This window comes from Chelmon rostratus, chromosome 1 (assembly GCF_017976325.1).
Source record: "Chelmon rostratus isolate fCheRos1 chromosome 1, fCheRos1.pri, whole genome shotgun sequence".
NCBI classification, from domain to species: Eukaryota; Metazoa; Chordata; class Actinopteri; order Chaetodontiformes; family Chaetodontidae; genus Chelmon; species Chelmon rostratus.
Window position 1 is genome coordinate 2,659,032 of NC_055658.1, and position 72,089 is coordinate 2,731,120.

Below are 72,089 nucleotides of genomic sequence, written 5' to 3' on the forward strand. Positions count from 1 at the left end.
CTTATTGATCATAAATCACACGAAAAGATAAAAACCAATAGTGCATTGGTCCAACTCTCAGTACTTTCTGACCTCCTGTCTGTAGAGCTCAGCCCAAAGCCCACTTAAACAATACTGTTTTGTTTTATTATCCTTTTTGTTCGCTAAATCAGTCCCCTACTTCAGTTCATTGAAAATAAAACGAGAGCAGAGTTTGGGTGCCCAACATAAGACCACCGTCTGACAGACACAGTGCTACGTGGGCAGGTTGTAGCTAATAGTTAAGAAGATGAAACCTCATTTAGAGGGAGTGAAGGAGATCCCTGTGGCTCCTGCAGAGCTGCTAGAACTGGACACAGCTGTCTGGAATAATTCATGGAGATGAGGGAAAACCTGACATTGAAACTCAGTGACATCATTGAAGTGAAATTAAAGCTGTGGCAGGTGCAGCTGGAAAGATGAAACGCTACGTTTTCCTACTCTGCAAGAACAAAAGCTGCTATGACGTCTGAACATGCTGCAGAGTGTGAAAACCCCTTCAGGTACAGAGGTTTCAGGACATGCACAGTAACAAAAGGAACTGGACGGATTTGCTGTTTATTGCGGGACCAGCGGATGTGTCATGTGACAACCAACAGCATGAAATCATTGAGCTTCAGAGTGACGACGAGCTCAAAGCTGAACAACAGCAAACCTCCCTCTGCTTCACTTCTGCAAACTGTGTTCATCCTGAGGATTTTAACATTCTGAGGAGACATGCACTGAAGTTTGCATCTCTGTCTGGGACAGCCTGCTGCTCCAAGCAGCTCGTTTCAAAACGGACTCATGCAAAGACTTGTTTCTGCTCAAGACTGACTGACCCAAACCTGGAACACTAGCTACAAGTAGCATCATCATCATCATCATCATCATCATCATCGTCACTACCGACTTCAGACACCACAGAGAAGCAGCTCCAGCCATCGCTGAGGAGACTGTGATATATGTGTTCAAAAATGTAATATGGCCCTAGAGAGATGTTATAAAAATTGAAATGCTCCTTGACAGGAAAAAGGTTCCTCACTCCTGGTTTATACTATGAACGTTTGCATATTCCTTAGTCATCATTGTGCAAGTTCCATTTCTTAATTTTAAGAACTGTACAACTCTTTTCATTGAAGGACATTCTGTATCTATTTTACACATTTTTATTGTACATTTCTATTTTATATTTATGATTGCTTAACTTTTGCAGTACTTGTTTTTGCCCTTTGTATACTTGTACAGTTATATACCAAGACATGATTAATTCCTTGTTTGTGAAAACCTACTTTGCTATAATCCTGTTTGTGATTTCTGATTTTCTGTGCGATGGCGTGGCTCATTGACTCTAGCAGAGAGATATCAGGCTTTGGATACACACACTAAATGAGTAATGTCAGGAAGCATTTCTGGATGCAGCTGTGATTACAGAGCACAGACATCTGATGGCCACAGTCAGTTGGCAGGAAAATAAAAGACACAAACACAATCACATTAAAAATGGATGATTTCATTATAAATCCAACACACATAAAACATTGATAATACTGATCCTGGTGCAGCAGTAACACTGTGTGGTCATGTGGGAGAATCTCTGTGCTGGATGAATATTACAGAGGATTTCAATAACAAGGCCACTGAACTGAGAAACTCTGCAGACCTCTGAGGCTGTGTCGACTGAATGTGAGGCTCAGCAGTCGTCTTGATTCGTGGCAAAGCGGGGTGAGATCGTGTAGGTGTGTAAGCTTGTGTCTTCCAGGTAATTATGCCCACATAAATAGTATGAAACAGTGTGTTTCAGTGTTGCAGGGCAGGCAGGATGGTTCCCATACAGGGTCCGAAGCCCACCCTGTATCCATCGCCTTGACAGTAACCTAGACAGAGGAAGAGACGGGATATTCTGTAATTATAATAAATTAAAAAGACATAAAACCAATGACTTGGTCTTACACACTACAAACCTTAACTAAAACACTGCAGTACAATGACAGGGTTTGGAATTGGAAAAATCCTGCTGTTTTCAACAGTCACAGCTCAAAATGTCTAAAAATAATTTGAGGAGTGGGACAAGACAGGTCCAGTGGACTGCTGGGTGGACTGGTTATACTGTACACTGAGAATGAATGAGAAGACTTACTGATGTGCTCGCCAGAGAATATCAGCAACTACTATGTCTTCTGTGTGTTTGTGTGTGTGTGTGTGTGTGTGCTTGCCACGTGGTGTGTAACACTGTGCAGCTCTCTCTTTCCCTTAATGTGTGTGTGTGTTTGGGCTGCAGCCATTTTAGAGTTTTAACTGTCTGTATATCCTCACGTTGTCTGCCTCTGTGAATCTCTATCGTGCTGCAGAATCTATAAGAAGTGGCTGCAGGGCTATTTCATTTACGTAGCTCAATGGCCCTATTTATTTATTCATTTTGTTTTATTCGACTGAGTTTTGTCCTCTTTTCTGGTTAATTCTAATCAGGCTGGACTGAGGAGGCGGTTGTATTTCTAATTGATGAGCGGTTGTATGCGCAGGCTGTAAAGTGCCCTTCAATAGAAAAGGAATTTATTGTTTGGGCATACGGACCTGGTGATACAGTTCACAGCCGGGGATGGTGTGATGTTGTTCCACTAGTGTGTACATCATCAATTTATTTTGTTGCTTTTTCCAGTTTGTTTGTTTTATCATACTGTGTATCATCAGATATCATTTGTCTTAACCTCCACCGCTTTTAAAATCAAAAATGTAACACACTGATGTTTACTCAGAGTATATTTATATTTCAGCAGTACTCTTTCCTTCCCCACTTTTTAGTCCATAATTTCATTCCCATGGTGGAGATCATACACCAAGAATTTCCATCATGATGAATAATGAAATCAAGAGTTGCTGCACTACCTGCTTGGTGATGGTCTTAAAGTCAGTGAAACTAGAACTACTCTGTGTGTTTGTAATGAATTATCAACCATCTGGCAGCTGTGCTGAAGGTTCACTCTCACCTGTGATGGTTACTTCATCTCTGTCCTTCAGGAAGGTTCTAGTTTCTCCGCCTCCCAGATCGATGCTCTTTGATCCCCTCCATGACAGCTCCAGCATGGAGCCAAAACTCTCTGGATCCTGGTGGGACACAGTACATGCATTATACACAGATGCAACTCAGCACGGCCAAGACAGAAAGGTAGATCATTCTCTTCATAATCCAGCATGAAACTGCTCAAATTGTTGCTACAGTGTGCACATGTTTTCTTGGATTCCACCATTTTTTGAATGTGTCAGATGTCTTTTTGATTGAAGACAAAGCTAATCTTTTCTTTGTGTCACCAGGTCAGATCCACAGGGTGTCGAGGTTACAAAGTGTTCACAGGAGAGAGAGAAAGCTAAGAGGGCTTCAAAGAGACAGAGATGACCATAGATAAAAAGCAAGGACATAAAATGTGCCATCCCCTAAATATATATGTTTAAAAGAAAGAAAGAGAGACACAAACAGGTTGGTCTGAGCCAGGCTACACCAACAAGTTTTCTATTTTTCACACTGAGGCTCAATATTTTCAAGCTCTGCCTCACATTATAAAGGATATTCAAATTAACCCTGTAAGCATGAAACCCTGTACCATGTCCAGAAGACATACACACATGCACAGTTTCAAAAAAACCCACATCCTAACATCTCTTCATCATGTTCTGAGCATGCACTCACAGGTCCACTGATGGTGCCAGAAGCCAGCAGGTCCCCTGGTCTGACATTGCAGCCGTTGACGGTGTGATGGGCGAGCTGCTGCTTCATGGTCCAGTACATGTGCTGGAAAATGGAAGAAGGTGAGTGGAGAGAGACAGACTGCAAGACTTCATGCTGGTTCACCATTTCCATGAGGGATGCAGTGGGTCAGCACTGAGAGGGGGGCTGCACAAACATCTGAAGCTATACGAGGAACTGGACGTGGCTAATACTGGTCACTAAGTTGACAAGTGAACATCTGAATTTAGCTGGTTTGCATCATGTGACTGACAGAAAAATGGAAGATCTCTGAGTTTGGACCGTGAAGAACACGAGCTTGTGCCTTTGGGAGTTTCAAGTTACTTAATGTTGTACTTGCACGGACAGACGGATTAAACAGAGGTTCATTTTTAGACACAATGACTGCATCACTTTACAGAAACCTGATGACCATTATCACAAAATCCAACTGACCTGTATAATACCAAAAGCCCGTACATGCAGCACAGAGTGTTAGAGTGGATCTGCACACAAGGCTCTTACCTTGAAGTTTGACTTGCAGATGGTTGCTGCCTCCGACATGCCCTGTCCTTGAAGAGCAAACAGCAAAAAGTCACTTATACTGAAACACAAGGTCACTTTAGAACATACTACAGTCCTCCTGAAACACAGCAGTGGGTGAAGGCAAAAGCTGGATTAATGCCTGGTTCACCATGATATTAATGCCATTCAGCCTGAGTGGAAAATAACTACATACATTTACTCAAGTACTGTACTTAAGGTCAGTCTAGAGGTACTTGTAGTTTGCTTGAGTATTTCCATTTTTCTGTTGATTCTATTCCAAGAGTTTACTCTCATCCATGTCCCTGCTAACAGCACTGCACTGTCTCTACACAGTGCAACACTCTGCGAGTACTGAATGTGTGTGTGGGAGGCATAGGACCAAGAGTTAGTGGAAAGTATAGGTGGTAAAATATTAAGCAACATGAGAGACGTGGAGGAAATCACACACACACACACACACACACACGCAGAGAGAGAGAGCGAGAGAAATAATTTCATGCCTACCATGGATCACCTCAGGACTTTTGCTGCTAAGCAGTGTGTGTGTGTCTGGCCGTGCAAGTGTGTGTTTAACTGTAGAAGTACTTGGTGAAACCATTCCCCGTGATTGGGTGAGTACCTTTTAGTGACACAAACAGGTTGATGTTGAAAGTGTAGGCATCATGGTGTTGCAGGTAGGGGAGGGGCTCTGGATCCTGGAGGAAGAGGAGGGAGAGATATGAGCTGGAAACACAGAGGAGAGTCTGATATTCACTACAAACACCAGGACTGAGAGGAGAGAGGAAAAACTGCTTTCCCATTCTTTAATCCTCAACAGTGGTCAGATTTATATGTTTGTCCTACGGGTGGCCCCAGAGGAAAGACCATGTTGTTCTGAATGAGTTCAGATGTGTGGACATATGGACATGTGCAGGTCTAAGACTCAGCTAGCCAGGCTAGGCTCTGCTCTCTAATGCTTCCACTGCACAGCATGAGACCAAGCTGCAGGGGTGTGTAGCAATGAGCCACACTTACTACTGCTGCATGTATTTCAATCCCTTTGACATCAAATTTGAATTTTGACGCAACATTTTGGTACAAAGTCCAGCACCTCTCATGTTTCTTTTTGTTTATTTTTTCATCCATACTTGCCTCACTTCTCACTTTGTTGTCAGTGTATTACTTTCACAGCAAGCTCCAGTTGTGTGTACTGGTCTGAGGCCAGTGCTGTGATGATCTCTGCAGCATATCATACATCAAAATGTTCAATTTCTAAAGCTCTTTCTCATGATGTAAATATCAGCCTGTGTGACGCAACTCACAACAAGCAGATCACAGAAAATCTTTCTCAGGTAAAATTGACTTAGGTCAGTGACTGGTTTGTAAAATCCAGTGCAAATAAAGTGAGGCCTGTAAGCAGTCTGGTGGGCAGTCACTCGAAGTGTTCCCACATCATGGTCTGGTGGCTCAGTACAGAACTGAACTTTGAGTTTGGGGTCACTGCTGGATGCCTCTCTTTACTGGTGGAGGTTGTGACCCTTGTACCAACCTGGACGGGGTTGGGCTCTGCAAAGGGTAACAGCGCCTCCATGGGGACGACCCAAGGTGATATGGTTGTCCCGAAGTTCTTCCCCAAGAAAGGACCCAGAGGAACATACTCCCACGCCTGGATGTCCCTGGCTGAGAATGAACACACAAGTGACAACATACATTTTTTAACAGGTTATGGTTCTGTGATGGCAAATAGCTTCTGTCAGACAGTGACAGGGAGTCCAAAAAGTTTGGCACTGCAGAAAAAAAGGGATCTAAACTACCAGGAGAGCAAGCAACACCTCCATAAGACTTTTATCTTGTTAATCGGCACTAATCTCAACGTATACAGAGCAAAAGCAATGCTACAATATTGTAAAATTGCTTTGTTTCAAGTAGAAGTCCTGCATTGAAGTAAGGAAGTATTGTCAGCTATATCTAAGGCTGTATTAATGAGTAAATAATTACTTCATCAAAGTCTAAGCCACTTATTTAGAAGTGAACACAAAAGCAAATGCACCCAATAGAATATTTTCCTCATCTTCTACTATGAGCACACGCAAACACAGCGTGTGTGGCAGCACACAGCTGAACCATGTTTGCAGCAGTAACATGTCACATTCAGCTTTATTTTTGCTTTTGGATGTAAAGGTTTAGATAAGATGATAGACTGAGTCTGGTCTCCTCTGAGGTTGGTTTGTTCGTTCCAAGCTACATGTTTGTGGTTTTATGACTTCATCTGGCTGGAGTCCGAAGCTGTGCCACGATTCCACACTACATACTGACTCAGATGTTGTGTGTTCACACTGGTAACAAGATGACAGTATCTTTACAGCGTGGCATTGATGCACTGGAGAGTAGAGGCTGCATCGTGCAGTGTTGATGTGTGGTATTTAGGCATCAGGCTCCATAGGGAAGCACCAAGCTCAGCACAGCAGGGAGGGATGATAATAACCACTTAATGTAGAGTTGTTCAAACAGCAGCAGTATCAGCGTAGCTCTCAGGTGAGCGGTGTGGCGGCAGAAGAGAGAACTGATCGATTACTCGCCGTCACACTCGTACATACGGCGGCAGACTCGGGCTGATTGCCTGCCTGTACACAGTGCATTTCCTGTTTGTGTCTGAATAATGTCTCTGTATTATGTTGCAGTTCTGGTTCATATTGTATGCCGTTAGTACCCATTATGGAATTGGGACACGCCTCACAGCAGTGTAATGAATCCCCCTCCACCCTTGTGCTGCCACAGATCTCCTCCACTGCGAAGCTAATGGAGCAACAGTGAGATAATCTTTCACTGAGAGAGCTTTAATGCCAGTCTGCTCTGAGCATCTTCATCTCCTCACACACGGTTCATTCGCCTCGCCCGCTGTGAGCCTTGAAGAAATTACTTTTCAATTAAACCCCAGCACCACTGAGAACAGACGGGAAGACGAAGAAGGCATTAAACTGTGGGTGCAGATCTATGGTAGAAATTTTGGATGGCAGATATTCATAGAGAGCCAGCGGTGGACTCTGCACAGACTCATCTCCTGAGGGCTTCGGCGAGTGTAAAATGAAAGCAGTGTCAGTTCGCTTTCAAGCTGCACATTCAGCAGAAATGTCACAAACTGAAAAATCTCTCGCACTGTGGTGTGGAGAGAAAAAAACAAACAGCTGGGTTCTGCTGCACAGAAGCATCCATGCAGCCGTGTGATTGGCTGGCCTTGATACATTCAGTCTGGAGAATGTGCTGCATAGTGTGTAGGAGAGCATTTCAAATGCACACACTGAAGTCAGTTCACTCGGGGGGGGGGTTCGGCAACAGCCCCATACGACCAATGGCTTACAGTGGCTAATGTTAGCTTATTTAAGCAAACTTTACATAGCTGTTGTTGTGTAACTTACATTACTGATTACTGTCTCTTCTATTCTAGAGCAGCATTTATGGTTATCCTGTAATTACCACTTCAGCTACATAGAAGAAATAAAAAGGAACCTCAGCTGTGAGATACTAAATGTTGCTTTTCAGCCCATATTTAAAAAAATAAAAAAGGTTTCACTGAGTATAGTTACGGTGAATAAACAAATCACAGTTCTCCAGTCACACACCTGAAGACATGCCTTAATGACTTTTAATGGCGCATTCATTTCTGTTTAGAGTTTTGGTAGAATTTGAAGTGTTAAAAAGTTCAAAGTGAGACCATGTGGACACAGCTCATTCGGCAACCTTTCTGACAGTGAGAGGAACGGGACCCAAAGCGAGCTCTCAAGAACAGTGACGGGTTGTGAGGGGGCCTTGAACTAGTGTTCACAGTTGGAATTACAGATCAAGTGACTAACACTGTCATACCGTCACTAAGACAGGCACAAGAAAAGAAGCAGCCATGACACAAGGAAAATGTTAAAAGTTTCAGGAGCTATCAAGTGTTGTGTTTTATTGCTTATGAATTGAAGTCATCCTTTGTAAGAGGAAGAATATGTCATTTCTAACTAAAAACTCATGTACAGTATACGTGAGGTCACCTGCTGTGCTCCATACATTATTCTGTGTGTACTGTAGGTATATGCAGTGGCATCATATAGGAGCTGAAGTTTAGACTCAATCCTTAATAAGAATGTGACTGTTGTATGCCTTCTCACACTGTGTTGTGGGCCATAAAGCAGTAAGAGCTGCTGCTGTGCTGTCTCCACACAGGGCTAATGTGGCCTCCGCCAAAGGACTAATAAAAGAAAATAAAAACGAGTTGTGTTGAAGTGCCGCTCGCTGTACGCTCTAAATGACCTCCTAAATCACAGCCTGTCAGGCTGTGGCAGGACACAGTGGATTACAGAGTGCTGCCACATTGAACGGAGCAACAGGAAGGCTGGGCTGACATGGACCAGTGAAAACAGGGGGGATGGAAGATGGAATTACAGTAATTTCACCAGCTGTAGGCCAGAGTTACTTTATTCTGAATTATTCATATTGGTTCAGATAATGTCATTTTGACTGATGAACAGTATATTCTCTTAAGTTCAAAATGTAACTTTTAGTTTAGTTCAATAAATATGAACTTCAGGCTTATTCATGGAGCGAGCTGACAGGCTTTGCCAAAGCCTACCATTTCTTTTAGTTGTATTTAGGTGTTCTGAAGTGGACATTCATTTTTTGGTTTAGTGTTTGTACTAATTTTGGTTGTTTAATTTGTGTTTTAGTTTTGTGTCTGTCTTTTAACTTTGAATTATGTTGGAAATAAGTATTTTCACATTTGTTTTGCAGATCCATTAACTCTAAAAAAAAAAAATCTAATGCAAATCCAGTCTACTCTGAGCAGATCTTAAAGGAACATTTTGTTTCTGGTCACAATCAAATCAGTCCACATGTGATGTCACACAACACCTCGGCTGCTCATGAAGTTCGCAGGTGGATCCAGGGCGAGGTTTTCTGAGAATGTCTAAGTCAGAATAATAAATGAAATAATATTAATGTATCACCAGATTTATTAACTCACCACAGACAGCTCTGACAGTTCTCAATCAATATGTCCTCCACTATGAGTCCTAAGACTATATCTAGTTAAATAGGGACGTGTGAGCTTTACTGCGTGTCTATTTAAGGGCCATGGCATGACTTCTGACATATGCAGGAAAATGCACGCAATACATATATAACTCAACCGGAAGAGCAGGGCGGGCTGTGTACAAGGACTGTGGCTGTAACTCGGCTTCAGTGAGCAAACTGCTTTCAGCCGCCTCATGTTCAACACTGTTTTCACACCTTTTGCAGCTCAATGTCAGAGGACATCATCATGGTGCTTGGTATCAAAGGACAGGACACATGGTGACAGGCTGACCCTTTAACAACACAAATTAAGATATATATTTCGTATTTTGTTGTAGGGCTGGTTTTGATTTACTTCTGCTGGCACAGATTGGGGCAACTGTTTGGCAGGCTACGGTATGATTACTGAGGCAGGACTAAGACAGAAATGTTAGAGACAGTCAGAGAGCAATGGCACCATGCGTGTCCTCTCTAGAGATTTCCAGCTAAATCAATAATGCACATTCCCACTCATGTTTTGATGAGGACTGTCTCTACCATTTCATCTAAAACCATTTCCATCAGCCTAAATCTGCAGTGACTGCATCAACATGTATAATGCAGAGCTAAATTAAGGAACAAGTGTGCTTCTAAGTGAAACGTCACTGCTAATTAGTGCCGTTGATTTGGCAGCGTACCTTCAGCTTCACTACAGAACCAGCTCAAACATCAGAGCAGTCACAGAAAATTTACTGATATGAACGCTGGTTCTGCATCTTACAATAAATACCTGCCTTCCAGGACATTTGGGTTAGTTTCATGATAATTCACATGACTGGAAAAGCATATCACATAATCCCAGGCTGGCCAGGAAAAAACATCCACAGGCACGTGCAAAGGATGACATTGGTGTGATGTGTTGTGCAGAGGCTCTTACCACTCCAGTCATTCATGAGTACCATGCCAAAGATGTGTTCATGGGCTTTCTTGATAGGAATGGGCTCCCCAAGTCGAGTCCCTGCCCCAACAAAGAAGGCCTAATCAGAGTAAAGAAGAAATATAACAGCAGTGAAATACTGGGACTATTGTGTAACACTGAATGTCACAGAGATTAACAAAGGGCAACAGAGAGGGGCAACTCAGACCTTTCTCTCAGGGAACTCAGATGTTGAAATGAAGTTGTTTCAACATCTATTCAAACATTACAGATTAAGTAAAGACTGTAATCACCATCTCCAGCTCAATGTCCATCTGCTTAGATGGGCCAAACACCGGGGGTTTCGCTAAGAGAAAGGAGAAGGCAAACATGGTTATCACCAGCTATAAGAGATTCAACTCCGTGCACTTATTATTCACACCGAGGAAAAAAATGTGTTCAAATAGTGACACTGTGGGGATTCACTTCACATTTTGGGGAAAAAATCTGGCTTACATATCATTAATTATTAAATTTAGAGGCTAAAGGTGATTTATCTGATTTTTTGGCCACTTCAGGGCAGCCAGTAAAAAAATCAGTGATGCACAGTATTATAACCATGGGCAGACAAACCTATTTGACAGCCCTGCTGGGCTGCTGGAACCTGACTCCAGGTTGCTATGTAGTTACATGAGCAAATACAAATAAAGCACACACACACCAAACCAAAAGAATAAAGGTCTGCAAATTATATTTTGACATAGGGAACCTCTTAAAGACAGGGCTTTAGTATTTTTCTGTTAACATGTTAGCAAACAGTTGCTAATTCACACCAGCAGACACAGAGCAACATTATCTTTTGTTCAGAGTCATGTTTGTCATGTTTTGCACTCAGCTCTGTCTTTTGTCTCCACAAACTCCAACAACAACAAAATGTGTGGCTCTGAAGCTGCTAAATGCTCCACTATGATCACCTGTTGTTGACTTGTCTGGGTATTGTTTGGTGCTGGGCAGGGTGTGTACAATGAGTTTATCAGAGCATCTTTATCATCATAAATATAAAGATATGGCATCTTTTAAAGTGGCAAAGCTTTAGAAATAAATTATAATAATAGAGCCAAGTGGTGAATACAATCTTACTCTGGTCGGGTCTCATCTGGCCTGAGGGGCGGTGAAGGGGGGTCCCAGAAACAACCACTGAAGATGCTCTGCCATGGTATCCCACTGGAAGCCTCAACCTGCACAACACAATAGCTAAGTTAGTGACAGTGACCACAGCGGGAAAACAAAGTTCAGTTTGTGGGACACTGGACCTTGATCACTGTCGGACTATTAAAGGAGTGGGATTTCACTGGACAGTGATGATATTTTTATTTTTTAAGGCTTAGTATGGTGATGTGGTGATGAATAAAATGCAGTGGACCTTGAGATGATCCCTGCCTCCAACATGTTCCGACCACTACCCAGCAAAACATCACAGCAAACAGTGTTACCACCCCAAGAACAGCGGGAACAAGCTGTGATTAGAGTTAAGATAACCCAGCTTGACTTAAGGCTGTTCCACTACCCGGCCTTCTTCTGGAAACTAAAATGGAATAAGGCTCAGGCTAATTCAGCAACGGGAATTACATTAGTGATGCTTGCTGCTCAAACGTTGTCTCCAGTGCATATAATACAATGATAAGAGCACGAAAGCCTCGGTTTGCATGGCTTTAGACGGAAGAGGTGCACACAGCTCCAACATCACCAAACAGCTTTCATGAATTTAGCTTCTAAGTTTACAAGTTGGTGCACAACCTGTTGCTGAATGCCACCAAACCAAGGAGCTGATGAATGACTCTAAATGAAAGGAGATAAAGACACACACTCGTGTCTACACCAGTAGAGCTGAGGTGGAGCAAGTGAACAGTTTTTGGTGTCTGTGAATCAGCATCACAGAGAATCTGTCGTGTCATCACACATCTTCACCAAGGTAAAGAAAGTTCACAAGTGACTGTGTTTCTTGAAGAAACTAAAGAAGGCTAAATTCCTGTGCCAAGTTCTTGTCAACTTCTACAGCGGAGCAATAAAAAGCATCCTGACTGGAAACAGTACAAACTGGCTTGGGATGTGCATGGCCCAGGGCAGGAGGGCTGCTTTGCAGCGGGTAATTAAAACCACCCAGAACATCACTGGTCTGTTCACCTGCTGCCGACTGACAAGCTATACAGAAGTATCTGCTGCTGTACCAGCAGACCACAGAACAGTTTCTTTCCTCAGGCTGTGAGACTCCTCAGCTCATCCTCCACACTCAGCCATACATTAATATCAGTGTCATGGAACATGGCACACACTGTACATGCTGTACTTCTGGGGGTATAGAACATGTATAGGTATCAGGCTATGTGTATATAAGTAACTGTATATATACTGTACCACCCTGATGCCAAAAACATTGGGATGCTGTGTAAAGCTGTCCTCAGGACCCTCTTGGATACAACCTTTATTTTATTTTATTTTATTTTATTTTTTAATTATTTTACGCACACTGGGTTTGGTTTCCCATGTTTTTCAGATTGGGTCTTAATTTTGAAAAAAAAAAAAGAATTAAGTGAGGACACTGTAACCCAATATACTGTATAGGGTCTCCTTATCTGTAATTCACAAAATGTGGTTCATCATCATCAAAGAACTGTTGCTAAAACCTGCTCTGATCCCTGAAATTAGACATGAAGAGGAACTGTGACCGGTGGGGAGGGCAGCCTGCCAATCACCTGCTTAACCAGAGAGCGGCGTGTCAGACTCAGTGGGAGACAGAGTTGCCCCAGGCCGCCTTAGCATTCCTCCCACGAGGGCCTGAGAATAAATGAAGGCTGTCTGTGCAGTGTGACGGAGGCGTGCTGCAGGGATGCTCCCAGAGCCCTGCTGCAGTGTTTAAATGCACACTGACGCTCTGAGGCCCAAATCAATTAGAGAAACCTTGTAGTGTCCCTCCACATATCACTGTTTGCAGAGAGCCTTGAACAATTTGTTTCAAGCTCTCTCTCAATATCTGCCCCAACACAGGGAACGCATCAAGGCCTCTGAGTAAGCCTTTTGTTCATTCTATCAGCAAGCATTAGTGTCTACTGCTGGTTTGAGTGATAGTGTACCAGTTTGGCATCAGGGCATTCTCTTTCCCCCGGAACATGGTGCCAACGTTGCTGGCGTGATCTCTGGAGGAGTAGAAGTCGGTGTAATCACCTGTGAAAAACAGAGAGGAGCGTTTATAAAACGAATAGGTTGAAATATTCACATCTATTGCCTCTACCCGTCTTTTATTAGTGAGGCACAAACCTGATTGAATGAACCAAGTCTTCAGTAGTGGAAATGTAATATGTAGTGAAACAGCGCCCCCTGGTGCAGCTGTGCCTAAAAGCCACTTAACGATATCCCATGCATTAGTATCTACTAAGCAAACAAACAAATCAGTATAAAACTGTCACTGTCATTAAAATGTGTTTCGCTGATAGTGAAGGCCTGAAAATGATGGATAAGTTACATCACATGGCCAAAAATATATGGACACCCCTTTCTTCCTACTTTAGTCTTCGTCTGTCTGGGTCTGTTTTTCCTTCCACAGAATATGACGAGATTGTAGAATTTAACATTCTTCCACCTTTGTGTCAACAGTTTGTGTTTAGGTCTACAAAGGAATGATTTCCTCTGCCTGGTGTGCAGGCAAAACCCAGCGCAGCTAAAGTGGCCTTTTGTTCATTCTATCAACAGCCAAAGCACTTTGGGGACTTTTTTCTGTGAGCGCATGATAACAATTTATGACATATTTTCATTTTTGTACTGTTTAGAAAGATTGTTGAGAGCTGAATTGTAATTCAAAGCTATCAAAGAGAACTGGCAGAATGTCCTGGCAGAACTGACACCCTTGGCAGATGTTGACATTAACACAGAGTGACATGTAATACAGCCGCATTAAACAATCTCTGGATGTCAAAGGGGGAGACAAGTCTTGAAATGAAAAACCCCATTAACTCAAACAAATGCATTATTCAGGAAGTGTGACGGGACATCCACTTTTGAGATGATGTCAAGGGGAAGGTCACATCTCTGGGTGGATGCAACCCTGTGGTCTGCCGAGGGAATTGCCTTTGATGAGAACAGGGATCTTTGAGAGGCTCACCGATGTCTGCAGGAAGGTGCATGGTGGCTGCGCTCTGATGGACAAATGCTCTGCAGAGACGAGGACAAAAAGATAAAATAAGCTGTCTCAAGAAGGGATTGGCCAGCAAATAGATAAAGATAGAAGCGTTTTGGAGATTTAAAATATAAGGCTGGGTTTCCACAATAGAAATGATTTCCCGTCACTTTGTGTCTAAAACATTTATTTTGTGTGGTTCAGAGGGCAATACACAGTACAAAACTTTCTTTTGAAATTCAGTGACAGGAAATGCACAGCAACAGAAACAGTTTTATACATCAGCAAAATCACTTTTAGCACAGTAATTATGACATTAAGGAAATGCTCCTTTGCACAACCGAGTCTCCACTTTGTGTTTAACACAGAGCTTCTAATAACCACAGAGATGGTATTTGATTTTTTACACTGATAACCCTGACTTACTATTGACCCTGAGCGTCTTTATTTGAACAAATCCTCTGCAGACTGTTTATTAGCTTACAGTCATTTAGAAATTCCACATTTCGTATTTATTCACACTAATTGCAGGTTTTAAATCTACTTCAGCAGCAAAAAGAGCCTTTATTTTTCCAGCCTTTCGTTTCTGCTAGTTTGTTGATCATTAGACAAAAAGGACACAAATTTCAAATCTTGATTTTCTTTCTGTTGCTTTGGTTTCCTACAGACTGGACAGTATGATGACTGACGTATTCTCTCAGGCGAAAGTGTCTGCAACAGTTGGAATAGTAATCCAAACACTTTCTTTTTTCATCTAATTCATTTCTTGCTGTGTGATTATTTTATATATTGTTGACCTTAGTGAATATTACTGATCACATGCCCCTCGGTGAGGTCACAGAAGGTGGTTTGTCTTCACCAGCTGATGAAAATGACCTGCTGTGACCTCACTGTCTGTGCTGTGACCAGAACATAACCACAGGAGACAGGAGCCTGATGAAGACCATGTCAGCCTGTGTACCCTCCACAGACTGACCTGCTCCGAAGGCTGATGTCGTCTCTCAGTGTGCTCTCATTGGCTGACAGCAACACCTGCAAGGTCCTCCTGGCCTCCCTCCAGGCGTCATACCCAAGAGCCATGAAGGCATTCAGTGTAGGCTTGTAGGGAGACACAGGTAAGAATTAGAAAAAGCATCTCTCTATCGTACAGTCATGCAGCACATACAGTTTAAAAAACTTGCATCAGAGTTTATAATCAAAGACAAAAAACAAAGAGACAAATAATATTTGACAGCTCAAGTTACATTATAAAATAGTTTCAATGAGTTACTTGCTTGATCACACACAACTTTAAGTGATACATGCACATTCATTCATTAGCGATCATAATCTAATCTAATAATATTTAAAATACTTGCTGTAAGATTCTGTATTACGAGCAACCTTTATTTTTGGTACTTTCAGTACATTTTGTTCATATGTCAGTTTGATGCTTGTCAAATGAATGACTGTTACACAGCACACCTGAGTCATGCCAGTGGCGCCTCGTCCCTGACTGCTAGCAGTGATTAAACTTACCTGGTCAAAGACATCCTGATGACTGGAAATCACAGGCCCTCGAAACAAAGACTTTATCACACTGAGGTCCAGTATCTGGTCTCCAATGGCAACGCCAATGCGATGTTTGGTCTTAGGGAATAAAACACGCTCTGATGTCATGACAGATCATCCACAGCACACTTCCACCATCCTGCATCAATCAAGTGGTTCTAAATATATTCTTTCAAGTCTTCAGTGTTTCATCCAGCAAGCCTCAAGATTTTTACCAAAGTGCAAGATTTTACCAAAGACCAAATCCATAGACTACATCTACGTATTGGTTTTATTGTGGAAATTATAACCAGAAGTCGTCAGTGTGTCTGACTTGACAACCCTCCAGTGCATGTGTCAGTGAAAAGTTAGCTCTTTTCAAACAGAAATACTGAAATTGCACTTACATTATCAGGTGTGGAGAATATCCCATAAGGGAGGTTGTGGAAGGAGAAATCAGACGTTGCATCTACTTTTATGAAGGACATCTTGTCTTTGCAGTGGTATTCCACTCAACCTTACTGAGTTACTGAGGGACTGAGCAGCAGCAGCAACAAGCACTTCCAGATGTTTGACTTTGGACAGGCCCGCCTCCCACTGCACAGCCAATGACAAGCTGCCTATAGTATCCACCCCAAACCAGACCTCTGAGTTAATGCAAACCAGCCTGCTACATGACTAAGCAAAAATGTAGTCTAGGTGTAACCGGTGGATTATCGTCGTGTGCGTTGTGTTATGCAGAGAACCAGACCTGGATGCATTTGGAGGTGCTCTCCATTTATTTCTGACAATAAAAGTGAAATAAAAAGATCCTCCGGTCAATCATCAATATACGTGAGCCCCTCTCCCACGAAGTACAGAAACAAAAGGGGAGAGGTGAAGGAGGGAGGCATATTTTATAGAGGGGGACCCACAAAAACAACTTAAAACTAGTTACAGAATTTGTGTAATTATAACTAAAATTATATGGTGTATGACTCTGTTACACTGCTGTACCATTGACCCTGTTACATAGGTACTGATCAGCCTCATCTGTTGTTGAGAGAAGTTTGATTACATTCAATTCTTTTAATGTAACAGCAGTTTAGAGACAGAAAAAACATAATTCAAAACATTGCAAATATTAGTGATGTTGGAGTCCAGCAAAAGTTTTAGGGAAGCAGAAATATAAAAGCTGAGGTATGTATGATATGCTATAATTAAAAAATATAAGGACTTCTAAATGGACAAAATAATAAAGATACATTTTTCAAATGGGATTCAGGGGTTTGTTTTAATATGTTCAAACACAGCTAATGCACACGATCAAGTGAAATGAACTCCTTAATGTTAGGCCAATCTCATACCAAACATTTTCAAGGCTCAAGGATTCCCCCACTGTCTTTGTTGAGACCAATAAACTCAATAAAAACATTTGAATGGTGACCATTCTGCCTTTTCTGCAGTTGTTTGGCATTAGAACAGATTGAGGTTCAAACTGGGGATCCAGTGTCTGTAAAGTACATGATTCCCTACTGATGGTGAAGAAGAACAGTGGTGGAAGTATTAAGATCCTTTTACTTAAAGAAAGACACTGATAAAAACTGTGTGAAATACTCCTTTACAAGTAAAAGTTTAAAATTAGAAATTCTATTCTATTCTATTCTATTCTATTCTATTCTATTCTATTCTAACTTTAAAAAGTCCTGTTCCACATAAATATGTCCACTGTGACTGTTATGTTATCATGTACAACATTATTGTGTAACATAATCAGTACAGTGTTAATAACGATGCATCAATGTGTAAGTCGCAGCTCGTTGAGGTGAAGAGTTTTAACTATATAAAGTTAAATCCAGTGGATCCCAGCCGAGGGATCAGACCTCCGAGGAGCTGGAGGAAAGAAGAAGAGTTGTGCGACACAGTACACAATGTGTTTTCATCTTTTTAAAAAACTTTCTTACTTTTTAAGTTATGATTCATTACACAATGAAGCAAGCAGTGCTGAGGAATATAATAAAGAACTGAAAGAGAGTACTGGAGGAAAGAGTGTGATTCATTAGGTAGAAATACACCATTAGAGGCAGTCTGGGGTATGATCAAAAAGACAGAATGTGGATATCTTATCATGATAGATGATGTAAACATGGTAATAGATAATAAGAACAAAGAAGCACAGAGTACAGAAAATATTAATAATGAGGAAAAAAGAGGGAGAGAAGAAAAAGAAACACAGAAGCACTGCAGGTTGAAAAGGAATACAGAAAAACAATTATAATGTTTTCAATGAAGGAATTAAATATTGTGTTAAAACATCTGGAAAAAGAGAAATCCAGGATCAGATCTAATAAGATATTGCATCTTATAGAAGCTATTGGAAAGAATCCATAATTGTTCCTATGTGTAAACCAGGGAACGATCCGAGCTTGGCAGAGAGTTGTAGACTGAAAGCTTTAACATGATTTACAAAAATAAGAAGAGGTAAAGTGCAGTGCAGTATTTGTCAATATCAAAAAGGCACATGACATGATGTGAAAAGAGGGATTAAGTTGCATCAAATGTGAACAAGAGGAAAATGTAATGCTGGATGACATTTTTTAACTGATAACATGATCTCATTAAGAATAGGGAAGCATTATTATGGGAGTCACATAGTAAATTCAATATTGCCTTCAATTACTTTCAATTAATAAAAAAAATATTTGGCGTTGTAGATAGGTCTACTGGGCTCTCAGTATTTGCAGGTGATGGGGTTATGTGTATATATAAGTGTATGTATATATGTATATATATATGTATGTAACTTACAGGTAGTAAGTTACAACAAGCAGCAGAGACAGTAGAAGCATGAACAGTGGAACGGCTTTCAGATTTTCAGTCGCAAAGACAAAGGCAGGTTTTTATGAAAGAGGAAATTGATAATGAAATCAGTCTTAAAGTACATGGACAAAACTTAGAGTAGATTGTTTCAAGTATTTAGGGATTTGGTCCAGAAGCTCCGTTGAAAAAAATACACTTAAAGAAGAGTCGGAAAATTACTGAATATTATCAGATGCTTGAGGGGCAGACCGGGGAGCAAATATGTCTGCCTGAAAACTATTTATATTGGTCTAATCAGGTCAGGTCTAGACTATGAATGGATGATCTATGAATCCTTGTCAAAGACATTACTAACAACTGGACACTATCCAGCCTGTGTCTGTGTCCACAGCATGACAAAATAATTGATATAGCTAAAACTACATATAATCTGAATGTCACAGCAGTCGGAACAGCACATGAAACATAAAGAATAATCATCTATAAATGTGTGCAGGCTACAGGAGACCGCAGGTATTTTTATGCTGTCCAAGGTATCAATGATGACACTAGGTGTGCAGAGGAGTTAAGGTGATGAAGGCTGCAGCGCAGTAATTATTAAGAGAATGTAACGAACAGTGTGAAGCTCACTCCAGAAGGTGGCGGTAATGAGCCTCTTAGCTGTCTGCAAACCGCCATTAAACAACAGAGGGAGAAGAAGAAGCTGCTGCTGACAGCTGTCAACTGGACTCACTTTCACTTCTGAGACTGCCAGCCAGACATCGCTCTCAGAGCCTGTCACATGTTGACATACTGGTTAATGTCTAACTTCTGGAAAGTTGCATGAAGCAAAAAAAGCGCTGCAAATGTCGAAATCGCTTCTTCCAAAGTAACAACCGAAGCTAAAGCGTTATACAGGACAAACTTCCCAGAGCTGCTGGCTGAACCACCACTTTCGTTTTCTTGGATTGAAGTTAAAGGCAGAATGGCCGCCGTGCATACAGCAAAGCAGGCTCTGAGGAAAGAAATAAGGCGACGCATCGCAGCGTTGAGTGACGAGGAGAAACGACGACAGTCTGCGGCGCTTTCTCAGAAGGTAAGGACAGCTAACGCTAACGACGTGCTGCAGCTACGGTGGCTGTTAGCTCTGCCAGCGGTGACCGCGTTATTCCGACCGCTACTGAACGTCAACGGACCGTTCTCTGATCCGCTGCTTGGACATGGTTAAAGGCAGGTAGCTACGAGTTTAAAATACTCATTACAAATTCATAGGTCCAGTTTTTTTCTGTCGTAAAATGAAGCTTATTTCGATACAATTTTGCTGTTCTTCGGTCTTCTTCCTGTACGACACAGGACATCATGGAGGTAAAAACTTCTGCCAGCCAGCGCTGAAAGTGGGAAGTTGGTTGAAATAAAGTGGTTTTGGTCTTTATAAACCAAGCCGAATTGATACGTTTGTCCAACTACCCTCTCTACTTCAAAGTGACTTCCTAACAGTTATGTAACAACTGAAAAGTAAATAAATTCTTAAGATGTCATATGTTTTAATTGAGTCTGGCCCTGGTAACTGTAGACTTGCGCTCCCGATGGTCACTATTTGTGCCATTTAACCTTGTTCCCAACATGCCCTGATAGAACATGAATACATAAAAAATACATAGTGTTTTTGTAATTAGTGAGCCGGGGAAATTTTGAACTATTTCAGAAGGGATAAAACTGTCTGAAATGTGTCAGTGTCATTTATCTGCGTGCAGATGGGAGTGGGTTGAGGGGTGTCCAGTGGGTTGCCTGTGATTCCAGGTGCTGCAGCAGGCCATGGAGAAGACAGTACCCCTCTTGGTTATGTAGGTAAATTGGTGGTGCAGCTGTAGCTGGTGTGGCGGTGTTCAGTACCAGATTACAGACACTTTGGCATTTCTGTCAAATTGGAGAGACACGTTTTTTAGTTTGGCTTTGCACCATGAAGGTTTCTGTCAACAGTAAATGTTGTGTGGTCGATGGTGACTTTTATCAGTGTTTATGCGTGTGCAGTAGTCTGAGTGTGTGCAGTATTAGATAAATAAATTCAGCTTTTTTTCACAGTTGCTCAGTGGAACAGTGTAAATACATGATGCAAGCACATTTGGGTAAATATAAAAAGTCGGTTTGCCTCCAACACCTCTGAACTGCATTTGAAGCCGTATTTCCCAACATTCTGTTAATATGTTGCTTTGCTAATTGTAAGTACAGCTTGATCAGGCCATCCATATTGCTAAATAAAAACTGTGCTCAACCCCATAAATAGCTATGGATGTTGTTGTCTGCATGTGTGTGATGTTGAGGTGTGTTTGACTCTGGTTCTCACTTTCTCTTTTCTCCTTTCTCCTTTCTCACTGTCCTCTACCTGCCTTTTTAAATTCCCTGTCAAAATGAACATGATGAAAGACAACCCTCAAGCACTACTTAACTTAATTCATTAACATGAAAATGGCTCAGTTTAATTTACAGTAAGGATACAGTTAATTACATTATTAGCGTCATCTGTGTAAGAGAAACGTCTAGACAATTACACTAGTAATAATAATAGCAATAGTAGCTCCCTCATTCATATTCACACTCTGTTCTCTGGCTTGTTTCAGGAAAATAAAATAAAATGTCACATGCCCCAGTTTTGTCAGACTCAGCTCAACAATCCAAACTAAAAGAGAGCATAAGATGACATAATAATAATGTCCAGAATAATTCCATCATTGTGCATCTGGTCAATTTTACCATTCACAGCGGTTGCTTAACGTCAAGTTGCTGTCCAGATACACAGGAATCCTGAGAAGACAACACATAAACTTCTAGTTTATTGCAACTTGGCTTTGATTTCTGTAGATAGCATCAAACTAGTAGCTGAGATCTGGGAATGCAGCATCATCAATTTGTGTGGTTTCAGCTCTTGTTTTTCACATTCATTGAAGAGAAACTATAATGATTTACACAGAACAAAGCTTTGTTATTTCTCTGTCGTTCATGGAAGATTAGAATCTTAATTGTATTTATTAATTTATATTGACACCTCTCTCTGGCTCTGATAATGTCACTGATTTGAATTCCTCTGCCTTCTCTTTTAGCTGTTCAGACATCCCAAGTATGTTTCCTGTCAGCGGATTGCCGTGTTTGTCAGCATGGATGATGAAGTGTGCACTGAGGAAATCATCAAAGACGTGTTTAAACAGGGTAAAAGGTGCTTCATTCCCAGATATGAGAGCAACGGCAACCATATGGACATGTTGAAGCTCAACAGTCTGCAGGAAGTCGAGACAATGCCTCTGACATCCTGGAACATCCGACAGCCCGCTGACGATGACAACAGCAGAGAGGAAGCACTGGCTTCTGGTAACCATGGACACACACGTACATACAAACACACACATACAGAAACATACACATCATCACCATTACTATCTACAGTCTAGAATTTAATATTGCTGATCAACAGATCAGAGATATTGTTGAAGAGAGTTAACCAAACTGTTTGGTTTGGTTTTAATGATTTGCGTTGCCCATGCTTGTGCTCAGTGTTTTGCTCTTTGCAGTGCGTCATTCTTAGATTTAGAAAAAAAAAAAGAATTATTGTCATACAATGCTCTATGATCTAATTTTCATTGACATTTTTGAAATAAACAGCATAGATTAATCTGGCAGTAAAGATGCCCCATGCAGATTTGCTGGGATCAGAGCTGACTGAGGCCTTTTGTGACGGCTGTATTGGCTATAGCCAGTTGCTCCAGATGTGCTGGCTGAAAGTGCTATTTTGCTGTGTGGATCTGTGGAACAACTGAAGTACAGGTGAACTGGGCAGCAGTTCAATAATGATGCAAGCACATTCTATTCTGGCAACATATTGAGAATGAAACACACCTCTGAGCCTTTCATAATATTGTGTTTGGTGACTGGTGATGACTGGTATTGGGATTGGTGACCAAAAAAAAAAAAAAAACTAAACTAAATGTGATCACAGTATCTCTGATGCAAAATAAGAAGTGTACCAAACCCCATAAGTCTCTAAGTGAGTGATGTTCACGTGTTTTTGTCTCCAGTCGTCTCTTTCTCCTGCCTTTGGAGAACCAAATAAACAAAATACCTGAGTGTTTTTTGACTGATGTTCCATTTGCGATGGTCAGTGATGACAGTTTCAGAGTAGGTTTGTAAACATAATAGACTTAACATTACTATTTTGAAACTTTTTTCAGTATAGTGACTGACACATTCTTTATTGGCACGTTCAGTCAGAAACAAAGGTATCAACCTCATGAGCTGAACCCCGTTTTGGCCCCAGCACACAGTCACACTGTCACATACAGCCTGTCCACAGTTACCATTACAGGAGTTTTCAGGATTCTGACCTCTGATCTTATCAGCTACATTTCTGATGTGTGATCCAGAACAAAATGACACAGATTCACCAGCAGATAGAGCTGTTGTTCCTCTAAAGAGGTTTTTCCACTGTCATCAAGAGAAGAAGTGTGTGCATGCCCGGCCACTCGTCCGTATAATCTGTTCACCTGACCTTGAATTTTATGGCGCCATTTTTCAGTATGAGTTCAAAATCCCTATTTTGAAAGGCCACCAAACCTCTCACCTTTGTAGATTTTTATATTTCCTTTAAGTGAATCCACAGGTTTCCCAGACCTAAAGTGATGTCTGGCCAGTCTGACTTATTATGTATTCAATTATATGATGCCAAAATTAATAAACATCTAAACACAGAGTATGTAATTCTGCCGCTAGGGGTCTCCCAATCAAAACACTAACAAAAGACAGTTTGATCACGTTGTGAAGTAGCGTGGGATCATGGGAATTGTTTTCTGAAAATCTATCTGACGAGGCAGAAGTTGTTTTGTATATTATTATTTCTATAACGTTAGCCACATGGCTGCTAACTTGTCTGGTAGAACACATGCGAATCCGACTTCGCTCTGAATTCCTAACTTGTCACAAAGTTCTCTTTATCTTGGACATGCCACACCAATATTTACCCCGTTTTTCCTGCTCTTCTTGTCCCATAATCTCCTGGTCGCTTGGTTCACCCTTAGGTTTGCGCTTTATGGGGTCAGCTTTGGCGACAACATGCCTCAAACAGAAATGAATAATAATGAATAATAATAATGCTCCATCACGACTGAGCAATACAAACAATAGTAAACGATAGATAGATGTCTAGTTTGTCAAGTTTCAAGTTTCAAGTTCTTTCAACATATCCTTCCTAATAGATAAGACTTTATTAATCTCACAATGGAGAAATTTACTCTTACAGAAGCTCTTCAGAACACAAGGGGGGGGGGGGGGTTATTGCACATAATAACTATGAGAATGAAGGACCTGTGGTAGTGCTCCTTCCTGCACTGAGGGTGTCTCAGTCGTCCACTGAAGGAGCTGCTCAGCTCCTCTACCGTCCGGTGCAGTGGGTGAGAGCTGTTGTCCATGATGGCTGTGAGCTTGGCCAACAGCCTCCTCCCACCCAACTCCTCCACAGAGTCCAGTGGGCAGCCCAGCACAGAGCTGGCCCTCCTGACCCCCGCTCTGTGTTACCTGGGGACGACAGCGTAGAGGATATCAGAGGCTACCACAGAGTCATAAAAAGTCCTGAGCAGGGGTCTGCACACCCTGAAGGACCTCAGTCTCCTCAGGAGGTGGAGGCGACTCTTGCCCCTCTTGTACAGGGCGTCGGTGTTGTGGGACCAGTCCAGTTTATTGTTCAGGTGAACACCGAGGTACTTGAAACTGTCCACTGTCTCAATGTCCTCCCCCTGGATGTTCACTGGTGAGTGTGGTAGTGTCCTCCCGCTGAAGTCAACCAGGGCTGGTGCTGGTGCTGGGAACAGTCCGTGTAGGTGTGGGGGAGCAGGGTGCAGGTGAAGGTGGTCTGGGGAAGGGGGAAGTGCCTGCTGGGTTCTAGACGCGTGAAGAGGGGGGAGCAGGAAGCGGGGCAGAGGGGGTGGGGGGAGAATCAAATCTGTTGAAGTTTACAGTTTAATTCATTCGCCCATATTATTTCACTCCACTTTCTATTGCATAATATTATCTTTACTTTATTTACTTATCTTAACATGGCTGCATGTGCTACCAACATAGCTGGCTAACTAGCTATAGGTGGGGTTGTGAGCTCTTTATAAGCAGGGGTGAACATCATTTTTCAGTCACGCACTCAGGTGAGTACCACGAGATGAGACTCATCCCACACAGAGAGTGGTCTCAATAAACAGTCTCCCTCACTGTCCTCACTGCACCACCCAGTCTCTGGTGGAGCCTCAGATTAGCTGTCTCCATCCACAGGTTAAGAGGTGGCTTTTGGTCAAATGTCTCTGTGGACAAGTGAATGTGTATCAAGGCTGAGAGGCGAGTATGTGACAGGCGAGATCTGTGCTGTCACATGCTGCACTGCTCAAAGGCAGTGGAAGAGACAATTTACCACTTGTCGATGTCAGGGTAACAATCTGGACTGCTTGTGTTTACTTTGTGGGCCAAGTCATACAGGATGCTGCCAAGTCTTTTCCTGCTCGCTTTAAGCTCATCCATTCTCTCACAGTGCGGTCTCTGACAAGTGGCAAGTGGAGGTTTTAGAGATAGTTCAGACCACTAGCCCCAGTCTGTGTGTTGGCATATTCAGGTCTGTATCCAGGTTGATTTTGGAAAGTCTGGACAGCAAAAATGAAATGTGATTTTTGCAAATCACATCCAGGCCACCTTTGGAGGATGTTTGAAACATGACTCTAATCAAATTTCTACAGATGTGTCTCAGTCAGGACGGTCTGGATGCTCAAATCAGATTTCAAAGTGTCTTTTGCATCGTACACAATCTGACATACAACAACAATGTCAGTTCCAGAGTGATGGAGGAGGTCAGAGCAGCTGAGCAGGATCCTTGCTACCAGCAGGTGGCGTGGAACTGCGACTTCACAGCATGATTGTTAGTTTCTTCTGCTTGGGTGCAGTTTGATGTTTTGTAGGTGGCAGAAAGCCAATGTAGCCTCCGGTTTGTTGAAGTGGGGTTGTATGAGACATTTACTCAGTGTATTACTTATAGTAGATGGCAGTTGGCATGGAGAAGCAGGGAAGTAGTACGAGTACGGAAGCTAAGCAGCGTACTGCTGTGCAAGGGGTCAGCAGTAAAACATTTTTTATCCATATTTTATAATGAACAATTTCAGTGCTTTACCTTGCCATCAGACAGCCGTTTCCTTTGGCACTACACACTCAGCTGTTGAACGTCTGTATTCCTGTGCATGCCACTCACTACATTATGCGCGGATCAGCTGTTTGGGTCAGGATTTCAGCAGTTTAAGCAAGAGACAACAAATGAAGGAAAGTAAAAATGAGTGGTTATGACAGCGACGATGAAATGTCTTTCACTGTGGAGACAAAAGGATACCTTTATGAACCAGAGCCAGCACAAAGACACAGCTGGAGACAGAGAGAGGGGACACTCCTGTGGAAACTGGAGCAGTTTTTCACTGCTAGATTGGCAGGTCACTTTATTTATGTGTGGCTATTTAACGCTTTTTTACCTGATGGTTGAGCACGACAGCAAGTCAGCAAGTGTCTCTCTGGTTTATTTGCTGGTGGTCTGGACAGTGCAGAGAGTGTTGTTCACAGTTGAGAAAATAAAATGCTAAAGTGTCTGTCTGATGTAAAGCGCTGAAAATGTTCATTATATAGTGTCCACCTCAACTGATATTTATCATTTTACATATTTACCTTCTTTTAGGTGGTTAAAATCCCACAGCTGTGCATTGCTTTGCTTCTGTTTTGGTCTGCTTCTTCAAACTGGGGCCATGCTGACTGCTATTTATTGTAGGTAATTAAATTTCAGAAAGCCTGAATTATCCCTTTTTTTGGACATCTCTCTCAAAGGCTACATCATTGGTTCAAGTGTCTTAATTAGAAATATGTGTGGATGTGTATTGATGAGCAATGACAGACGCTGCCGTCTTCTTCTGCTGAGTTTTATAGTGGTAGACATCCACCATTAGTGCTCCTTTACCACCATGCTCAGCAGACAGCGGCTGGTTAATTTAGAGTTGCTCGCCACATTTTGATTGTGAAGCTGTTTCTCAGAGAAACTCTGTAAAGATCAAAAGAAAGAGGGGACGTGCTACTTCTCTTAATTACGTCCACGTTTCCCTCGGCTCACGTCTTTGGCAGATGTGAGGAGAGACAAGAATCTCATCTTTTCTTCTCAACCATCACTTGAAGCCACATCCGAAGACTGCAGCACATCTGGACCAGTTGTCGGTCAGGTTTTACGGCTCTGTGGCAACTTCTGTTGATCTGGAGTTTGTGTTTGCTCATAAATGCTGTTCAAATAATGAACACCATGGCCGGGCCACCTCTGACAGCAGGTTTGGACTCTAGTGCTCTCCCACATTTTAGCTGAGATGGGAGTGGTTTCCAAAGTTAAGAAAGTTGATAATACATTTCCATAGCAACCTGACCAGAGTCCTGTCATAACCCCCCTTCTGCTGCGCTCTGAAATACTGCTGCCATTCACTCATGATTATTTACTTCGTCTTTCCAGTTCTCTTGACTAGTGTGCTACTGCTGCAAAGAAGAAACAGTTGCAGTTACTTCTGTTGAGAAGAGACACTCGTAGCTGCAGATTGGTAACATGGCTGGTTATTGTGCTGATGGAATGAGCTCAGCGCAGGTCTGAGAACAGGAAAACATCTCACCAAGACATTACCAAATATATTTGGTAGGACAGGAAAAGTTATGAATAACAGCCCATCTAAGACAACAGCTCCTGGCTCAGCATTGAGCCAGCAAGTTCAGCAGTGGGATTTCAGTGAGATCAGGAAGTTCAGAGGAAAAATGATAACATTATCTGTACCAAAATATTAACTTTGGCTGCAGTTGAAGTCTACATGACAAAAAGTGAGGCCATTACTCTTTGCTATTACTGTATAATATGAAGCATATATCTAATCATTAATAAATAAGGACACAGTTAACATGTTGGCAGGAAACATGCACAAAGTGTGTGCAAAGGGGAGAGAAAGCAGGATGGAGCTGCGGGTCAGCAGTTCAGAGTGGAGCAGGTGGAGCTGGAAACATTATAAGCATACTGTAGATGTTGGGGCTAAAGTAAGGCAGCCAAACACACACTTAAACGTTTAGTTGCAGCCTGTTCACTGATGGTCAAGCAAAGCATCCGTCCACCATCGTTTGCATTGTAATTCAGATGTTGTGTTTGTCAGTTGCATGATTTTCCGATCGAATAATCGTTTTTTGATTCCATATAAGCCAGTGATTAGTGTATTATTCCTGCCCCATTCCAATCTTCATTGTGGCTCTTGTAAATGTAATTTGCGTCATGTGTATGCTGGGTCAGAGAACTTTCCCTGTAAAACTGATCATTCCAAATTCCAAATGAATTCAGCAGATTGCGTATTCCTTCTCTGTGAGCACTGCGAATGCCACTTGTTGTGCCAGTTCAGTCTGAGGGGAACATGACTGGAGCAAAACATGAGCCTAACCATCTCTACACACATGTCAGGTCCCAGCAACATCCTGTGCTCTACGCCAACCCGGTCTCCTGCTGAAAGTCTAACAGTGTTCAAAACAGAAGAACGAGCTGGCTCTGTGTGAGATGTTGCCATGGTTACCCAATAAAAAACTGTGTTATCACAAGTCAGCTATCAATCACTCACTTCCACACTCACTCACTCAAACTCAAACAACAGTCACGAGGAGTGAAGAGAGGAAAACCCTTAACACCCTTAAACGTAGCCTTTTTAGGCTTTCTCCACTCACACAGAAGGACTTTGCCATCCCAATGAAGTCACTAACATGGTCACTCCAGCAGGAAAGTTGTGATCATCCCCCTGCTTGTCTGGCCTGCTAATTCATATTTATTTTTTCCCTCCAGTTGAGTTTGACACTCCTGAACATGTTGAGATATAAAGTCAGGGGATCAGCAAATTCACAGGGACTCACACTCTGGATGAATAAACTCCAAACTGATTGGGGATCAGAGAGTTGAGATATTTCAGAGTGGATCAAAAAGGTGAACGGACTGATTTTTCCACCCCTAGAGTCACGCTGCTGCTGTGGCTAAAAACGGTTTTACTCCTGTTTCATTACTGTTACGTATGTACAGTAGCAGTTTCCAAAGATTAGCACCATAGATGCAGAAGTGCAGTCTTCTGGTGATGCATGACTCAGCAGTTTCAGTCTGTCAGCATATAAGACAATTTGATTTTCAAGAGCTCACAGTTTAATGTCTCAAATGTTAATGTTTGGTCTTAAAATGCCTTGTAAAGTATGAAATGAGACATGAAATGTACAAAATAACATCCCGGACAAGGTTTGGCTGTCAGCTGTTTATATTTACAGGCAAAAGCAGACATTTTCCAGACCTTTATCACTGATTACTCTATCTGTTGTCATTATCCAGGAGGTCTAGACCTGATCCTGATGCCAGGCCTGGGTTTTGACCGGGCCGGGAATCGTCTGGGACGAGGGAAGGGCTTCTACGACACCTATTTGAAACGTTGCATGAGACACCCCAAGGGAAAGCCCCACACCATCGCCTTGGCCTTCAAAGAGCAGCTGTGTCAGGAAATTCCCGTGGACGCGAATGATGTGCCCCTTGATGAAGTCCTGTATGAGGATGATGAGTAGCTATTCAGTTACGAGTGGTGGTCCATGAGCACAAAAGGGGCTGTGTTTGGGCTCACTGGACTGGCTGTTAGAATACAGCCATCCTTCTAAGCAACCATCTGTCACGGCATTATACGGGTTAACATACTAATTCACTGGATCTATTGATATTTACGTTGAAGATGCTGTTTTGTGTCAGTACTCTGCTCTTTATGTCTTGCTGCAGTTGCCATAACAAGCTTTTAAAAGCAGGTTTTGCTAACAACTAAATACTTCAAATGAACAATTGAATTCCACCAAACTTTAATGAAGAATTCAATGAAAAGAAGCACAAATAAAGCTGTTTTTGGAAAAGTCCTATATTTTAATGTACCACCTGTGATCACATGACTGACATCTCATAGTGAGGTGATTTGATGACAGTTGAGCTAAGACATGCAGCTGGGGAAAAGCCAGGGAGTGGACCTTATGGACTTGTCAAACTTAACGATATCTTGTTCCCTCAGCTGAAATACTGGAACTCCCCGTTCACTCAAAAATGCTTTTGCTGACAGTTGCTACGCTTGGAGTCTGACACCAGAAGGTTGATTTCTACGATGGCCCTGAGCTCGACACACCGCAACTTCAGAATACACACACAAAAAGACAAAACGCAAGCAAATTGCATGCGTGTGTTGAGCTCTCAGGGCCACCGTAGTTCTCCCATTCGTCACATGTATTTGAGTTTAACACGTGTATGTACAAGAGGATTTTCTGACATCACAACTAGTTTGGAAGCCAGTCATGAACCCATATGCAGCCTAAACACATGTGATGTGAAAACCTGAATCTTCCAGTGCACATACACTGAGGATCAGCGTTTCGGTCCAGTAAGAGACTTTATGGTCCAGCAGCTTTTAAAATGGTAAAATATTTGCTTATTTGTTCTGGATTTTTCAAAGTGGGAGAAGCAGGAGGTACAATCTGAAGTGTTTTTAACAAGATCGTTAAATGTTTGTGTGGAAAACAAATTTATTGCTTCAAGCAGAGCGTTTTCATCTGTGTTAAAACACACACTGGGCCCACGTTGTAAAGTATTCAAACACATACAAAAGTAAAACATATTGTTTCTTGATAAAATATAGTAAAAGTCATTCACTGTTTTGTTTTTTTTTCTTTATTTTTTTCTTGTCAGCTTAATCAAACAGGCTAAGATACCTTAAAGGTCCAGTCTGTAAGATTTGGGGGATATATTGGTAGAAATGGAATATAAGTATGTTTTAATAAGTGTATAATCACCTGAAAATAAGAATAATTGGTTTTTGTTACGTTAGAATGAGCTCTTCATATCTGTAGACGGAGCTTTCCGCCATGCTGTCCTGCCATGTTCTACAGTAGCCCAGAACAGACAAACCAAACACTGGAGTATTCAGTGTCCATTCTAGCTCGTTAAGCGGAACTTAACTGAGCTCACTGCCTCGGCTCACCACATGAACTAACAGTTTGATTTTTGGCTTTGCATTATGTGATTCATTAAAACCAAATTGTGAATTTGGAGTTGAACGTTTCTTATTTAATCCAGTAGCTCAGGTTGATGCAGGTCTATGAAACAAACTGCTGCTTGCCATGATATATTTTAGCTTTAAGAAAATGCTGATGTCCATATTTTTTGTTGACACCCCCTGAGGCAATACCAGAATAAGAAGGGAAATTACTATGAAATTTACTGCATGCATGCTTCCTCGAGAATGAATCCTTTCCGTTTTGAACAGCTTATGAACAAAGCTCATTGTTCAAGTTGTTTGGTTTAAATACCAGGGCAGTGATGGTAGACCTCAAACCTTCAGGTTGTATACTTATAAATACTTTCAGCAGGTCTGAAATCTCTCTGTTACCTGCCTGCCTGAGCGTTTACTTTAACGATCTGTAGGTAAATACAAAAGAATGTCAAGCATGTTTAGACATTTGTATACACAGGAAGCTTTCATTTTTTATCTTCCTCCATACTTCCTCTCCATCAGTTACTGTACTTTGCTCATTTAGTGAATGGTGAATAGAAGTAGATGTGTGCTGTACACCAGCAGGGAAAATAATGTCAAGATGAATAATATTTATTTAAAACTAGGCCGTTTGCTATAAAGATTGTCGCAGTCGTCCAAGGGGAGGGACGACACATAAGATGGGTCTTTGAATGCTTGACTTTTTGAAGAAGCTGACATTTTCAAAAAACGTGACTGAGCCATGTTCCAAACTACGCCTTCACCCAAACGACAACCAAGAATATAAAACTGGACTACTAGGCCATCTGCTTTGGCACCCCATCCAGACCACTGGCTTCCAGAAACAGATGACCAGAGCTGAGACCCCCGGAGACGTGCTCAGTTTGTCCAGGGATGCTTGTCTGCAGAGAAAACCAACATACTAAACACACATACAGTCAGATACCACTTTACTACGTAAAACTAATGCAGTGTAATACTACAGTCCTGCAAGAAATCCTACCGTTATGAAGGTTATGATATTCAGATCAGTTGAAACTATTAGAAAGATATGTTGACACATCAACACAACTTTATTTCAGTCAACATTGTGTCGTTGCATGTATGTGACGGATCACATGTGATGACAGGCAATGATCAGGTTAAAAGCAGGCGGGGGGCTGACAGCCTGTAGCTGCCCAGTTCTGTTTTCAAGGATGAGGATACTAATTTCACTTTGCACTGTTAAATCTGGCCTGACAGTCTGGGCCAGTCAGCTGGCCAAGCTGCCAGGAGTCCAAGCGATGGCCAGTCAGGGGCGCTCCGGGTCCGACCTTTGACACATTCTAATTTAGTCCAGGCCAGAGAAAAACAGACAGTTTTTTTCTCTGCTATAGATTTAGAGTGATGAATAACCCTTTAAATGAGAACTTGACTGTCATCCATGTGTGTCATATCAGTAGTATGTTGTTAAACCTACAATCTGCCTTTTCACAAGTCCTTTGGGTCAAGAAGCAAGTCTGCACGGGCCCACAGAGACAAAACCTTAACCCAAGTCTCCACCCTCAAATGAAGTGCTGTACAGTGAGGGGACTTGCATGTTTTCAGTAATCGGAGAACAGAGGAAGATGTGAGACCCAAGACAGAACCAAAGCAATAATGGGACCTGGTACACCCACGTCATGCATCCCTGGTTCCAAAAAGCAGGGCAGCTGTGTAAAATGTAGATAACAACAAACTGTCTTTACTGACTGGTTCTCTGAAGTAATGGACCAGTAACATCCTTTATCCAACCATGTGTTCACAGAGTGGTGAACCTCGCTCCATCCTCGCTTGTGAACGACTGAGTCTTTCCAAGATGCTCCTTTCATACCCAATCATGATACTATCACCTGTTACCATCTAACCTGTCTGTCCAGTCTTTAGCTGCTCCTGTCCCAACTTGATTGAAACGTGTTGCTGCATCAGATTCAGAATAAGCAGATATTTACAAAAATCAATGAAGATGATGAGGTCAAACATTAAATCTATTGTCTCTGTAGTGTTTTGTCTTTGTATTGTCTGAGTATATGTTGAAAAGCATTAGCAAATCATCACATTCTTTATTAGTCTTTATGTTGAGTTTTACACAGCATATGACGTTGCACGTAGTATGGCACTGAGTTATTTTTACTTGGTTTACTCAGGGTAATTTCAGCCTGAGCATCGGTGTCTGTGATCAATCTTAGTGTTTCAGTCAGCCATCAGAGTCATTAATGTGTATTAGATCATAGCTGCGGGGGCTAACTTTGTGTTTTGAATATTTATTATACATCACAGATTATGTTAATGTCTCATTTTGTAACAGCACCAGCTGGGACTTAAACTGTCACCGTCCACCACTACAGCATTTTCTGTCATTCACATATTTCTGAAGGAGGGCCAAATGCTGCTCTGTCACACTGCTCATGTGCTGTATGTTATGTTTTATCTAGTATGACCTGTAGTATCACAGATAATTACAGTTGACAGTCAGTTGGTCAAAGCTCGTGTCTTTGAATACTGAAATATGGAATATACATGTAGGTTGACACTGGGTCTGTCTGACTCTCAGAAATTTAAATTATGATCTCCAACAACCCCAAAGCTGTACTAATGACTGCATGCACCTTGTTATTTAACGGCTGAGAAACAGTAATCTTTAAAGAAAACAGTGGCTTCAGTTGTAATTAGAGCTTTTTCTTGACCAGTAATAGTGTGTGTGTAACATTTCAAAGCAAGAATGGATTAAGAAAATAGCTTAGCGGAAGTGATGACATCCCCCAACACAAAGTCACTCTGTCCATCTGTCCTGCCTACTTATGATCTGATAAATAAATTACGATAAAATAAAAAAGCCAAGAAAAATAAAAGAAACACATGAATGATATATAGCCAGTCCAACATGCCCTTGTAAAATAGGTTGTTTGTTTGAGCCTGTTACAAGGAGGCAGCTTGATTAACTGAAGGCAACTTTAGGTGTCAGGACAGTTTTTAAGGAAGAGTCATTTGATTCAAAGTTAAAAAAAGAATTATTTGATAAGATGAGGTGACGTCTAAGGCAGAAGGAAGGCATTTGGTCCAAAGCATTCGTGAATGGAGGAGCCAGCAGGAAGTGGAAGTCTGTGCATGCTCGTAACCAGCTCAGCTGCAGGAGGACTCAGGTTCACATGCTGTACAAACATGGAAGCGTGAGGCTTTTTTGTTTGATGCGCTCAACGATCATCTTTGACAGGAAAGCGTGGAGGTGGAGGAAGCTTCAGGAGGAGTCAGTTGATCTTGCAGTGTTTTAGTTTGTCACCATCGTGGAGTTTCAACTGAGTCCTGAAAGAATCTTCAGCAGGACTGCGTGTGTCAAAGAGGAAACACTTGTCGTTCTGTGTGGGGGGGTGTAGTGGGCTGCTAGTATGGACTTCAGTCCAGAAGCAGGCCACTAAGACCGACAAAATGATGTCACCTCCATGAACAGTCCTGTAATTGCAGTATGTGGGGAGAGACGATGAGAGGAACTGCAAATGCTAAAATAAATTGCGTTGTCCTTTTCTGTGTACACAATAGCTTTTTGAAAGCTCAGTTATTTTTGTGAGTCATGAGACAACAGGCTAACGGAGCAGGCCCATTATTTTATGTTTGCAGCAGCTGTCTCATGCTGTTATCAAAACTATAAACTTCTAAGACTCACCAAAGTGGGCACTACTCAGGCACAGAAAATGACACTCATCTAGATTTACATTTCCATTTTCACTATTAGATAGATAGATAGACAGACAGATAGATAGATAGATAGATAGATAGATAGACTGTAATGACAGAATGATCTTGAACTGACTCATTCACTGCTTACAGTTTGGTAATAACTGATTAAAGTGACCGTGTCAGATTACAACACTGCGATCTACAGTCGATTCAGGAGTCTGTAGTTTTCAAAATATGCTAAATCAATTAACATCTATACCTCCACATGTCTTCATTCAAATGCTACCAAACTTGGCAGAGACACTCTTTGGATACTAGATGTTACATGTGTTGAATGGTGTTCAGACATGTCAAACGATGAGTCCGCAGTAAAGCGATGTGGCCACTCCACCCTTCCCCTTTCCCATCATTTCAAGTGAATGAACTCCACTGAGCCTCTGCTGTGACAAACAGAGTGACAGCTGTCTCCTGTGAATCTATGCTGGCTCAATGTGTGTGGTGGATAGTGGATAGTGGTGAGTTTTACACTGTGTACTTACCATCGGCTGGTTAACTTCAGTACCATTAACAATGTATATATACATTCCAGTGGACTGTATTACCTTGTTTTGACTGAAAGGCCGTTGTCCTTTGGCTCAGAGTCATAAAGTAAAAATGTATACCATCATAAAAAGGTGAGTAAACACATAGGTGAACAACCATTATACTTAAATTATGATTTTTAAAGAATGTACCAACTACACTTTGTGTACTTTGGTCACCGACAAATATACTGAAGTGTACTCAAGCAGACCTGACGTGTAAATAGTTGCTAAATTGGCTCCACTTTTTACGAAGTTTAAGTGAACTGAAGCTCACCGGTGAAATCAGGATTCATGAGCATTCAAAACACACTTGCAGTGCAATTATATAAAATGACCAATGTGTTGGAAACATACTTAAATATACTTAAAATGAAGAGAAATTTAAATCCACTTTAAGCATGCTAGTAGTGTATTACAAAGGACTTGAAAATAAGTGTATTTTGTACACTTTGTTACTGTTATAAGTATTTGTAATTTAGTACACTTTTTAAAAGTAGTACTACTGCTACTCTTTGACCTGGGCACTATTTTGTACTCAAAATGTACTGCCATAAATGGCCTATACGTGCATTTAGCTCTACTTCAGCTCTTTATATAGTGCCAGTTAGAACAAGTAATGTTTCACTTTGGCTCGGTTTCAGCTACCAGGCTTCATCCAGCCTGGCTCAGCTCCACCCATGCTCCACCTCTTTGGCCATTCTTTGGATTAGCCGGCAGTTAGGAAGAGTCAAGCGCTGCCAAGATGTTGTTGGCCGGAGCGGCTGTCGCTGAGCTTCACAGTGGCTGTGGGTGACATGACAGTGTCCATGTTTTGTACAGTCCGATGTGGACTGTACATGGATGTGACCCTCCAACAGTTTATCAGTGAGGATACATGAAACATATCCTGTTTCTGACTGTTAGTAGAGACTCCTGCAGAGCACCATTAGGCTTCACGATCAAAGTTTTTAGAGTACATCGACACTTCTGTCTGTATTCTCACACTCCCACTAACTCACTTGCCCACATGTGCTCTCTCGCTCTGTTTCTCTCTGCTGTGAGTCTCATCACACTTTTTTATGGGTTGATGGTTTTTATAATTCCTGTTCTTGGGAGGTGCTACAGCCCCCTCAGCACCCCTTCTTCCCGTTCCCATGCCTTACATGTAGTTTTAGCCACTGGCTTGATAGCAGGCCATAGTATTATCAGAGCCTCTTTTGCAGTTGATGCAGAGTTTATTCCTCGTGCCTCCCCCTCTGCAGTTGCCTCTCCCCACGACAAAACATTTTCCTACCCTTGCTAGCACCCTTGGTTGTCATGCTGGCCTGCGTGCCTCGACTACCTCTGCCAACAGCGTTACACAATGCATGCCAGTAATAGGGGACTACCTGCAGTGTTAGACCAGCATCGGCAGCAATTCTATACTGTCTCCCTGGGGACAGACTGTTCGACATAGGGGTTAATCTGAGGTATCTGGCACAGGGTGGGAGGACGCAGGTGACCAACATCATAAGCATGAAGCAGTTGGAGAAAAGAAAAGAAAGCCTAGCCAGGTCATTGAAGTGTGACAGAAAGATGAGTTGGCATCGAATTATTGTCTCTGGTCCCTTACGGGTGAGGGGGAATGATGAGATGTGCAGGAGGCTTACTTCACTGAAGATGTGGCTGGCTGGTTGTAGCAGTGAGCAGGGATTTGGGTTTGCAGGTAACTGATCTTCTTGCTGGGGCCGCCCTGACCTGCTGAGAGCACATGGCCTTCACCTTACTGGAACAGGCACTAGGAATAGAGACAGGTGTTTTCTTTGAGTTTGACATTAAAGACTTAGCACTTGGCAGGTTGCAGGTAATTACAGAGCCTGCTGGCTTTGGATTCTATTAGCTTAGTTAATATGTCCGGTAAGAGCAGACTGTCAGACTGATTGCGCCCTGCCATATTATTCATAAATTCTCTAAATTTGTTGATCTGGCTGTGGTGAAGTGTCCCACAGAGCACCTAATGAAGTCTGACAAAACAAAATGTCTAAGGTAATTAAGATCGTTGGTGGTACTGGTTACAAACAGGCTGACAGAAGTGTTGTTCGTGTGTGTAGACCAGAGACTATAAGATTAAAACAGATCGTGATGCTGTTTTGCCATCATTGTTCTCCATGAAGTTTGCTGGAAGTGATCTAATGTAGCCCCAGTGCATTTTATGTGGAGTGAGAACTGAGCCAGACTCTGTTTAAAAAAATCAAATTTTAAATGCTACATTGCTAATAAGCAACTGGTCATAACTTAGGGGCCAATTTTGCCTTGTGTGCTCTGATTGATTTGGCATGCTGTTAACACACCAGGCATAATTTTGAAATTCAACTTTTGGCATTTGTTTCCTGTGTTGTTCATCACTGTTTTGGAAGAAGGAAATAATGGGAGTAAGAAACAAACCAGCTTTAACAGTGACAGATTTTCTTCTTAGTGTGATGGGGTGAATCAAATTTATGCCGATGTGAAAAGTGGCTCATGTGGATTTTAAAAGTAACTGCTAAATATGTTTTGGTGAGTCTACAATGGCATGTAAACAAAAAAAACCTTAAAGTCTTCAATTTGTGAACGGAGTTTGGTGTGTTTGTAGGTGGTAGAACAAGAATGCTCAACAGGGCTAGAGGTGACGGAATCAACGTTTGATTAACTACTTATTTTAGAAGTTAACTGCTAAAGTTCTTTTAAGATTTGGACTGGACCTCTACGCTTTCACTTTCATTCAAATAAAAAGTAAACTGTGCATGACTTTGTAAAAAACACTGTTCTTAGTAAATCCCTGAGAAATAAAATGAAATATGGGAACACTTGTTAAATATGGCTCCTTTACCTGTTAGTTTGTTCCGGCCCAAATGCGACATCTATATAATAATAAGCAAAAAAGCTTTTCCTGTTATGTTGCCAGAATCAATTGTGTTCTCAGCAAAGACTTGTTTGCATGTTGCTGAGCTGTGCTGGTCTGTACGTGGACCCCTGGAGCTGTTTCCATTAGTTTACAGTGTTAAAGGAACGTCTCCTCTTGTTTTGTAGCATTATTCAACATCAGCACTTTTTACAGCCACCACAGAACAGAGCAGCTGTGCAGATTCGACAAACTGGCCTTGAGTAAGTAGAATAGGCACATTAGACACAGAACATAAAACATGGCAGAGTTCATTTATACTGGATGTTTATCTAGCAAACTTTGGTTAGTACCGCAACACTGAAGCAAATTCTGAATAATCATGAAATGGAATGTGCTCATGTGCAAAGTGATGACAAAAGTGTGTGTGTGTGTGTGTGTGTGTGTGTGTGCGTGTGTGCATGTAATATTTGGTGCAAACTTATGTGAGTCTTCCTTGGGCTGGGCTTTCAAACATAGCATCAGAAACCCAAATAATGGAAATATAAAGAAATAAATATCATTGCAGCTATTGAAGTGGATGGCTGTGAATTATTCAACACGGCCCAGATAGCAGTCCCATCGTTTGCCTAGCATGATTGGGCAATATGAGTCAAATATGCAAAAATCACAAGTCCCAGTAACACCTGCTGCTGTGCCTATGCAAATATCCTTATCGTCCAGCCAAAGCAGCCGTACCTGGCTCTGTGCAGACGCCCGGATTTCTGATTTCAATAGCACAACAGTGTGACATTAGAATATAAAGTAGCAGGCCCCTCAGGCTGTCCCCATTAACATAGCTGTGACTGCGGTTAAACTTGGTGCAGAGAAGAAACTCGCTTCTGTCATTGCAGCGATTAGTTTTCTGTTATCTCACAGTAGTTCACACTGGCATTGTACACAAAATCAAACATGTATGTTGAAGCTACAAAAAAGAAAAAAGTCGGATAATTTAGAAGAAGAATCCAGTTGGTCAGAATAAAAAGGAACGGTGAAAAGCAGCAGAGGACAGATAGACCCTTAGGCCGAATCTCTAACAAGGCTAAAACTATCATGAAGATGTACTCAACGGATTGTGTGTTATCAGCCGGTCCTCTGATGTTAATTGGTATATTAATCACAACAGGGATCCTCAGCTGCTGACGTTCATGTAAACAGATTAACCTAATTAAGACTGGAGCTGGAATATGATCTATAGCGGGATTAGTCTGCCATATATTTATGTAGTCATGAAGCACACAGCAATGGTTTGTTCATCCTGTGGCTTCAAACTGGCCTGTTATTGCTATTGAATGCGTTGTTGCTGCTACATCACCACAAACTGCCTATACATGAGGAGGAGGAGGAGGGAGGTGTAGAGAGGCAAATGAAGAGCAAGAAAAAAAAACTACAGCCACTACAGCTCTGTGAGGTGGATCAAAGCGGAAGTTATATAATAATAACAGTAATAATACTAATAATAGCGTCGCGGTACCATACTTGTTACAAGTTTTCCTGAGGAGAAGATGAATAACCGCAGTAAATTTGACGCTAGAGGAAACGCCACAGTGATTCATCGTATGAGAACTGTCTGCCAAACATTTCATGTTAGTAGTAAAAGGTAAGTACAAAGTTTGACCTCCTGATGGCATGAAGTGAAAGGTCAGGAGATCATCAAAGTCCGTGGGATGCGTCCTCTGGAGACCATGAATATCTGTAACAACTCTTGTGACAATCCAGCCTGGCTGACGTAGATCCCCACCTCCATGGCTACAAAAGAAACGAAAACCAGAGGCTCATTTCCCCCAAACACGGTCTAATACAGAGAAAATATGAGGGAGGGAAAGTGGAGATACAAGACGAAAAGAAGATATGTGATGGAGGAGATGTGTGTGTGGAGAGGTCAAAGGAGAGAGGAGTGATACAGCAGATGATAGAGAATAGTAAGGGAGTGGTTGACAGGAAGCACTGCTGAGCCGAGATTGCCAATCAGCAGGAATTCTTCCCTCTCGTGTTATACACATCCACAAAATACCACACACACACAAGCAGGGCTGTGTGTGTGTGTGTGTCACAGTGTCCAGCAGCCTTTACATGACTTGCAGCTACCTGCTCTCAGCTTTGAAATGGTTTGTTATTTTGGATTAATGGTGCGAGAGCTGAAGCGCAGGAATAACCAGTTTAATGAACTGGGTATAATGGTTGAAGGTGGCGTGGCGGGTGAGATGCCACTTCCTCAGGGGTGTGGAAAGATGGCGGGGTATGGAGGAGGATGTGTTAATGAAATCACAGCACCCAGCACATATTATCCACTCATTTTCCTCTCTCTTAAACTCTCCCTCTCCAGCACCTGAAACAACAATGTCTGGGTTGTGACTGTATCTGAATGTCCTCGTTTTTAACTTGAATCATGCTGCAGGCCAGTGACATGATCCTGAATTACTCTTCCCATAGCATACTTTATATATAGTTGTGAAATGGAAATGGTGGTTTTGGGCATCCAGGGCTCCAGTCCTGTCCATCTTTTACGTAGACAGTGACAGGTGACTGAGAGTCGGAGCATTTCAAGGCTGAGATGGACAGGTTGAATCATCAGGACAAACGTTTGGGAAAATGTTTGATTCTTACAGAAAATCAGGAGATCAGAAGTCTGTATACATGAGAAATGGAAGAACAGACGTTATGTATCAGTTTTTCTATAAGAAACAATCCAACCTAAGATAAAGATTTGAGTTTGTCAGAAATAAACAACAGTTTAAATCAGTTTTTTTTCTTCTCGGTTCATTTTGGATGAGTTTTGCTGTGTTTTGTTTAATTGCCCAATCCCAGGCAACCTGCACCTGCCTCCTTAACTGTTGCTATTGGCTTAGTGCTGTGTCACTGTTCACATGTACTGCCGCATGTTACTCGGTGTGTTACTCATTTACGTGCAGAGCAGAAATGACTGTAAGTCGATCATTTATAAATTTAATTTGTGCATTTTCTGTGCTGTGACGTGAATGGAAAGTTTACTGAAATTTAGCAAATATATTCTGATTATTCATGAAATAAATCAGCTTTAATTAAACAGGCTTCTCTAAAACACTTGGATCCTTTACGAATGGGTTTACATTTTATCCTTGAGGGTGAGTGGGGGGGTAGAGGCTAGGTTTCCTGAGGAGGAGGGGCAACGTAGTTAAAACCTCCTTCAGAAATGTGGGGGGCACCACATCTAAACGACCTGATGAAAGCTGTAGTCTGTAGTCCTTTAAAGCGCCTGACAGAGGTGCCTCAGAATGACTGAGCAGGGCAGAAGGGTCTCATGCCTCGTGCCGAGTTCGGTGGCATTCATTTTGTTTTTTGTCTAAGGAATACAAGTGTTATATGACATGAAAACTCAGTTTTGTTGCTGTAGTTATGAAATGTTTCACCATGGGAACAGCGCTGCTGTAGATGGTGAAGGATTCTCCGCAGTGAAGCTTTTCTTTCTGCCACGTCTGCAGCAGATTCATCTGTCTGAAGCCTGAAGATGCACTCTCATCTCATATCAAGCGAGGACAGTTTGAGACATGTTATATAGCCCTGTTGTAGCACAATTTATGGCAACTTAACAATGCTTGGATCATCATCCATCTTTCCAGTGTTGAATGAAATAACACACACATCTCAGTGCAGCACCCAAGGGATCATGGGAGTAAGAGGAAGCTAATGGAAGCAGAATAGCAGAGGTACGGTGGCAGACTAACTTTTTCCCCTTGGGTGGCTTTATTTCCTGATGTCCTCTCTGTCTTCCTTTGTCAGAGGGCATATTTTAACTCCCCACAGAGCGAGTGGGGGTGCAGCCTTGTCTTTGATGCGATCAGATCTAGCCTTCAGGGGCGAAATTTGTTTCACAGATTTCAAAGCTGCAATTTCCCCTTTTTGCCTCTCTGCAGGGCTGTCGACACACTCGCAGCCAGCAGACCCAGTGACTAGCTCAGGAGTCCATGTTCAATGTGCTGCAGTACAGAGGAGAAAAAACTCACTGCAGGAAAAGATAAAGGACATTATATGAAGGTAAAATTTGCTCTTGAGAATTTGATTACTCTTGAGCGACTCCTGGATTATGTAATCTGTGGTCTCACACAGATTACACATAAATCTCAGTGTGTGGTCCTGTGCTGCCATGGTGAGGGTTAGTGTGTGTTAACATGAAGAAAGTGGTGCTGATGGACTTGTGCTATGATCCAAAGCGGATGAAAACCGACACATCAGTACTCACATCAAGTACTGAAAACAGAAATGGGATCTGTATTCTTTTCAATGCTGTTGATTCACCAAACCACACTCATCTTATGTTTTTCACTTTTCCAAAGCGAGTAAGTGAAACATTAACCACTTTTAATGAGTAAAAATCGTGTCATGATCCATGCTTGCCACGGCTGTTTTATGTTAAAGATTCTTCCTTTGCGTTTTCATAGTCTGTTTTTGTCACGTCCTGTTTTATTTTGAAGGTTCATGTTATGTTTCTTTGTTTGCTTTACTTCCTGTGTTTTCCCGCCTTTGTGATTGTCTGATTAGTTTCACCTGTGTGTCATTAGTTGTCCTCCCTTGTGTATTTAACTCTGTGTCTTCCCCCCAGTCTTTGTCAGGTCGTTGTCTGCATTACTCTCTATATTCCTTTGAAACCTTGCCTTTGCCTGATGCCACGTTTTATGTAAGTGAGTCCTTGTGTTGTCTTTGTTCATGTCTGTGCCACGTTTCATGTGTTTTTCCTTGGTTTGTCTTTGTCCTTGTCTTTGCTGTGTTCTTGTAAATGTTTGTCCTGCATCATTATTATTGTCTATGTTCCCAAGCCTTCCCACTGTCCATGTAAGTTTGTTTCTAGTTTTGTCTTTGTCTCTAGTCATACCTCAGTCCAGGGGTCCGTTCCACAAAGCAGGTTCAACAAACCGGGTGTTTGGGGGGAGTGTAACCCTGAACTCTGAGTTGATCTTCTGAGTTTTCGATTCCATAACAGCAGATTTGAGTTAGTTTGATTAACTCAGAGTAGGTTCACCTGGAGTTAACCACGTGGACCACAACTATAAAAAGACAGCATCCATGGAACTATTACTACAAATGAAATGGGAAAAAAGCGTTCTTCTATATCATGTTATGTTACATAATTAAGCCTATATTTAAACTAACAGACTTTTACTCGGCCAACAGAAAGAAGGCAGATACACGAAGAACGGGTGGTGGCCCAGCACCGCCATCTCTAACTGAGGCAGAGGATGTAGGAAGGCCAGTGGCTGAGGGAATCCCTGGAGTGAGTTCATCCTCTGAGACCACCACCCAAGACACAAGTGCCTTCATAAAATGTAATATGCCTTGGCCTATATATATGTGTTTATATATATATATTAGAGCCTATTCATAAAAATATATATATTTTTTTCTCCATTTGTCCCAACAGATTCTGATGGTACTGTCTGCCTGTTGGAGCCACCTCAAGCCACAACAGACCTTGTAACTGTAAGTAGGCAATACTCCAAAGATTTTGCAAAATGGTCCATTTAAGTATACTGAAACATATCACTCATCTAGGATGAAGACCACAAAGAAACTCTGACTGCTGCCTTCACAGAGGGGGATCCAGAAAGGCGAATAGAGGTAACATCTTCATATGTTACTGATAGTTCCATTTCCATTTATTAACATTCTGGTGGAATATAGAGTGTGACATTTAGCCTACACTGAAGTATTAACACATTCTCATCCTTAACAGGGCATGGCTGGGCAGCAGCAGGAAGGTCCCTCAACTTCCACTGCACAGATTGACACAGTGAGATGAATATTTAGTAAACAGCAGAGGTTCAGTCTGTGGAATTCATGTGTAACTGTATCATTTAATGTCCTCATGTATTCCCAGTTACCTGTTAAAGAGATCTACAAAATCTATCTCCTGAAAAAAATACAAAAAACTGAAAGACATGCAATACCTGGACCGCAAGATAAAAATTGCAGATCTAGAAACTGCAATACTGGAGCACAAGTTAGAGGTGGGTGCATGGTGAACTATGTTAATTATATTAACTATTGGAACATTAACTAAACAAGCTCTTGTATTTGTAGGAAATAAAGAAGACCAAATGAAATGTGTATTATTGATTTATTTGACTGCTGTGGTGATGATGACTTAATATCAAATGATAGGGCATATGGTGTCTCTGACTGCTCAGCCATCCTGCATAGCTGGCAGGTGGAAGGGGTCATCATCAGGGTCGTCCATTTGTAGGGCAGGTTGTTGCTCTCCTAATAGTAGCAATATTATGAAGAACAACACAAGCCACAATAATATCACAGGCCCTCGCAGGGGTCACCCTCAGGTGACGTAGGCACTGGAAACGGCTTTCAGCAGGCCTATGGTCATCTCCACCCAGGCTCTCGTCGTGCATTGAGCCTGATTGAAGTTCTGTTGGGGGCCTGGGTAAGGGATCAGCCAAATGTTATAATTTAAAATTAAACAGATCTCTACACCATTCACCTGCAATCCTGTGGAACTCCTCCTTGATGACTCTGATGGGTTTGTCCTGGGAAAACGACAAAGATTGGTAAAAGCCGTTTCAGGGCCAGGCACACTTTTCTCACGCCCTGCATACAGTCGCCTTGCTCAAGTGCTCTCCATCTCCGACATTGTAAAGAAAACTCCCATTTGCAAAAAAAACACAGCACAACACACAATATCTGCTGAGATGTCAGGGCATGACTACGGCTGGTAAAGCTGCAAATGTAAGGACGGATTAGATAATGTATGTAGATGTTGGACTGTGCCGTGAAACGGTACCGATCAAAAAGATAACTGTCTGGAAAAGCAAGAACATCTATGCGTGGTCTGATAACTATCTCCAGACGAACATTTAGTTCTCTGCGCAGTATCGCTGCACCTTCATCCACGGGATCATGAACAAAAGGACATGCCATGTTAACGGAAAAGTCACCACCTACTGTGCCTAATGGACTTCCACTGACTGATATTTTAATTTTTTTTTATAACAGACGGCAGAACTATGCCAAAACTCGTCTGCTGACTGAATGAATGAATGAGGAAGTGAAATACGGTGTGTGGTTGAAAGAGGGCGGAGACACAGAGAAATTTGAGGTTCATTGAGTAAAACCTGTTGGCCGAGTAAAAGTCTGTTAGTTTAAATATAGGCTTAATTATTTAACATAACATGATATAGAAGAACGCTTTTTTCCCATTTCATTTGTAGTAATAGTTCCATGGATGCTGTCTTTTTATAGTTGTGGTCCACGTGGTTAACTCCAGGTGAACCTACTCTGAGTTAATCAAACTAACTCAAATCTGCTGTTATGGAATCGAAAACTCAGAAGATCAACTCAGAGTTCAGGGTGCAATACTGGAGCAACAAACCTGCTTTGTGAAACGGACCCCAGTAGTGTCCTTGTCATTAGCCATGCCACAGTCTACGTAAGTGTAAGTGTTTTTATGTATGCCTGTTTGTTGCTACAAATCTACATACCCTTTATATTTAGACAGGGGGACACACAGTGAAACTTAAAGTCACCACCAGGCGACAACTTGCTTTAAAATATCAGATTAACAAGGTTTGAGTTAACTAGTTCCTACATGAAGTGACTACAGTCAGGTGGTCAGAATCAGATACCTCGCTGAAAGTGAAATGTGTTACTTGAAGGATATGAACACTTCACTCACACATTATGCTTCAGTGGTGCTGTTTAATAACTCATCAATACATGTTACAGCTAATTTTCTACTGCCAACTGATGAGGGCAATGTAGCAAACACATCAATAAGGCAGCTATGGCTCTCCTCAGCATTGCAGCCAACCTTTATTAGATAGATAGATAGATACTTTATTCATCTCCAAAGAGAAATTTGCAGATATTAGTATAATTCTTATTAAAGAATATTATTAAGAATATGGAAGATCTACAGGAAAACATTTAGATGGAAGGACAGAGGGAGAGAAGGGTAGAATACAGGAGAATCTTGGGAGGGCTGACAGGTCTGCATATCAAATCCACGATAAGGTTGTCGAGACAGCTACTGACAGTGAAGCCAATTTCCTTAAAGCTTTTAGGGTGTTTGGGGACCACCCAGTCATCTCACAACCTCAGCCCGAGATGAATGACGAGCACGACGACGCACCTGAGCCAAAAGATGTGGAGCTCCACAGAACCACTGAAATATTGATTGACAACAGCCACACCCTGGAGCACCAACTACCACCACATCACCGATGTGCCTGCAATCTACCGGCCACATCAGACGAGCTGGAGAAGGGGGATGAGACTTTCAAATGCCTCTTCAGCTCTACATTTCCTAAATGCATTATGGAACAAAGTGGGGAGGTCAAGGCGGGCAGCAGAGGGTGATCTGCAACTCAGCTGTCCCCACCAGACAAGCCACATTCATGGCAGTGGAGGATGTTGTCTTCTGTATTTTCAAGAAGAATATCTGCTCCAACTTCAAAATAAAGAAGTATCACGCCCACACACACACAGAGCTCTTTTGTCCATTTATTATATATGTCATGTCATTTTAAAAGATGAAAATGTTTAATTTTTTTGTGATCTTTCTTTAAGATTATGAGCACCTGAACAAAAAAACATAATAAACACTTGACTGCATCATGAATACTTTTTTGTCCCCACGTTAGTCTCTGCTCTGGTCTACCCCTTTCCTAAATTTCAGGCTGAGCGCTGCAGAACTGTCATCTGTGGAGGAGTATGTCACAGTACTGAAGAGTACAGCAGCAGCTCTCACATGGATGGCTCATCCCCACCAGCTCTCCTGGAAGACGTGCTGGAGAAGTTGGAGACTTCAGTCAAAGTGTGGCTCCTACAGTCTGTCCAACACGACCTCGAAAAGATGTTTTAAAATATGTGGTGGCCTGGGAAAGCCCCTCACATGGTGAAACTGTTTTATATCTTTGAATACTAGGAACACACCTAGACATATATTTTTCAATGATGACATTATCATTCTCAGATCAAAATCTTCATGTGTCTACAAGTACAATAATTTGTGGCCATGACAACCAACCTGTTCCACATCGCCACAACACAAATATGTAAAACTGAATATGTTCTCAACCTTTTTCCAGGAATGGAACACATCAGAAGTCACACTGAGGTGACAAAAAGTGAAGCTACCTTGGATACCAGCTCTGCTTCTCACCTCTATTTCTGAGCGTGAAGGCCACAACCTCAGGTGAACTGGTGGCTACCTGGCTGCTCCTCAGAGAATATGGATCTTCTGCACTCCAGAAACTCTCCGTCAAGACAAACACTGCACCACCTGCCTCCATGACATGTGACAGACTGCTCAGTTATGCTGGTCTTATCTTCACAAGACTGAGAGACGAAAAGCAGCTCCTGCTGAACACTACTGAATGATTTCAATGTGGTGGGCTGTCTTGCATCTCCAAATTTGGAGGCATTTTGCATCAGGGAACACTGTTTTGCAGAGTATCTTTAGCATTAAGAACACATAATTACATTTTATTTCAAAAGATTTATGCGCATATTAGACTAATGGAGAACTTATTTGCACATAAATTAGGTAAACAACAAATGAAATACTAGGTTTGTTACGGGGGTGTTGAAGTGGTGGGCTGTTCCCCCCGAGGCAATGTTCAGGAAACACTGTATCAAGAAGGCAATAAAGCAATATCCATGTCATAGAGCTCTGTGGCAGACTGGCTGAACTGGGGCTTACGATGATGCTATCTTGGTTGCTTTCAATGCAAATATATCACTGAGGCCATGAAACTCTTCAGTGGTGGAACTCTAATCTGAAAGTCTCCTTCAGGAGTAAGTGAAAAAATAAGGTTTGTGTGAAAAGAAACTGATAAAAGCAGCGACTCATGGACTGGATTCCATTTACTGCAAAGAAATGACTGAGTTCAAAATGAACTCTGTATCTTATATTTGCTCTCAAACAACACACACACACAGAGTGGTTGCTATCACGCCTGGCAGCTCTTCCCAGGGGGGGCAGCAGGTTGCGGAGCATTCACAGCCAACAAGATTAACCCTCTGCCCCCACACACATGCTTCTGGAAAGGAAACGACAACTCAGCGTTTCTAGGGCAGATGCAGAACAGCTGAGTGTGTGTGTGTGTGTGTGTGTGTGCTGTCAAAGACGCTTTTCAGGGTGTGTAAGCATCCTCCTGAGAAAGGCCTCTTGCGACTGAATGATGGAAAATATGAAAAATGCTGTAGCAGTATGTGTGAGTGGAGAAGATAAACAGTTCAGTGCTCCTCTGTCTCACCGGGCAGTCGACTAGAAGCAGGTTAAAGGACCCAGATAAATAATCTGAAGGTGTGTTCACATCGCTGTCACATAATACATCAGACCATGCTGGCAGGATCGGCACAGTCACGACACTTTCTCCAGAGCTGAGCTTTTAAATCTTGCTGCTTTTTATTCATAGCCTTAGAAGGTCAATCTAATTACAGTTCTGAGTTCTCAGGTACTGTGAAATGTTAGATGACTGTTATAGACGGTCTGAAGCTCTAAAGTCAGTGAACTAATGCTCCAAATGTATATCTGATGTAATGAACTTGTTGATAATTGTCATGTCCAATAGGCTATGTTTAGTTTTTGTCCTGTGTCTATGTTGTCTTGTGGCTTTCTGTTTTATTGTGAAACCTAACTCTCCTCTCGTTTCAGGCCCTTGACTTCCTGGTGTCCTTCCCGCCTGTCTGATTGTCTACCCCGCCCTGATTGTCTCCACCTGTTCCTTGTTACCTCATGTGTATATATAGTCTGAGTTTCCCTTTGTCCTGTGCCAGTTTGTCTTGCGCTGTGCAGTCTGAACCTATGCCAGGCCATGCCACGTTGTGTATTCAGGTTTTGTATTCCATTGATACTTTGTCTACTTTGCTATAGCCTTGCCTTGCTTTGCTTTGATGCTTTTGCCTTACCTTTTTTCCTGTCACAGTTGTCTTCCTCAAAAGAGTGATTTTGGTTGCAGTTTTTTCCTCCTTGACAGCGATCCTTGTTTATTAGTGTAGTTTGTATTTTCCTCCATAAGAGTGACTTTAATTTGATACTTTGTCATTCAAGATTCTTTATTTGTACACTGTCTACTGAGTCAGGCTTTTGGGTTCAAGTCCTAGTTCGGTTGTGACATAATATTTCCTTGTCTGTTTGCTGCCTTTTAGTTAAATTAAACTTTGGCATAATCTAAGAACAAATGTCATGTTTAGGCTTGTTTTCTGCACAGTGAAGTGAAACTGGTGAAATAAGACTGTATGAAGTCATATGGAAAAACCTGCTCAAGCATTGATCAGGCATGTCAAACTGATTCCATAAAGGGCCGTGTGGCTGCAGGTTTTCGTTCCAACCAAGGAGGAGCACACCAGGCTGGACTCAATTAATCAGCTGATCTCAGTCTTCAGCTGATAACTAAGTGATCCCTTGATGTTGACTGGTTGGCCTACTCCTCCTTGGAACAAAAACCTGCAGCCACCTGGCCCTTTATCAGTTTGACATGCCTGTCCTAGATCATGCAGATGACGCAGCTGCGGACTTACATGTGGACAGTTGACAGCGCGCGCACACACATGCACACACATATATATATATATATATATACACACACACTATTAAATAGTTAGAGGGGTGTGTATGCAGACACGGTCCACACAGGGACACTAGTAAACAGGATGGGGACCTCCTGACAGCAGGAAGCTCCTCTGCTTGTTGTATCTGGCTGAAAAACAAGAGAAAACAATGTGACTGCTGAATGAGGACAGGACCAATGGAAGGGAATTAGCACAGACATACAGGCCATGAAACAAATGTCCAGTCCACATGACCTGAGCTATGACATAATGACTCCTTTTACATTAACTTACCTGTCAATGTTTGATCAGGTTTGACATTTGGGCATTTCGATGCTCGATGATTTTCACCACTGGCAAAAAGTGGTGTTACTGTCCTGACTGCTCAGTAACCTTAGAGCCCTTTTCTGATTTCATGAAGAAAACACAGATGAATCTCTAGCACTGAAAGGCAGTTTGGTCCGATGACCTGGCCCCTTGCCTCCTCCAATGTGCTTTTGTATAAGGGCATCAAAGTGGTGACCCGCAATTAAACCTAGACAGTCCTGATCAAGGTGGAGGGTGGATGGGTGGAAAGAGGATGTTGATGAAGCAGGTGTCTCACAAAGCCCATTATAGTGCTCCCCATAAACCTGCAGGGTCTGGGTCAGCAGCAGCAGCTGCCTCAGAAACAGATGGCAGCTGTGCATCTGTTAGCAGCCCCTCTCCCAACCGTCATCTAGGAGAATTAAGCGGTGTAATTCCAGACAACCTCAGGGTGGACAAACCCAAACAGGTACCCCTGGGTAGTTTTCCAGTTTGGCTCTGATGAAACACACTTTTGCCAAAACAGAGTAGCTCATCCGTGGAAGGTGATGCTGCATACTAACTCCCTTGCAGACAGTTTCGGGCTCACACATGATAGGATTTAACATGGACAGTAAAACTGTGTGAGAATCCATTTTCCAGCGCAGTCACACCCCCAGAAAGCTCATTTAATTCAACCTGCTTTTGAGAACAACCTGACCAAGAAATGCGAGACAGAGTGGAACGACGGTTCACTGAGGAGGTTCCATTTGTCTGGCTGCAGCTTTATTAGGCTCAGCCTGAGCCACTGGAGTGTAGTAAGTAGGCCACAATCATATTCGTCTTATTGTCTTGGTGTGAGCTGTTTTCCTGAATTGTCTGCCAGCTTTCAGGTGGTTAAAAATATTGGGTCTGTTTCAGAGTATGTTTGCCAATACTGAGTAACAGATTTGTGAGAGCAGAATAAAACGAGCCTTGAGCTGCACATGTAGTCGTGTTTGTTTGTTGTGTAACTTGGTGCTCTCTATGGTGCTGATGCAACTGTTATGATGTTGCTGTTGTTCTGCACCAATAACTGAATGAGGCCTCGGACTGTTTATGGTTTAATATTGAGGTGAGACCACACAACTACAACATAGTTTGCTGTTCTTTAGGGCACAATTAAATAAATAAGCTTATCATTAAATGGTTAAGCAATACATCACAACAGGCCGTGATATGTGCTCATTATATCACAGCTAAGGGGCGTTCTTCGGCATCCTTTGCGTTACCAATAATGGCAATATGGAAGAAGAATACACAATAATTTTCATGTAGTTTTTAATTAAACATAAATACATATTATCTAATAAAATAGCCCCTCTGTGAAAAAAATAGTCCCACCTCTCCGTACGTTAGCTCTGCTTGTCGTCTATTGTCGTCCTCACCTTTTTTTTAAGAGAAAGTCACTGCTCAGTCAACTCTACCCTTGTTAACCCTATCTGGAGGTGAAAGTTAACCTTAAACATGTGAATTCAACTAATTTAGTCTTAATTTATTTGTCAAAACACCGCAGCAACTTTTTGCTATCTAACAGTTTGTTGTCATGGAGACGTAGTTTCTCTGTCAATCAGCCCCGTAACGTAAACATGCGAGGCCCCCCCGCAGTTAACTATGAGTGAGTGGTCCGGAAGAATCCACCCAAAACCTCAATGAATATCATGACTTTAAAAGCGCCAAATTACTTGTCTTAACGAATAACTCATTGACGCACAGTGCAGGATTTTACAATCTAATCTAATAATAATACGACCCATCTGACAATAATGAAGCGAAGTGATCTGCTGTGATAAGGCTTTTTAGAAAGTTAGGCGTGATATATGCTCATTATATCACAGTTAACAGCCAATCAGATTGCCGGAATTCACCTTTCTGTTTTATAACAGTCTTTAACACATAAACCTAAATTATATTGAACTATTCACTATGAATCAGTTGTCGCATTAAACTTTGTTTGCCAGGGCCCACTCATAAAAACCAAATGCCAGGTCAGTTACTTTCCTCCAGTAACTGTACTATTACATGCTGCTGACTCACAGCTGGTGGACTTTAAATATCCAGTATTTGCTTTATTCCTATCTTTACTTCCCCCACACAGTTCTGTTCTGTTATACCCAGAGTTGTTTTTGAGTGATTGATATGAAAATGTTCTTCAGGAAGGTTGTCCTCCCCTCTAAAACATGACTGAATCTTTCAAGTGACAGAGCGGAAGACACAGGAACAGAAAATAGCTTTTTAATAAGGCATGTCTGAATGGTTTAATTTGTGCAGACAGCAAGAAAATGGAGAAAGCAGCAGCACCCACTGCAGTATTTACATGGCCTCTGTTTTCTGAGGCTTTAACAATGATTCATAACTGAAATAATGCTCATTTACATGACAATGCTGCAGAAGTTTGGGGTCAGCATGCAGAGAAACCATGAAGCCGCTTAAAAAAAGGCCAAAGCTACATGAATGCTTAATGATCCACTTAAAGTGATTCCCAAATGATTCATTTTCCGTCTTACTTTGGCAGTCTCATTTTCATCATATCAGTAATAACATTGTACCCAATTAACTGCTGCGATCTGGGAGATCAGTCAGGAAGTGGAGGATGGAAGACCTGTTCATCTATTGTCATCATCATTGTATGAGTGTAATAAAATCGTTGCAAAATCAGTGAGGGAAGAATTTCTCCGGGGTCCAATCCAGGGAAATCACTGTCAGAGAAGCAGGGTATCTCCACCTGGGCCTCCAGGAAACCATGCCTCCAGTCACTCTAATGTATTCAACCAATATCTCATGAGATCCGCTGAGTAATTAAATAAGACGTGTGTTTATTCACGGCTCACCGTGTCTCCAGGTTGACAGCGCTCTGTTTCATTTCACCCCTCTGAAGTGATCCTCCCTCACTCTTTTCAAGCAAGAGGGATCATTTGCAAGTCATGAGTAACTGAATTATGTTATTTGTTCATTGTCCATCAACAGGGTGGTGGAATATTGAAATCAGGAGCTCTGTTCTATTAAGCATCTGCTGAGAATAGTCCCCTTAAATGCACTATGTCCCAATCACTGAGCCTTTTTTCAAAATGAAACTATATGCACTGCTCACAAAAATTAAAGGAACACCTTTTTCATTGGCCCTGGCATGAATTGAATTAAACCTGTCTGATAATTTTCTGGTTGGTTAAGCAGCTGAGGGCCTCGTTAATCAATTTCAGCTGTATTGGTGTTCATGGAATAAACAACAGGTGCACTTCAGTGGCAACAATTAGAAAACCCTCAAAACAGGACTGGTTTTACATGTGGAGGTCATTTCAAGTTTCTCCCTCTTCATCTTTTTCGGCTGGTTTTCCACTCGTGCTGATTTTGGCTTGTGTAAATATCCCTACTGGCAGTATGAGGCGATTCCTTAACCCTACAGAAGTTGCACAGGTTGTCCAACTTCTCCAGGATGGCACATCCACCCGTGCTGCAGCAAGAAGGTTTAATGTGTCTCCCAGCACAATCTCCAGAACATGGAGGAGATTTCAGGAGACTGGTGGTTATTCTCGGAGAGCTGGACAGGGCCGTAGAAGGTCCTCAACCCCTCAGCAGGACCGATACCTGCTCCTTTGTGCAAGGCGGAACAGGCTGAGCACTGCTCGTGCCCTACAGAATGACCTCCAGAGGGCCACTGGTGTGAATGTCTCTACCCAAACAATCAGGAGCAGACTTCATGAAGGTGGCCTGAGGGCCCGACGTCCTGTAGTGGGCCCTGTGCTCACTGCCCAGCACCGTGGAGCTCGACTGGCATTTGCTCAAGAACACCAGAATTGGCAAGTCCGCCACTGGCACCCTGTACTTTTCACAGACGAGAGCAGGTTCACCCTGAGCACCTGTGATAGACGTGAAAGAGTCTGGAGAAGACAAGGAGGACGCTATGCTGACTGCAACGTCGTTCGACATGACAGGTTTGGTGGTGGGTCAGTGATGGTCTGGGGAGGCATATCCATGGAGGGACGCACAGACCTTTACTGCCTAGGAAATGGTGCTCTGACTGCCATAAGGTATCGAGATGAAATCCTTGAACCCATTGTCAGACCCTACGCTGGTGCAGTAGGTCCTGGTTTCCTCCTAATGCACGACAATGCCCGGCCTCACGTGGCAAGAGTATGCAGGCAGTACCTGGAGGATGAAGGAATTGAAACAATTGAATGGCCTTCACGATCCCCTGACTTAAACCCAATACAACATCTCTGGGACATTATGTTTCGGTCCATTAGGCGCCGCCAGGTTGCTCCTCAGACTGTACAACAGCTCAGGGATGCCCTCACACAGATCTGGGAGGAAATGCCACAAGACGCCATCCGTCGTCTCATTAGGAGCATGCCGCGACGTTGTCAAGCATGCATACAAGCTCGTGGGGGCCACACAAGATACTGAAAAGCATTTTGAGTGGCAAAAATTAAGTTTTGGAAAAAATGGACTAGCCCTTAACATCTTCATTTCACTCTGATTTTACGGTGTCTACACAATTGCGCCCTCTGTAAGCTGAAAACTTTTATTTCCATTAAAAGACTTGGCATCCTTTTGTTCCTAAAACAGTGCCCTGTCATTATTGGTATAGATATCCAACTTCATATTTTGATCTGATGTATCTTATGTGTTTCTTTAAGGTGCTCCTTTAATTTTTGTGAGCAGTGTATTTGTGCATCATTTCTGAAGCTTCTGGTCCTTAGTGGGAAACAAGGGGCTTGAAGCGAGAGCCACAAACAGGTTGTGCCATGTTTCCACTGTGTGGTACAGACACTTGACTTTTGGTATGAGGTACTTTCTTTTATTTCAGCTGCAGCTCAAACACCCTTAATCTAGGCGGGATGCTTCAGCTGATCGTCATAGCAACGGCAAGTGAAGCTGCCATTACATCATGTTCAATGCGACACAGGAACAATGGAGGGTATTCTTTTTGAGATCCTTCCATCGGCAACCAAACAGAGGGCTGTCTGCACTTTGTTGGCTGACCACAGCGTGTTTTTGCAGGCTGCCATTTTTTTTTTAATTAGGTCAAGTAAATTAAAAAAAAATCTGGTGCAATATGCAGTCAGTGTACAGGACGTGACGATGATGACTCTGATCAGTGGTTTGCATTGTTTTCACTCACACACTGTTTATTATCAACTCAACTTGCCAATACTGGTGAGGTGATTCCAAGAAAAGTACAAGGTGCCATTTCATTTGACAATGAAACAAAAAGAGCGAATTTAATTGAGCTGAGCCGAGCCATACCATGCAATAGAAACACATGACACCATTAGAGAGGTCAGACAGGATTGAGAGATAGCCTATGCAGGGATTTAAACAAAAAGCAGCCCTGCATAACAACAACACAGGGAGCTGCGTTGGCGGGTGCACGTCGTTTGAAGGTACCAGGTGAAACAATGAAGGAAGTCAAGTCGGAGTGCCAGATGAATGTCCTTCAGGGCTTATCAGACTCCAAAACACTTCTTTCTAAATCTGGAGGCTTATAACAGCAGCAACTATTTTATAATTTGTCATGACGATCACAAGGTCAACATAGACACACACCATCCATGGTGTAGTGTGGTGTTGGAGCAAAAGTTGATCCAGGTTCAGCTTTTTTCCCAGATGGAGTGCACCATATTCACAACCCTGCTGGCTCTGCTCAAATAAATGACAGTTTGGTCTGAACGCAGACTAACATGTTTGTGATTTGTTGACAATACAATAAAATATAGTAATTCCAAAGGTAGGAGAGGACAGCCGCATCTTAATTTAACCTGCACCTTGAAAACCAGTGTATATCTAACAAAGGCCAAACTGACATCCATACTTTGTGATGTTTGGTCTCTTCTGATGTTGTCATGATTATCATGCAGCATGTGATGTTATACAGCAGTTTTTATTAGGATGCCATTCAGTTATGCTGTATCCTATTGTATGTGCTTCAATGTTGTTTTCCCTGTTTTGAACTGCGGATGAAGATTAGCCTTTAGGTTAAATCTGGCACATTTACATCACACTGTTGTCAATCAATACATGATGAATAAACAGATAAAGTCAGAAACGGTGACAGATTCCTCCAGTTAACAGTGATGTTGTGACAGCTTCCTGCTTCGTCTGTTGTTTTAGCTCCAGTAATGTAGGCACAACAACTTCCACCCACCAATGCATGCCTCGAATTCACCAGGGAACCAGGAATACAGCATAAAAGTAGTGGTGGGGACAGAATAATTCATGATTATATTATAAATCCCAAAACAAAGAAGAGTCAAAGCTCTGTCAGTCATGTAATCTTGTTCTGCCCTCCTGTAAATATTTGCAGCAGCTGTTGATCACTCAATCATTCACTCCTTCTTTTGTACAGTCACCAGAGCACCAGAGCTCTGCCCATTGTTAGAGTCTGTCCGTCACTTAAGCATGAACTGATACAGTTCATTACATACAGTACCTGTCAACAGTCCTGCTCCTCATGCCCAAACTGAGTTATCGTTCTTGGCTGTTTGTCACCCATCTTTGCTTGTTGCTATAGTGATCCATCAAAGTAAGGAAGACTTCAGTTTCACCACTGTCATTTAAATCACTGCCCTTGTTAATCATTGGTTATGCTGCTGCAAATAATAATTCAAGGTACGAGCAGACTTAAACCCCCATTTCCTTTCACAACAACGGTCATGAAAAGAAATCAAACTGCATGTGAAACTTTAATACTCCCTCTAACCATGCAGTAAATAAAGTGATGGAACAACAGACTACTCTGATTTAATCATTATTTTAAAAACACATAAATACACTAGAAAACTAGAAATTATTTTATTCTTTATGAAGTCTTTTTTGTAAAGATATAATCATTTCAAAATGATAAGAAGACTGTTACCCAGTTGTTCTTGTATGGTTGCTATGTTATAATAGCCTGAAATTATTAAATAGGTACTAGATAATTACTACAATACTTAGATTGTAAGACATTAAACTCAATTTTAACACAAAGTTGTTAATTGTTTATTATTATTGTTGTTGTTGTTGTTGTTGTTGTTGTTATTATATTAAGCTTTTGTCTTCTTACTTTGTGCTTACATATAGACACCCAATAATGTCACATTAACTGAAGGCAGTAATCTTAACTTTCACCATATGTAATGTAATTAAATTCTTGAAGACAAACCTAAATATTCCATATTCTAAAACCCATCACACATCAAACATCTCATCATTTTCAAACAATCATGTTTGAAGCTTGTGAGAGACTTTGTGATGCAGAAAAGTGGTACAAAAATGTCATTTCTGGCTCGGGACTGAAGGAGTCAAACGTTGGGAGAAATAGAAAAGAAAAAAATCTTAAATGTTGATGAATTGTTATGAATCCACTTCAGTTACTTGTGGTGTGCACATTTCCATACACAAAGTGCAACAGAGCAGCACGTTCTGCAGAGAGCAGCTAGTGTTGAATTAATAGTTGGACATGGTGGCAGAGAATGGGTTGTTGATTCATCGTCACATCTTGAAGCAAACAAACTCAGATTCTCTCCTCTGCTCTGTTCACTCTTTCTGCATTGTCAGTGGCTGCTGGTGCTGTCTTCGTTCATGCACGGCTGAGGACACTCTTTCACATGTGGCGCTCCGTGAAGCACCTGATACGAGTTAGTCCGGGTGGCCTGAGCCATCACTCAGGCGTTCAGCAGCAGAAAAGCCTACTACTGTACACCCACACCTTCTGATCCCTTTCAAAGAAGAATACAGTTATGCAGGAAATCCTTCAACACTTCTGCTGCTAAGCATGGCTGGCTCCTGGCTGGAATGGGCCTCTGAGGCACGTAGTGTTTCATTATGAAGCGGTCCCAGTGCTCAGAGGGTTGTCCGCACTCTTTCCTCCACGGTGCTTCCCTGCAAGACTGCCTCGATTTTCACTCAGACCTCACTGGCTGACCTTGAAATCGAAAAATCAGCTTTTTCTTTTCCCAGCCAAGACTCCCTGTGAGTTTGTTCTGGTTTGATGTAATTACTGTAGCTGGTGGGCGGGCAGACAGACAGGGTGGGGTGATGTCTGGAAACATATGGGTCTGTCCTTGTAGTTTTTTCCTCAAGAAGACAAAAAGTCAACCGAGGATTAGAAAAAAGGACAATCCTATAATGTGAGGATGTTCTTGCACAATTAGGATGAGCACTTTAGAGTTTCCCTTTAGAATTAGTTTAATGTCAGGGTTGAGGGAGTCTGTGCTGAGGCTTAAAGTTAGACTTAAAAGATAGAACATTGTTGAAGGGTAGAGTATGGGAACTATAGTTATAGAGCTGTTTGTGTTTCTAGGTGTAGTTTGGAGACAGTTTAAACTTCTGACATTGGAGTAGGGAATTAGAGAAATCTCATTTATCCTACACAGATCTCCGCAGGAGCAAACACATTTTTTTGACATGTAAACTCTTAACCACGTTTATAATCACATTTTTACGTGTGCATGACAAAGACTTCAGGCAGAGATCGTATCCCTGTGGCAGCAGGTACATGTCATGACGCACAGCGATGCTTCCTCTCAGTAAACAGCAATTGTTCTAATTGTATTCCAAAATGACCCCTTATTAGCTTATTAGTCTGAGGCTTTCTTATTTGACTTCTGCCCAAGTTCAGGATTTCTTTCAAAATTCTCCTCATCACATACTACAAAGCGCCACATGGCACCGCTCCATCATGCATTAAAGATGAGATGAATCCTCAGAGTGAGGTCATGTGGCTCGGACTCAGTCAGATTTTTACCAGACTGGATTTTACTTTTAACATTTTTCCTTTCCATTATGACAATACTTCTTCCTACTTCTCTGCAAGCCTGCAGAAGTTGCCGTGTCTGCAGATTTTTATTAACTTGAGGATAGACAAGTTTTTAGATTTTCAGGTATCATTGTGGAGTAAATGTTGATTGCACATTATAATGGCTCGAGAATAATTTAGATTGATTCTTTCATGTCTCCATTATAGACTAAATGAATGAATGAACTTAGCAACTGCTTTTCTCCTAATGTTTTCCTCTACTCTCCCCTCCACCCTGATACCAGCTGCTGCTGTGTTTACTTGTTTGTGCTAAAGCAACACCCAAACTTTATTATTACTCCAGATAAAATGATTTTTCACTTTACCTGTTCAGTGAAGATGCTTCTCTCTCCTCTCTGATTTCCAAAGAGGTGTTGATCATTTGTTCAAACCTGGAAACAAATGCAGTGTGTCTTGTGTTGTTGGTAGTTGCTCAGCTCTGAGGAAAAAAAGAAGCTATCAGCTTGTCTTTGCGACAGCAGCATCAGCAGTAATACCCCTTAAAAAGTTGTCCACTTTCCACTTTAGTCAAACCGGGTCATCAATTAGATTATGTTATTGTTGGAAATAGAAGTTATTTTCACAGTACCCCTTTGCTATTCTAGAAAGTATGGCTATGGAACCTGGGCATGGTAAGAGCTTTGTAATTTAGTACCAATTATAGGGGAATTAGCTGAATCACTGACAGTGCAGTCCTGTAATCCCTCCCCAGGAGACTTAACACCCGTTGACACCATAACTCATGTGACCCTAATGAGTCACATGATGGCTGGGTGGATCAACAACTCACATGTGACCTTGGTGACTCCCAAGGTGGGAACGATCCTGCAAAAGGATGAATGTCTGGCACTCCCCACCAGCCTGTTTACTGATTCAAACACACTTAACTAACAGTAAATCCTCCAATAAACACAAAACGTAAGGCACAGGGCATTTTCCCCTTCTGCTTGTGCAAGTTAAGTCTTAAATCATCACTTTTATGACTGGACTCTGGTTTGAGTCATGTGGCTCAAGTGCACACCTCTGTAAAATAGCGTAAGACAAAAATAGAGGAGTGTCCCTAAACAAACAGCTAAGATCTTAATGACTGGAAAAACTGACAGGTATCTGTTTCAGTCCAAGTAAACATTTACTTATTACAAATGCTTTCCTCCACATGTTGAGTTTGTCAAACATATGTTTGCTTGCCTGTACACAAACGTGACAGTTTTGCATGTTCAGCTGGCCTCCTGTGCACTCGCCAAAAGGCTCGAGGTTACATAATCTATCAACTGCTGTTATTATTTATAAGACAGCCAAATGATCATTGACCCCATTTTTGTTAATTAGAACCAAGTGACGGAACCTTTCACAGAACCTTTCAATGAGTTTAGAGTTAAATATCAGTTCCTGAGTGGGATATTTTTAAACTATAGGATCCTTAAACTAGAGTTGTCCTTGTTGTGGCTGTAAATTCTTCAATCTCTTCACTCTCCTGTCTTCCAATTTTCTTTATTCTCCAGCCTTTTCCTGAGTTGAATAACAACAGCTCAGGGCCGAGGTTATGTGAGTGAGAGTGTGATGTGGGCCAACAGGCGTCCAGTGCCTGTCACCAGGGTGACACAGCTGCATGATTTATGAGGGAGTGATTTCCAATCTTGGCTCCGAACAACTGTCCAGGCCCCTTCAGATTAATTTATTCATAACACACACACACACACACACACACACACACACACACACACACACACACACACACACATACATGCATGCACACACACACACACACACACACACACACACACACACACACACACACATGTGTGTGTGTGTCTTGTTTTCATAATTTACATAGACTTACATTCATTTCCTTAGCCCAAGGTTTCACCCTAAAATTGAATAATTTACATTGTTGGCGCCAGCATTTTGGTCCCCACATCAGACATCGGACCCAACACCATTAGTGAGCTCCTGATTTTGGGACCCCACAAATACAGAAAAAACAAGGCCACAATCACAAACACACACACACGCACACACACACAAACACACACACACACACAGTCGCTCCCACTTCAATTCCTTAATGTGCAACCAACCACGTAGATTGGTGCAGGAGAGCCAGATTAAATTGCATTTATTTATTTCAATTAGCAGCACACTCAGGTCCAACACATAAAGAAATGTCACCAGCGGCAAGGGAAAATAGGACAGAGGGATGATGGGAAATCTGCATGGGCCATATGCTGTGCAACCAGCGCGGTGAATAATTTAGCAAGGATGCATGCAGTGTCTCTGGGGGAAGCACTGAGAGCTGTTTAATGATCAGTTGGTAGGATGGAGACACTGGATTAGTTAACTACAGAACACATTTAGGAGGGTGGGAGTAGGACGATTCCTGTCAAGATCATCAGATTTAATTCTTCACAGGAACTGATGGTGACCAGGGGTTCTAGCATATAAATTCATATTGCCAACTATAGAAACCGCACCCAACACTGTGTGTTACCTGTGTATGCACACACAGACTAACAACCCAATCACCAAAGGAATGTCAACACTGGGTGATTCTGCAAAACCCCAGAATTTAATTTAAAATTAATTTCTTTCTACAATATATTTCTGCATGGAAACTGGGACATGGTTCAGGTTGAGGAAGGATAACGGCATGCCCATTGACCATTGCTTTGCGGGGGAAACCCCCGTGGCTCAAGAGCTAGGCTTAGTAAGCACTTTGTTTTTTCTGAAACCAGCAATGCAGTGGCCCACCGGGATTTGGCCCTGATGGCCAATTTTTCAAGCATTTGCTGTACATCCATCTGTACTCATTTAGTCTTTCAGGTCCTTCCAGCTTACACATGATGCAATCTGTAACTTCCCTAAAGTCAGTGTATTTTTTGTGTTTGAGCCTGTGCATTTTGAGAAGCCAAGTTAAGTGCCTCTTGCAAAGAATTAGTCCTTGAATAACCGCAAGTGATTGAAGTATGTCATTGCATTTTAGTTTGAGATTAAAATAAAACAAAATAAATTCAAACTGTGTTTGCAAGTGGCTAAAACTTATCAGTCACCAACAGTCTCTCCACAAAGATGATAATTTTCTCAAAGTCGTGCAAAATTATTACCAGACATGATTTGTAAGCCATTTCAAATTGTTAAAATTCAACAATTTAAAAAAATCTTCTTTAAATGCTTTAAAATTACTGATAGATAGATAGATAGATAGATAGATAGATAGATAGATAGATAGATAGATAGATAGATCTAGGCAGTCGCTTCCTCTCGTATGTTTTTATCGAGTTCATCTTGGAGAAGCAGCCTCGCAGGTGGAGGTTGAACCGAACATGGTGAGCACAGACACAGCCAGCGTCTTTAACGTGCCACAGTCCTCGGGACAAGACAACATGTGCTCAGGCTTTCAGCTCCACAGAGAGCAGGAGTTTGTCTGCTCAGTGTTGTGCTGACGGCGCAGATTATATTCTTTTACAACAGATGAGGCAAACAGGTGACGCATTTCGGAAGGTTGGCAGGATAAATACTTTTCAGTCCATTCATCTTTAAAGAGTCAGTTTTCCGCACCAACTTTTTGTTTCGTGGTCTTTGAGAGTGCCGTTTTAGCTGTGTTAAGACGCCTTTTCCTTCCACTAACTGACACCATATTAGCATTGAAGCCAGTGATTGATGTGACAGCCCCACAATCGAGGCTTTGTTTCAGCTGTGTTTGTTTTGAAAGTGCTCTATGAATAAAGTTTACTTGATTTGAGTTGAGGCAAAATATCTCCATCACTCCTGGTGGTTGACTGTGCTATGCTAAAAATGCCTTCAGTTTTGTTATAAAATAAAAAAAATATATAAACAACAAACATCAAATAATAATTTAAGGCCAAAATGTGATTTTTATTTCATTTTATTTGAGTGTTCGGCCCCCAAAGTGTCCAGAAATATTCTGGCCCTCCGATACATATAGTTGGTGACCCTGAGTGTAAGTCTGTTGGTGTCGCTGCCTCCAGTGCTGCTCCCCCAGCAGACTACAGCAACAGAGCACTGGCCACAACAGACTGAATCTAGTGGATTTTTATCCACAGATCAACACACACTAGTCAGTATTTACAGCACCAGGTCGACCTTTGTGGATTTTGAGCTAAAATACACTACTGTGCTCACTGCTCATCTTAAACAAACTGAGTCATCCAGTGCACTGTAGCTCACTGATGTGTTTCAACAATCATGGCACCTAGAAATAGTCATAATATCCAGGACCTGAGCACCGGTCTTGATTATAACAGTCCTGCTCTTTGTACACTGACCACTGTTTGGTTGGTTTGGTGTCTGGACAGAAAGCCCTATGTGACAGAGAAATGCAGCCCGTCCTCACCAGAAAAAAGTCTGAACAGCTCTCTGTGCAAGCAGCCCATCACGACACATGTTAAATTCATTGTTAGCCCGCAGCCTGGAGCGGCTGCAGTAATTATGACTGGAGCAAAGGAGGAAGTCAGGTGACGTAGCATAAAGTCTGCATATGGAGAAGATTTTGTCATTGGAATTCGACCGATTAAGTTGCTTAGGTATGAGGACGTTGGTTAAATATGTCAGGCTTTGGATACACAACTAACAGTGTTGGTTTGGGTATTTTCATAACCTGCTACAATAAGAAAATGATGAATCACTTTGAACACATATAACTAACATGTTGTTGGCCCCATGCCCCTTGAGAAAGTACTTGTGTTTGGGATGAATGGCTTGGATGAGATGTACATATTCATTTTGTAGTGTTATGTAACATCAATATACAGCAGAAGTGTTTATATATATATTTACATGATAAATAGGGCTTATCTACAGCACGATGAAGACAAAGCATTTCCATATGATGAAAATAACATACATCAGTATCAGAAAAGCTGTCAGCTATCCCAGTGAATAGTTAATACATGAAAGAAACATGTTTCATGTTGAAACACTGAGTCATTGCTGCTCTTCACACCAGGCAGCATCCTCTTCAGTGTTGTTGCTGTTACGTTGCCAGTACAGTTATTATGATGATTTACTGTACACTAATGAAGCCTGAAAGGGTTAATGAAGCAACATTGACACTTTTATCACCAACATGCTCCATTGATTAACTCTGGAAGGAGATGTCTTGAGGAATTACAGCATCTCAAGGGCAAATATTCATTTTGACATTACTCATCAGAGCTGGTTATAAAAGAACCTCCAGTTGAGAAACATAACCATTCTATCAAGTGTGGTGAGCGGAAAGTGATCTCTATATTGCACAGTCTGATGAGCCATAAAAACAGCCTCACAGGAAGTCTTAATGATTTGGAAAGGTCATAACCTTTTGTTTCAGACGTATAACAGGCGGTGGGAGGAGGAGTGAGAGGGGAGGTAGGGTGGCAGAGCAGAAGGAGGGCCAAATTGAGGCAAGACACATGAATAAAGATGGAGCACCGTCATCTGTTGGCTGGTGTAGCGTTGAGAGAACCTGAATAGAAATGCCAGCAGTGCACAGACATTACACAGCATGTTGCATTTAAATTGAATACTACCTCATACAGGGTAGACATGGTGGAGGAGATTATGAAGGAGTAAGGAGAGCGATGCTGAGACATATCATATGTGCCGGGCCGGCGGTAAAGCAGCAATTGAACCATCTGGGGTGATGAATTGCTTCAGAGGGGCACAGCTGAGACACGTTGTTTGAGAAGTTGAGGAGTTTTTGAAACATCATTGATTTCCCCAGAGTTAAGAAATGCGTGAGATTCCACACAAGTCTCTTCAAAACGGCATGTGACACAGTGAGCTGTGCTGCAATTAAAGAAGTACATCTGGAGCAGCTCTCTGGGGTGCTCTCTCCTCGGTGTTCCAGAGGGTGCAAAGGCAAGATATGTAAGGTTCTTTAGCAGCGCTTCCCAGACTCGCTGACCAAATCAAACCAGGCCAAATGATGATCTCCTGTAAGAAAGTACAATCTGACACAGACAGAAACGTGGAAGACAAGCATCTTATCATTGTCAACAAACATGCCAGCATCAAGATGCACGATCCCTGCTTCATGGTTCATCAGTTAAATGACTGTTCTCATTAATTCCTGGACTGCACCAGGAATCAACTGACTGCCTCCACCTTGTATAATGCACTGGGTGCAGGGCTACTGCTACCATGGCAAGGGGTGGGGCTGAGCTCAGAGTCACTAAAAAGGGCTACTACAAAGCTGTGGCTGTAACAGCCAGAGCAGGACCTACTGAGGAGAAACCAGGCAGGTCTGAAATGGACACAGGCGGTAGAGCCTGCAGCTAGCGGGATGGGTAGGGCTCAAATGGCTGCAGCTATTTCAGCAGGAGAGGCCACTGGGGGAGCGGCCTGCTGCTGGGTGTGGGAATAGCACAATGGGCTGATCTCCCCAAAACCCCAGCTGTGACATTACCACTAGTACCATTTGCCTTGCTCTGTTTAGGAATATTTGCTCCCCCAGGGGCTACTGGATCATTGGATGAAGGTTGCCTCCCAAGCCAAAGGTCTCGGGTTCTGGTTTACAGCATGCTTGTTGGTAAATGTTTTTATGAGTTCTTTGTTAGTATATTTTTCCTTATTGTCCTCTATCTACACTTTGTATTATCAGGTGCTGGTTTTCGGCTCTACCTCCCTGAGCTCCTTCCCATAACTGTCTGAGGGCAACCCAAAGCTGGACTGGACTGGACTAGACTAGACTAGACTTGACTAGACAGATAGACAGATAGACAGATACTTTATTAATCTCCAAAGAGAAATCTGCATCAGTCACAGTAAGCGTGAATCTCCACAAACAATAACAATTGACATTGTAAACATAGTATTGGCAACAGAGTGGGTGTATATCATACTAATAATCAGAACATAATACTGCTGATCCAGCACACATGATCTGTATGGCTCCTGGATGGTTCCCGGGTCCTGCTTCACTGCCAGTGGCCAGGTGGACTTTATTGTTACTTTTATTGTTAGCGGTGGTAACGGTAGTAATAATAGAAGCAGACTTCTATTATCTATCTATATTATTCTATCTATAGACTTCTTCCTCGACAAGGTGGCCCGCACACACACACACACGCACACACACACACACACACACACACACACACACACAAACACCCACCCACCCACACCCACACCCACACCAAATTAACAGGAAACAACACCTGACACCTAAGGTCACCTTGTCCATTTGTTGGCTATACTTTTGTTCATTGTATTGTATGTAACTGTAAACTTCATTGTTTTGCTTTCCTCATGTTCTTGTGTCGCCTTGTTTGTGTTCTACCGTTTGTCTCACAATCGACGATGAGAAAAAAATCCTTGGTGGCATCTCGTCATCTGGTGACTCCTGACTTTGGACTCTCCTAAATTTTGGCAGCAACAGGAGTCATTTAATAAAGTTTCTAGAATGCTTTTACTCCCTAAAGAAAGGAAAAACGTCCCGCTCTGATCATTTGTAAGCATTCAGATCCCTTCCAGAGCAGCTTCCCACTGCGTCTGGGGGAGTCTGTTCTTTCAGAAAGAGCTAAAGAGCTAAAGAGAACACTAAGGAGGGGGGTTTAATGGGGGCCTTGCCCACTGAGTCCCCCAGGCTATGAGGGCAATACCAGCCAGAGGCACCCCACCCTTAAGAGGGATAATCACTGCTGTGTACTAATGCTCAACAAGGGCTGAGCGTGATTGCACCAACACCTCATCTCTAAGTGGAGGAGATGCTGCAGGGCAAAAAGCTACATGACCTGATTTTCTCACTCTCAACTTACAGCATACTAAGTTGGTAGAGGTATGCAAAGACAGACTACAGGCTTGGCAAGGTAGACTTTATGATTTCTGCAAGGAAACAGCAACAGCAGAGAGAGGCCTCATACTGGCTGTGAACTAACAGGGATGAAATACTGCATGATGGATTACTGCAAACTACACCCAGTCAGTTGCAGTCCTTTTGGTTCTATATCTCTCATGTAATTGGTAAGTGAACCACATTGCTGTCTGCCATTATGAGGAATTACTATTTATGGCCACAAGCGCTGTTAGCTCAGTGCTGGCAACAATAAAGCAATGGCTTGGTGCTACCTTCATCTCTGTCTTCCCTTGCTAGTGTCAGAAGACTGTCAGGAACAAGAGTCTCGCAGGATGAAAAGTGGAAGTTTGAGTGGGCTGCTGCTGACTTGTTTCAAGAGTTTGTGTGATGCAAGTCACGTCACATTGGTCTTTGACAAGCCTCTGTCTGATCTATCAGCAAAACAACACTTAGGATGGCTGGCAACATGGATCAGTGAGCAAGACAAATATATACGATGCATCATTAGGGAAAGTGAAGACAGAGGATCATAAACATATCACACAAAAAGACATGTGAACGAGTCTAGCTAGATATAGTTTTAAAAAAGGAGCAAGATAGAAGAGAGAGTTTTGTCATGGATTTATAACTACCCAGCCTACTTCTGGCTAATGTCCCGTTTCTGGAAAATAAAGTGAAATAATCAATGAAATACAACACAGACTAATTTAGAAAAGGGAAGTCAGAACTTGTTGTGCCCAGATCTTTACAGAGATCTTGCTCCATCATAACTCCCTGAACCAAACTATTGCACTACATGAGCAAACCGTGTCCTGCACAGAGAGAGCAATACCATGTTTAACTTAACAAACATTCCTGGCATATCAGTTTAACAGTGTCTAAAGACCACTGCTCTGCAGCACTCACCCCCATTCTGATGAAATGCTTTAAGAAACTGGTTCTCCAGCCTTGACCCTCACCAGTTTGCATTCAGAACCAACTGATCCACAGAGGATGCCATCTCCACTGTCCTCCACTCAGTGCTCATACACCTATAGAACAACAACAGCTACATCACAATGCTGTTTGCTGCATTTAACACAGTCTCCTGCATGAAACTGAAACACATTGGCCTGAGTACCACACTCTGCAGACCCCAGGTGGTTCAGATGGGCAGTCACACCTCCTTCACCCTACTGATGAACTTCAATAAACAATGATGACAGTTCATGTTGAGAGGAAATCAACAGTCTTGCAGGGTGGTGTGCAGAGAACAACCTGTCCCTGAATGTCAGCAAAACCAAGGAGCTAATCATTGATTGTAGGAACAAGGAGGCAAAGATATGCTCCCCTGTTCACCCCATCAATGGAAGTGATGTGGAGCAGGTGAGCAGTTTTAGGTTCCAGAGAATCAGCATCACAGAACCTGTCATGGACATCCCACATCTCCGTCCTGGTAAAGAAAACAAGTGCATTCCTTAAGGAAACTACAGAAAACAAAATTGCTAAGTTGCCAAGTTCTTGTAAACTTTTACGGAGGAACATCCTGACTGAAACATTACAACATGGCATGTGCACAGCCCACAACAGGAGGGCTAATATCAGCCTAAACAAAACCCAAAGACTATGCTCACCCCAGCCACAGCCTGTTCACCCTGCTGCTGTAAACCTCACAGCAGCCGTAAGTATCTGCCGCTGTACCTCCAGACTACAGAGCAGCTTTTCTCCTCAGGCTGTGAGACTCCTCAAATCACCTCCACACTCAGCTATAACAGATGGTTTTCACTGTGTGACACAAAGGAATTACAACCATGACCCCTGAGTCACTGTATGCGAAGCTCTGCTGACACTTGCTGCTGCTCTTGCTGCAGTTGGTATTCATACAGCGTTTCAAAAGCCCGCCTCCACCCCAGCAGCTGTGGGCACTGTCCATGTTACCTTACGGTGGAGTTATTATCACCTCTCCCTAATCCCTGCTGTGCTGAACTTGGTGCTTTGTCTCGAGGAGTAACGGGGTCAGAGCCCAGACATCAAACATCAACTCTGCACATATTCTGCTGTCTCATAATAACCATTTCTGTCTCAGCTGGCAGACAGACATCTTTTTTTTTCATCTTGTGTCAGGGTCAGATGGCTGAATATACCTGGTGTGTTCAGGTCCAAATGCGGTGTAAAGAGGTGAAGAAGCTGTTGCTCCTACATCACATAATAAAAGCAATAAAAACCTGCCTGGAGCTCACTGGCTTTTATTGCCTGTAGCCCCTGGCTCTGCTGCATCCCCCAGCACCATATGTGTGTATATGTGTGGGGGTATATTTGCATGGTTTTATGAGTGTAAGTGCTCTGTACTGTACCAGTCCAGATTCTTTCCTATTATTAGCAATGGTTATTGTGTGTAAAACCAATTGATCACCTACTCTCAACATGGTTCAGCAAACATGTGGATCTATTTGTCTATCCATGCACTTGCACCTTAACAACTGGCACTAATTCACACTGCACTTTATGTCTATGTATGAATGGGTATTTTAATGTGAACTCCTTGTGTACTGTTATTATTATATTCCTTCTTTTCCTTTCTCGTCTACCTCCTATGTGTCTGTCTGTCTATTACCTGCCAAGGGACTACGGATGTAAATTAGCAGGCTTGCTAACTCTGACACATTTACACATGTACTCACATACTGATGTTCATTAATGTGTACTGTCCCTTTCAAATAAATAAAATAAAATAAAGGGGGGCTTGAACGCCACTTCATCAAAAGGTGTGATCTCTTGAAAAAAAAAAAAAAAAAAAAAAAACACCTGACAGGAGAATGTGTGCACCTGTTCTCAACTCTGGGAGGCTGATGGTGAGGAACTGAAGCCAACCTCTCAGACATTTAATTTCACTGAATGCCAAACTTGGATTATAGATCCATATTATCAGAAACATTCAATCCAGCAGTGTTATTTGTGCTTGCACTTGCTTATTCCATAAGCACCTTTCAATTTGAAATGATATAAACCAGCTCAAATCTTTAATCAATATTTCATCAGTGCTTTCTCACTATCACATCCCACAACCCTAGAGCGTACAGGGGATGGCCAGACTGTTTGCTAACTATCTGATGAAATTATTATCATCGTCTTGGGAATTCAGGATAACATCAAATGGCATCAAAGAATTGCAGAAAAGAACGTCAGAGTTTTTAAAATATCTTCTAATACTGTGTGCATCACCATGTGTGATTTTTGGTCTTCATACAGTATACAGTAGTTCTCTGTGTAAAATCACTGCAGTGCTCACAGCTGTGCTGTCAAGTGTACTGGAGACAGACACACACTGTTCTGCAGTCACCTCTACCGCCTGCACATTGATTGTGAAAATTAGGAAAGTCTGTAAATAAAGACAGTGAGCTCTCACACAATCATTATCAGCCCTAATTACAATGCAGGCCAAGATCACCATGACATGAACAGATGTAGAATCAAAACAAAGCTGTTCACCGATCAAACTCCCATCTTCACATGATATCCGAGGCGGGGGACAGCATCGATGTGAAGCTGTGAAGCAATCAGTCTGATTGATGTAAACATATAAATACTGCAGTGACACACGCTGTGTAATGCTGCATGATAGATGCACTGCTTGAGGACGAGGTGAATGGAGGGATTAGGAGAGAATGAGAGTTTTTTTGACCCATGATGATGATGACTTATAACCTGATTCCCAGAGTTATGCTCTTGGATCTATATGCTGAACCAGATCCAGCATCAGACAGACCAACCCTACATAACCATGTCATTGTGGTGCAAATGCAGGTACGAACCACTCTGGGCTTTCTGGCAGGTGGCCGTGACCAGCTGGAATTAGCCAACAGGTGTGTGTTTGATGATTAACAATATATAATGTTTTTCTTTGTGCATAAAGCCCTATTTGGGCTGATGATTTGATTTCTATTTTTAGGTCTGGGATATCGCAGACCCGAGTGCAATAATGCTGTGAGAGAACAGGCCAACATTAAAAGGCAATTTGATGCAATGTCTGGTTTCCCAAATGTAATAAGCGCAATTAACTGTACTCATACTGCTATAAGAGGGACCATATGACAATGACTTGTGAGCACTGATTGAAAGCAGTTTATTCATGTTTAAGTCATATGTGATTGTAACAGGGTCCTGATAATGGTGGCATGATAGCCTGGCTCAACATGAACCCTTTGTCCTGACGTATAGCAGTGTGGGGAACAGAAGCCTTCTTCATATTGTAGACATTCTCACAGTCAAGCCTGATGTATAATTACTCTCCTGTTACAACCAGCAGATGACAGGGGCCACCTCCTCAGGTGCTGGCTCCTCACCCCACAAGGAAGTGTGCAATAGTGCTGCTCAGGCTTGTGTGCACTCAGATGTGGTGTGCAAAAGAGAGCTTAATGCACTGCAACTTAAGAAAACACAAGCAAAGTAAGAAATATCTTCATTAATTTGACAACACATGCTCAGTAAATATTCACAACACACAAAAAAGCGTACATTGACATGAATCTGATGAACCAGCTGGATCACTTGTTGTTGCTGTTGTTTGTGACGCTATTGAACATAGCGTTAACAAAACATTTCACAATTAATTGTGTGGATTTTGTCAGATTGCTTGAAGTGGTAGGCTAATAATAGCAAAAGGCTAAGGCTAGGTTGACAGCCAATATCTGCAATATCTGAATCATGTGATTGCAATGTTATGCCATGAAATAGCTGTAGGGGCCAGTGATTCGGTGCGTTGCCCTGTGTCCCTAATAATAATCATATTAAGAAGAAACGCACAGGATAACAATAGTGACTCTGGGCTTTGCCCCGTGTCCCTAATAATAATAACTAGACAATTCCTCAACTTTTTTGGGAAAGCGCTTTCTGAAGCTGAGTTTAGCTGCTTGTTGGACGAGATTGTTTTCAGACAATGCCCTTGTTTTGACTGTGTCAGGAAGGTGGGGACTTAAGGGAGACTATGAGGGGAACTAGGGGTGAATTTAAGGGTTGAACCCAGGTGCAGACACAACGGGAAGCATGGATTAACAACACGCAACACAACGAGACAAGACTAGGACAACACAAGGAACTCACTAACACACAGGGCAAGACTATGGATAATACAATAAAAGGAAAACTCAATCAGGACATGAACACAGACAAACCAAGGGACAGGCTAGATTGTAATTAATAAATTTATTGAGACAACGAAAACCTACAACTAAGGAAACTAATTAACACACTCAATAAACACAACGGGGCATGGATGGAACAGGGACAGCACAAGAACTAACTAACTTAGAACAAGACTACTAAAGACACCAAGACTAGCAACAGGAGGTAACATAGAACATGACAAAACTAAAACACTATGGCTACAAAACTAGAAAACCAAAAACGCTCCTTAAGGAGGAAAACACAAAAGGCTATGAAACGGACTGACCAACTGAAGAACTTGGTAAGAGAAACTAACAACTCAAAATGCACTCCTAGCAAATTGAGGAACAAGAATCTGAATAACAAAAGTAAATAAACAGAAAATCGCTCTTAAACGAGGAGAATAAATCGGCTAAACTATAACTTAAGACAAGAACACAGAAACTAGATTATAATGTAACAAACAAATAACACTATGAAAAGAACATGGCAGGGAACGATAACTAACGAGGGAAACGCAGACAACAATAAGGACGCGGACTCTACATACGACAAGACATGAACAAAGACAAGAACACGGCGA

At 42.1% G+C, this 72,089-nt stretch overlaps 2 protein-coding genes across 2 annotated transcripts; one reads left to right on the forward strand and one right to left on the reverse strand.

The window, feature by feature from the left end:
* Positions 1 to 1,447: 1,447 nt before the first annotated feature.
* On the reverse strand, positions 1,448 to 16,424 carry fah (fumarylacetoacetate hydrolase (fumarylacetoacetase)). The gene is made up of 14 exons (XM_041940751.1): positions 16,299 to 16,424; positions 15,880 to 15,990; positions 15,338 to 15,459; positions 14,347 to 14,396; positions 13,322 to 13,412; positions 11,331 to 11,428; positions 10,505 to 10,557; positions 10,212 to 10,311; positions 5,793 to 5,923; positions 4,884 to 4,959; positions 4,244 to 4,290; positions 3,683 to 3,784; positions 2,985 to 3,102; positions 1,448 to 1,874 (listed from the first exon to the last, which is right to left on the reverse strand). The coding sequence occupies exons 1-14, from the start codon at positions 16,377 to 16,379 to the stop codon at positions 1,798 to 1,800; spliced, it is 1,257 nt and encodes a 418-aa protein (XP_041796685.1). The 5' UTR covers positions 16,380 to 16,424; the 3' UTR covers positions 1,448 to 1,797.
* Positions 16,425 to 19,394: 2,970 nt separating this feature from the next.
* Positions 19,395 to 30,828, forward strand: mthfs (5,10-methenyltetrahydrofolate synthetase (5-formyltetrahydrofolate cyclo-ligase)). Its single transcript, XM_041943621.1, has 3 exons — positions 19,395 to 19,765; positions 21,768 to 22,032; positions 29,093 to 30,828. Exons 1-3 carry the CDS (start codon positions 19,655 to 19,657, stop codon positions 29,317 to 29,319), a joined length of 603 nt encoding a protein of 200 aa, XP_041799555.1. The 5' UTR covers positions 19,395 to 19,654; the 3' UTR covers positions 29,320 to 30,828.
* Positions 30,829 to 72,089: the final 41,261 nt, after the last annotated feature.

What these genes read in the sequence shown, in the direction of transcription:
- fah (XM_041940751.1), bottom strand. Translation starts at nt 16,379, where the DNA reads ATGTCCTTCATAAAAGTAGATGCAACGTCTGATTTCTCCTTCCACAAC. An exon ending in TATTCTCCACACCTGATAAT is followed by an intron (nt 15,991 to 16,298) that starts GTAAGTGCAATT and finishes TTATTCCCTAAG; the next exon opens with ACCAAACATCGCATTGGCGT. An exon ending in TGGACATTGAGCTGGAGATG is followed by an intron (nt 10,312 to 10,504) that starts GTGATTACAGTC and finishes TACTCTGATTAG; the next exon opens with GCCTTCTTTGTTGGGGCAGG.
- mthfs (XM_041943621.1), top strand. Translation starts at nt 19,655, where the DNA reads ATGGCCGCCGTGCATACAGCAAAGCAGGCTCTGAGGAAAGAAATAAGG. An exon ending in CTGCGGCGCTTTCTCAGAAG is followed by an intron (nt 19,766 to 21,767) that starts GTAAGGACAGCT and finishes CTTCTCTTTTAG; the next exon opens with CTGTTCAGACATCCCAAGTA. An exon ending in AGAGGAAGCACTGGCTTCTG is followed by an intron (nt 22,033 to 29,092) that starts GTAACCATGGAC and finishes GTCATTATCCAG; the next exon opens with GAGGTCTAGACCTGATCCTG.